The following is a 72,089-nucleotide window of genomic DNA, read 5'->3' as shown; positions in this document are numbered from 1 at the left end:
GCTCCAGATGTCATCAACTCTGAATGTCTGTGGACAAAGGGCTCCGTTTGTTGTAGCGGAAAAATTCCTTGCATTCCTGACATCGGTTGGGATGTTTGCCAGGTCGGATGGACCGTCATATTAGGATCTTGGTGCGAGTAGTTGCCTGGATGGCTATGTGGTGTCATGCGACTACTCGGACCCACCCGATTCGTCTCTTGAGATGACTGCGGAAGCGTAGATACGGTAGGAACAGTCGATGGTTGTGTCGAAGTGACAACGGGTTCTTGTGGGGCAGCCGCTACAGCGGTATTGTGATCTGCGATTGCAGTTAATAAACTAATCATTCGATCTCCAGCCGCTTGGCTCATATTCGTAGCCAAGACCTGTCCTACCATTTGCACAAACTCACTATTCGACATCTCCATCTCAGTTTGCACTTGGACCTCCAATAATGGACTCAACTGTCCTGAAGGATTCGTCGATCTGGGTACACAGGCTGTGTACTCGCAGGCTGCGAACTCACAGTCCGTGGACCTCTTGAGTTCATACTAGTTGATCTGGTTGTAACTCCGGTTGTTCGTGATGGCTCTGACATGTTCTTGGTGTACCTTTAACCAGATGTTGGTAAAAAAGGTCCACGCTCACCGCACCAATGATAACTTGCCGGATTTGATTGGATGATCAAGTCAGTTTTATGTGGAATTCTAGTAGATTGATAATTGTATTGAGGAAAAAATGTGAACTTACCCCTCTTTTGGCTTTCTTATCTCTTTTATAAGCCTTTCTAGGTAACCGCCGAGGGCGGTTACTCTTTCTGTGCCACGTCCTCTACGTGGCCACAAACGTGGTCTCGTTTGTTTGAGTAGATGGTTTAGTGCCTTGTTAGGATTTCAGGGCGGTTAGCCTCCTCCTTTATTAGGAGCCCATTTAATCTTGAACCGTGGGCTTAAGTTTAGGTTGGGCCCGTGTTTATGATTCGGCCCGGTTGGCTTCGCGGATCATCAATAACTCTGAAGCTTTTTTCCATGAATATTTAGCCTCTTAAACTTGCTCATTTCACTCCCCTTTGTTTTGAAAACTAAACTCCCCTTTTGTTTTGATAATTCTCGGAACAGGGCTTCTCGATATTCGCTTCTTATTTCATGTGGTTCCAGCCATGGGGTTAGGATTTTGGTGTTTAGTGGTGCACATTTGAATGTGGGAACATGTGTTTGGTTTTGAGTGTTTGGGATGTTCATCTTCTTGTGTCACTAATTGTTTTATCCTATTGAAAGACAGACAAGGCAAAATTTAACCTAACCATTACATGCAAAGCGCACTCCAATAAGATTATTGCATCAATATGCATGATTTGGGCACAAGTCTCACTGGTTGTTTGCACTTGTTCAGTAATCAATATGTTTAGGGAGTCCACATGCAAAATGATCAACCTAAAACTTCTCACTATTGATTAACACAACAATTAAAAAATTTATGTGCAAGGTAACTTAGCTATTAAAACTTATTCAACCAATACCTAATGAAAATGGATGGATGGAAAGGGCGGGTGTTGCGCACAGGGTGGTGATGATGATGTGCTTTGTTTTTGTGGAGGTTATTTAGTGATGTGATGCAAAGGACAATAAGATAAGTGGGGCGAGCAAATTATACGAACATCTAGTCAGATGCTAAGACGCTGTTTTCCTACCCCCAACTTAACCAAAACATTGTCCTCAATGTCAGACATATAGGTAGGAAAAACATGCACCAACAGATCGCGCAATAAACAACAGCAGAAGCAAGCCAAGCAAAGGATAGAGAGAAAGAAAGAGATTCATATTACACGGTTGGGGACTGGGACGACTCAACCTCCTCATCAACATTGGCTTTTGTTGCGGTTGGTGTGATCCTTCTTCCATAATCTCATTGTTCTCGACGGGGCTCTTCCATGACTCATCTGAAACATTTGGTTTTACGGCAGTGTTGTTGTTTCCTTCGAGAACAACTATTCGGGCATGCAGAATTTCCACTTCTTGCTCGTACGAGTTGATTCGTTGTTCCATGACTCTCATGTTGATAAGGATGGTTTCCATACTCATTCTTGCTGCAATGCGGAAGATCTTGTCATCATCAACATTTGGTGTGGTCTCCGGGAATGCACGGAGGGGGGTGACATGAACAGGTTGGGGCATTCCATCTTCCGATATTCGTCTCTTGGATGGACCAGGTGTGTCCTTGTCTTTCTTCTTGAGTTGCTCAGCCTCTCTCCACAGGTACCAAACACCATTGATGTCGCAGCAAATTTCAATACGTTTCATCACCTACAAGTTTAAAGGTTCCATAACGGGACCGATTGTTAGTGTGGTAACCTTTGGGTCAAAGAACCCAAGATTCTGAGCAATGGTCGTGATGAACGGTCCACAGTAGAGGCCATCTACATTTTTCTTTTGCTGTAGTGATGCTATGTACTCAGCAAAGTAATACCCAACGTCCAGTGGTTTTTGGTCCCGCAAACATGCTAGGGCGAATATGTCAGCAGACGGAACAGTGGCTTGATGAACCCTGCCAAAGAGTGAACCAACAAGTAAGCGATGCAAATATTTCAGGGCATAACTCTCGATACTTGAGGCTTTCGATGAACTTGGGTTATAGTCTGTGTGGCCGGTGATCGAGTGCCAGAAGGCGTTAGCATCAAATCCTTGAGGAATTTCTCTATAGGCCGAGAGGTAGGGCTCTTCGTCTAGTTTGGTTTGGTTGACCAGACCGAGAAGGATGTTCATCTTGTTCACTGAGCAGTTCATATGATTTCCCATAAGCCGGAATTGATAGCGCTTATGGTGGTTAGGATCAGTGTACTTGACGTCCCGTTAGAAGGTGGAGATGAACTCCATCGTGAGCTCGTGATAGGCTAGCTCCTCAATGGCTAGAAATTTGGCCAAGTTTGCGCCTTCAATCATCTGTCTGACTTCTGCATCTAAACCAACTTCTCGTAGACTCTCCTAGTATATTTGCCGTGTTGTGCAGAGCTCGGTGTTCTGAAAAGCTTCATAATTCTTCTGCTCTATCTCGTCGGAGAAAGTTAGGAGATGCTTAGATAAGATAAGGGAGTCTTGGGTGCTAGAACTGACATCTGGTTTCTTCTCCTTCCCTTTGGTGGCGGTTGTGGACCTGGTGTTCTTGCGAGCTGTGGTGTAGAGAAAGAAGTTAGTGTTATCTCTTAGGGAAGAGATGGTGCAAATGTGAGTGTACGGTAAAGGTGGTGCCTTTTATACACAAAGGAGGTGGGTGAGAATAGGGAATTATTTCGACGTGTTTGGGATGAGGGTTAACCGCATCAATGCTTGTGACCGTTGTGACTGGCAGCCCGCCGCTTGACAATTCCCTATTAAAGGACAAGACGGCTCGGGCGGTGGATGTCCCGTGAGTGGTGAAAAGTTGGTGGGGGAAATGATTGTTCGTACATCCCTATGTCCTTAAGAAGATTTTTATTCAAATGTGGACTTAAAGCAAAACATTAGTAATTAAAAATAAAACAACGAAGGATAAATACTGCTAATTAACCTAACTATGCTTAAAAAAAATATTTTTATTTTGTTTTTGATTAGGGTGTGTACCTCCCTTGTCTATCGTGGTGTGTTAAAACAATGGGTGATACGCACTGTTCCTGGAGGTTCATGAACAAGATAGTGTTCCAAACGTTGGTCGTTGACCTTAAAAATCTCCCCATCGTTATTCTGGATTTCAATTGCTTTGTGGGAGAATACTCGATGTATAGTGAATGGTCCGGACCATCTGTAACGCAATTTTCCAGGAAATAGTCGCAAGCGTGAGTTGTAAAGGAGCACGTGTTCGCCTTCTTTAAAGCTCTTAGCTTGGATACGTTGATCATGCCACTTCTTTGTTTGTTCCTTGTATTTAAGCGCGTTTTCATAGTCGAACAATCAGAATTCATCCATTTCATTTAATTGGGCACACCTGTTCTATGCAACAGCCTGGTCATTAAAATTTAAAAATGTTAGTGCCCAATATGCCCTACGCTCTAACTCAACTGGTAAATGGCAAGCTTTCCCAAACAGAAGCCTAAAAGGGGACATCCCTATAGGTGTTTTATAAGCTGTTCAGTATGCCCACAATGCATCATCAAGTTTTAGAGGCCAGTCTTTCCATGAGGAATTTACTGTTTTCTTTAAAATGCGTTTAAGCTCCCTGTTTGATAACTCAACCTGCCCACTTGTTTGGGGTGATATGGGGTAGCTATACGATGAGTGACCCCGTACTTCTTAAGAAGCTTCTCAAACAGGTTGTTGCAAAAATGAGTACCTTGGTCGCTTATGATTGCTCTTGGCACTCCAAATCTGGCGAACAGTTGTTTTAAAAAATTTATGACCACTCTTGCATCATTTGATGGGTATGACTTGCTTCAACCCATTTGCTCACATAATCAACAACAACTAGAATATATTGATTTCCAAAAGAGATTGGGAATGGTCCCATGAAATCTATACCCCAAACGTCAAAAATTTCGCAAACAACTATGTTGTTTAAGGGCATAACATTTCATGCCGAAATATTACCTGTGTGTTGACATTCATTGCATCTCTGAACAAACCTTTGGGCACCTTATAAATGGTAGGCCAAAAGAATCCATCTTGAAACACCTTTGCGGCTGTTCGGTTTGCGCCAAAATGGCCACCAGATTCTGAGGCGTGGCATTTGTGTAAAATTTCCATGCCTTCTTCTTGGCTGACACATCTTCGGAGCAGTTGGTCTGCACATAATTTAAACAAGTGAGGTTCCTCCCAAATATAATATTTCAATTCAGAATAGAACTTTCGTTTTTTATTTGTGGAATATCGAAATGGTTTTATTTTGGAGGCCAAATAGTTAGCAATATCAGCAAACTAAGGAAAGGTAAAAATGGCAAACAGTTGTTCATCAGGAAAATGCTCGAGAATATCGGGCTGTTCGATCTCTGTTGTGGCTTCAATCCTTGATAGATGGTCAGCTGCCAGATTTTCGGAGCCCTTTTTATCCTTTATCTCCATATCGAATTCTTGTAGGAGTAACAACCATCGGATCAGCCTAGGCTTTGCATCCTTCTTGGCGAACATGTACTTTAATGCGGAGTGGTCGGTATAGACTATTACTTTGGACAACATAAAGTAGGAGCGGAATTTATCGAATGCATAGACCACAGCCAACAGCTCTTTCTGAGTGGTAGTGTAGTTTTGTTGAACTTCTTATGAATTTCTTGTCAACTTGTTGTGCAAGAACAACTCCTACACTTATGTCGTTGGCGTCGCACATGATCTCGAATGGTGCACCCCAATCTGACTGCCTTTACTTAATATATTGACTTGCTTATAATGTCTAACACTTAAAAGATATTGAACAAATAACTCAATCTAAGAACATAATAAAACTTATTCAAGTATAAGTCACTGAGTACTTTAACTTAGTAACCCTGATGACTCAATGTCACTTTCAACTCTGATGCCTGAACATTCTTGATTAATAAGATAGTTTTTTAACAAGTATCAGGACTGGGTGAATAAACATGTTCTTAAACTGACCTGCTTCTGACCTAGAACTCAGCCTTTCTACTTAAACCTTAAACTGTTCAAAGCAAAGCTAAGTCAGTAGGCCAACCCTTATGGGGGAGAACTCAGAAGCAAAAGTAAGGTCAACAATCATGGGGGAGCTTCACGCTGAGTTCGTAGTTTAATATTTTTCCAACATCAAAATGAGGGAGTTTGTTGAAACACATTTCCACACTGATTTTGATTTGACAAAATTATTTAAACTAGAAATAAATACCTAAGATAAAAATTATAACACATTAAGTTTAAATGCTTTGATTTATTTGTTACTAATGTGTTTGTCAAGTATTGTTTTGAGTATTTAATTTACAAGTGTAAAAGACATTAAGATAAAGCCCAAAGCCCATTAAGCAAGGTCAAGGCCCAAGCAAAGTCAAAAAGGATCTAGGCTTGTGAATCAACTCAGCCCAGCAAGAAGAAGGATCCAGAAGACTGGCTATCTCCTTCACAATGAAGCTATTGAGTTCAAAAACCAAAGCAAGAGTTGACTCAATAAACTTGGAGACAAAGCTAATCCAAATGAGGAAATGATCAGATGCAACAGGGAAGCTGTCGAGGAATCTTTGTCGAAAATGGAGAGACAACCTGACGCTCACTGACCAAAAGCAACTGAAACACTGATCAAGACAGAAAAGACTACGCTCTTATTGGCCGCAACGCTGAGCACTGAGGAACGAAAGGGACAGTAGAGTCGTTTCCCTCCAACTATTATTTCAAAATTTGAAATGACCGACAGCTCAAATGTCACTATAAATAGGTCTCTCATTTACTTCAATCGATGCAGTCCTTCAACAAGTCGAAACGCTGACCAAATTCTTCCTTGAAGTTCTGTGCAAAAGCAAAGCAAAACAATCTTACACCAATTCTTATTCTTGTGTAAAAGATTAGTTTTTAGATTATTCAAAGTGTTCTTTGTTATTAGAACAAAAACCTTATCAATTCTAAAATTGTTAAGAGACTCTAAGTTACTCAGTATTTAGCACTCAGAGGTAGATAGTGTTGAGTATAGGATATAGAGGAAGGTACTCTACCCAAAAGAGCTTAGTAGTGGATTAAAGCTCGGAAGGATTCCGGGGACTAGATGTAGGCAGGAGGTCGAACCAGGATAAAACTGCTGAGCAATTTTTTCTATCCCTTAACTCTTTTATCTGCTTGCTTTTTATTGTGTCTAGTAAAACGCTTAACTGAATGAATATTGAGTTGTGTGAATTAGTGTTGAGCTCAGGAATAAACTCCCAAGTGCTATTTCCTGACTCAACTTTAGAAGCAACCTTAGTCATTGATTAACTAAAGCTGCCTCTGACCTTACTCAATATCACTGTGCTGAGAATTAAGTAAAAAATCTTAAGTGATAACAGAAACAAGTCAGCCTTAAGAAATAGTTCCTTAACCCCCCCCCCCCCCCCCTAGAAACTAATTCTTGTAACACAAGGGCCAACAATAGACACCAACCTATAGTCATAGATCAAGTCTGTAGGAACACAGAGGTACAACATCAGATAGCACAGAATCATCAGTCTTGGCTAGGAGGCATCCATGCTCTCCACAGATACGAGTAGATCAAGTACAACACTAATCTTCAAGCCATGCCTTGATCTAGATTTTTCAATCAACTTAAGTACTCGCTTCGTCGGGATATTTAGAAAGGAAGCCAACTTGTCAGTGTCTAAGTAGTCAAGAGTCAATAAAGCCTAAAGCTTCACTAGTGCATAAGAAACTCCCAGTATGGCGCAGAATTCTTCATAAGTTGGACACAGTTCCTAAGTCGTGAATCTGAACATATGGGCATTCTCGTCCCAACAGCTCACTGATAGCGATAAAACGTATCTACTCCTAAGAGCAAGTGGACTCTATCATTATAAGGTAGTAAACGTTCCTAAGAATGGTATCGATCCCACAGAGACTAGTTTCCGATTCCTTACTCGACTAAAATCCTATGGTAGCTAATGAATTGATTAAAAATCAGTGATTTAATACTTGGTAGTTCAATTAATGAGTGAGAGGCTGAGATATCAGGGTCCGTATGTATAGCTCCTATGGTGTCAAGTTATGTAGTGATGTGACAAAGATATAACTCTAAAATACGGTAAGTTTCCTTAAAGAAGTAAATAACATCAGCCTAAGATTATCAACTCTATTCCTAATTCTTTACACCGATGCTTGATTAGGCAAAATCTCTAAGTTACTAGAAAGCATGAATATTAATGAAAGGTAAAGCTAAGTCGTGACTTAGACTACAAAGTCGCACTATCCGATTAGGGTATAGGTAAAGTTAAGGTTGCTTGGTTCAATTGATTGCTTGATTAGGTTTCACAATCCAGCACCTATACTAATTACTTGATTAGGTTTCTTAGTATAGACAATAATTCCTAACTTAATCTTTTTAGTCAATTTCTTTTCACAACACGATTTAAACGTTAACTTGATTTGAACCATATTCTCTAAACATAGTTCACCTTTAATCTCAGTCAAATGGTGGTTTAGTTCATGATGGAACTAAAACATAGATTGGGGATAAGATGTAGGGAAGGTGAGCCCATGTTTTAAGATTCAATGTGTGAAAGAATACGAGATGAAGAGAATTGAACTTTAATAAGTAAATTGATAAACTTGAGATGAAGAACAAACCAATATTGAAATCTTACAACTAAGGGACGAATCTACCTTGGTTGCTTGAATACAAAACGAATCTAAACTTACTTGAATGTAAAACGAACAACTAAGAACTAATTTAAACTGAAACTAAGAATAACTAAAGTTGAATACCTATTACAATGGTTCTAACCTCTATTTATAGTGTTATCATCACTATTCTAATCTAATTAGGTCTTCTCTCTATCTCTGAATCGGATTGAAGTGTTTCTTTTTTATCTGAAGTTGAATAATTGAAGTTGAGTTGGAGCAGGATTCGTAAGTCTACTCGCCGAGTAGGTATCCAATTTCGAGCTTTCACAGTTGACTTTTATCTTTATTTCTTTGACTAAACTTGAGGCTTGTCTAGTCCGGGCGAGTAAATTAACTCGTTGAGAAGCTAATGTTACTCGTCGATTAGAGATTCTTTTCAACCTTTGTTTTGCTCCGTTTTTTCCTCAATTGTACCTGAAACACCTCAAAGTGCACATCAAGCGTATAGTGGAGAAAATACCAAATAAACTATGGTAAACATATGATAATTACACATAAATAGATCTAAAACCATGCCTAAAACTCTATATAAAATGGCCCTAACAACTTCCCCACACTTTGAACTTTGCTTGCCCTCAAGCAAGTCTCCACATCAAGACAACATCAAATCTTAGACATTTAAATCAATGCATTTAGACAATAGGACTGATTTCACTCGACATTCCTTCATCCTTACTTGTGCAAAGCAATTTTCTATTGATAAAAGACTTAGGACTCATTTCAAACTTGTTCTAAGGGCTTTGACTTTCTCAAAAGTATTAACACCGTTCAACTAATCCTTCCTGGAAAGCTTGAGACCAATGTTAAGAACCTCACAAGGTGAACTCTCAAGGCATGTTTATTTTCTATTTTTGTGTCTTTTCAATTCTTTTCGCTCAAGGCTAAGTGTTTATCATTACAAGCAATGTATGACTGATTATGGTGCTAAATTCCTTGAATCTCTACCACTTGCTAATCTAGTTTAGATTTAATCAAAAAGGTCTTTTACAATGTTGTAATGTAAGTTTAAGTGAGGTATGAATGGGGTATAATAGGTGTAAAGTGAAAAACACATGTATCCTTGGTGTACATTTTTTAATGTAGTGTGTGAGGTATGATTGGTGATGTAACAAACTGGAAGGTAAGTTATTGTTTTTCTTTTCCGGGTTTAGAACTTGCAACTTTGTGCTTTTAGGCCTTTGAATTTTTTATTTTTTTTGCTTTGGCCTATATTTTTCATTCTGTTTTCCTAGGCTTTTGCCTGAAGTTCTATCCTTGGGTAGAAGTGATTTGAAAAGACAATATCAATTCAGAAGTGCATTTTTGGAGAATTTTTGCTTGAAACCCATGGGTACTCGGCGAGAAGGTGTTGTACTCGTCGAGTAGTGACAGCTGACATCAAATTTTGCTGCAATTTATAATGGTTACTTTGGCCACTTTAACAAGGTGTTTACTGAATGTGCACACCACTCTTATTACATGCTCACCGGACATAGTGAATTCACGAGTGTCAAAGGATTTAAGAAGGTTTAGGCATATGGGTTAATGAAAGAACAGGAGAGGTGATTAGCTTCAAATGGGCTTTACTACCATTATGTAAAAAGGATTTTTGGCCATCAAAGGATATGTCTTAGTAACTCAAGAGGCTATATCCTAATGCCTTTAATCATTTTAAACTTAAACTAGACTCTTGTGGCTTTTATTAAATGTAGGAACAACTAGTTTTTGTCACTATAATGCTTGTAAGACTCTCGGAAGAACGTTTGAGCATATCTCATTCTATTTAAATGCTCTTGTGTTAGGATCAAATATCTCACATTAAGGTGGTTGTTTGTTCTGTTTCTTAGTCTTACACTAACAAGTTTATCGAGGGTGACAGTGCATACAATTATACTTCTTGAAGCCCAAAGATCTTGTTTGAAGTTCTTAAGTGTTTACCTTTAGTTGCTAAAGGACTGTCAATCAATGAAATTTTGCCCTATTGACAATTGCATATGACTCAAAGCTTTAATCCAAAGTCATTTCGACCTTTCAACTATTTCAAAGATTACACAAGACTCGAAAGCATGGTTCTGAAGTTAAGGCGACTCACGACTATAAAAGAAACAACAAGTTAGGCCTAAGAAAGCAAATAAAGACATAAAGCATATAAATCCTAGAAACACATATAAAAACAAGTAAATTTTGCAGAAAAACTAAAAAATATAGGCAGAAATTCTATCCGTGTATCCCTCCCCATACTTTGAACATGTATTTACTCTAAAAAATGTATGAAAGTAAAGTGAAAAAGATAAAAGAAGAGATGCAGATAGAAATACTCCCTCATCCGGGCCAGTTCTAGCCATGTGGTTGGGCAAAGAAGTTCATGAACCGCTCCAACTGTCGGTGACTCTCTAGTGCCTCCACCCTCATGCCTTGCAAGTCATGGTTGAGGCTTGCAAGCCTATCTATGTTTTGCTGGTGGAGTGCCATTGAGTGTGTCAGCCCCTCCTCAAGTGGAGCATTTTGCTCAGTCAAGCATGCATTGGATGCCTCTAGGTTTGCAAATCGAGTGCTCATGGCATCCATGTCAAAATTTGGAGATGGGGCACCCTATGGAGGTTGTTCACTAGCTGCACCACCTTGATTTTCCTGCTTTGGTTCATCATCTTCCTGCTCCTCTTATGCCCGATCCGGAGTGTGAAAGAGCCCTTCCTTGGTCACTATGTGAGCTTTTATAAAAAAAAATCATGGTTAAGCATTTTACAATCAACATTGACCAAGGGGAGAAGCGCATCTTTGCGCCCAAAATAACGTGCAAAGTGGGTTACGAAATGTCCGAACCCTAAGCCTGTCCTCAGATTGGGTAGAAGATCACTCATTAAGAAAAACACAATCCGAGCAACATTTAAGTCTTTACCTTTCCGGAGACAGTGGAGAATCAAGCACTTGATGTCTGATACCTTATCACTGTCAGTTTTTCCAGTGATAGTGTAACAGATGAACTTGTGTATGAAACAAAGTGTTTGGTCCCTCGTATACTTATTTTCATGCCCCGGGACCCGACTACTATGCTGGAGGACATACGATACCATGCATCCTCCTCAGTTAGGTTGCCATACCATACATATTTTCCCTCTGGTGGCAATCAGTTTCGGTAACAGTTCCGGATAGGTTAAAAAGCCGGAAAGTGATTTTGGCAATCCTATTCTCCACTTGGTAGTTTAGAGTTGTGAAAAACTCTATAACCAGCACCGGATAAACCTCTAACTGTACATTTAGCACTTCATACCAACCTACCCTCAGAGCCATATTTTGGATTGAATCATACAACCCCACCCTTATTCAGAAATCATTATTAAAGTACCTGGCCGGGTGGACAGTCATAGAACTCAGAGTTTCGATTACCTTCGGCTTCAATGAGTTGAAGGAAGGGGCACTGGAACCTTCCCGATAGCTCACACGGGTGTGTGGTCTAGAATAGTGGCTGAACAGAGGACGGTACTCTGTAATACTCGCTAACTATTGTAAGGGGTTTGTGCTTTACCCAAAAGAGCTCAGTAGTGGATTAAAGCTCGGAAAGATTCCGGAGACTGGATGTAGGCAGGAGGCCGAACCAGGATAAAACTGCTGAGTAACTTTTTCTATCCCTTAACTCCTTTATCTGCTTGCTTTTTATTGTGTCTAGTAAAACGTTTAACTGAACGAATACTGAGTTGTGTGAATTAGTGTTGAGCTCAGGAATAGAGTCCCAAATGCTATTTCTTGACTCAACGTTAGAAGCAGCCTTAGTCATTGATTAACTAAAGCTGCCTCTGACCTCAGTCAATATCATTGTGCTGAGAATTAAGTAAAAAATCTTAAGTGATAACAGAAACAAGTCAGCCTTAAGAAGATAAATTTGAAATAGTTCCTTAACCCCCCCTTTAGGAACTAATTCTTGTAACACAAGGGACCAATAGGTGGTATCAGAGCCTAAAGCTCAACTCACAAGATAACACTATCATGAGCTGATCCCTAATATGGTTGTCAATAGCACTCGTTTTCCTCCCAGGAAATGAAACAACTCAGATCTTACCTGAGAGCTTGTCCATCGCTAGACCACCTCTGTTCTTTGGGTCAAACTATACCTTTTGGAAGAACAGAATGAAAAACTTCATTCAGGAAACAAACATGAGTGTATGGCTAACTATCAAGGCCCGTTTGTTCCCTATGAAATTGTTGATGATGTAAAAGTCATCAAAGATGAGGCTAAGTGGACTGAGGATGACCTTAAGAAATTACAAAATAACGCCTCAGCTATCAATATGCTTAACTGTGCGTTAGATGCTGCAGAGTACAATAAGATTTCAGGATGCGAGTCAGCATAGAAAATCTGGAGGAAGCTCGAGGTCACCTATGAAGGAATCAACAAGGTGAAAGAGTCAAAGATGAACCAGCATATGAGACTTTATGAGCTGTTTGAGATGAATGACGGTGAAGGCATCTCTGAGATGAATGCAAGATTCACCAACATCATAAATGAGCTCAAGAGGCTGGGGAAGAACTTCTCAGAAGAGGAGCAAGTCAAGAAGACTGCTATTGAGGAAGCTCAAGACCTGACCACGTACAAATATGATGAGTTGATTGGATCTCTACTGACTTATGAGATCTCAATGAAGAGCTTTGAGGTCAAGGAGAAGTCAAGGGACAAGAAGAATAAGTCATTGGTCATGAAGGCAGACTCCACTGACAACATCTCCTAAGATGATGAGGAAATGGCTATGTTTACTCGAAAGATGAAGAGGTTGTTCCACAAGAATGAAAAATATGGAAAGAAGCCTCATCCAAAGTATGACAAGTCTAAAGCTGAATACAATGAAAACAAGGTCAGAAAAGAGAACTCAAAGCCTATTACTTACTTTGAATGTCATCAACTTGGCCACATCAAGTCAAGCTGCCCCACTCTGAAGAAAGATAAAAGGAACGGGAAGAAAGCCATGGTGGCAACATGGAGTGACAGTGATGAATCATCTTCCTCAGAAGCTGGTGCTGCTCAGACAGCAAACATTTGTTTCATGGCTGATGAGATTGATGAGTCATGTGCCTCTAAGCACCCTGAACCTTCGTATGCCTCTGAGAATGATGAGCAAGCTGCTGGGGTAATATCTCTCCTTGTCCTTAGAAATGAAATGATAAATGCACTGAGTGATCTTTACTCCCTTGTTAAAAAATGTAACAAGAAAGTTAGAGGACTCAGTAGGAGGTGTGATGAGATTGAGGAAGTCAAACTCAGTGACCTCCGACATCTCCTCTAAGACAATACTAGGCAAGATGAAAATCTTAAAATCATGCATAGGTTTGTCTCAGAAGTCCAAGAGGATTCTAAGAAACTCAAGAAGGACATCGCATCAATTCAGAACCAACTCAAGGTTCTGAATAAAAAGAATTACCATCAGAATGCTCAGTACCAAGGTGCTAGTCAGCGAAGATGGTATCCTCAGCAAAATATCCACTATGACTTTTGTGGGAAGAAAGGCCACACAACTAAAGTGTGTCGCCACCGAGTAAAATATAATGTATTGCCTGCTGAGCCTAACAAGAAAGGACCCAAAAAGATTTGGGTATCTAAAAGCAACTAGTTCTATTGCATGTAGGTCTGAGTTATGCTAAGAAGTCAAAACTGTGGTGTATTGACAGCGCATGCTCAAGACATATGATGGGTGATGAAACTCAGTTCATCACACTTGTGCACAAACATGGAGGAAGTGTAAGTTTTGGAGACAACAAGAAAGGTCAAATAGTAGAGGGTCAGGAACCATAGGTGGAAACCTAACTATTGAAAATGTCTCCCTAGTCAGAGGGTTTGAATATAACCTACTGAGCGTAGCTCGGCTGTGTGACAGCGGTAGGAAAGTTATATTCGATGCCTCTGGATCTCAAATTATTGAGAGTAAGACTAATGAGTTAATCATGACTGCTCCACGAATTGATAATGTCTTTATACTCAACTTTGAAAAGAAGTTTTCAAAAGAAATATGCTTAGTCTCTAAGGAAGAAAATTCATGGCTATGGCACATGAGACTTGGTCATGTAACCATGGACCTCCTTGCCAAATTAGCAAGAAAGCAACTAGTTGAGGGATTGCCAAAACTTAAGTTTGAAAAGGATCAGTTGTGCAATGCTTGTCAGTATAGGAAACAAACAAGAAAATCTTTTCAAAGTAAAAATATTGTGTCAACCAAGCGTCCTTTGGAATTACTACACTTGGATCTCTTCGGGCCAGTCAAGCTACTGAGCTTGGGTGGTAGAAGATTTTCCTTAGTCATTATAGATGATTTCTCTCGTTATACATGGGTCATCTTGTTCAGTAGCAAGGATGAAACATTTGAGATGTTTTCAACCCTTTGTAGGAAAATTGAAAACGAGAAGGACTTAAAAATCACTCATATCCGAAGTGATAATGGTGGAGAATTCAAGAACCAATTATTTGGTGAATTCAGTGAAACCAATGGCATTGACCACAATTTTTCTGCTCCTAGAACTCCTCAACAAAATGGGATAGTTGAAAGGAAAAACAGAACTCTGGTAGAAATGGCCAGGACAATGTTGAGTGAAAATAGGCTTCCAAAGTACTTCTGGGGAGAAGCTGTCAACACAGCATGCTATATACTCAATAGGGCTCTAGTCAGGCCTATATTGCGGAAAACCCCATATGAACTTTGGAAATGACGAAAACCTAACATAAGTTATTTCCGAGCCTTTGGTTGCAAATGTTTTATTTTAAACACTAAAGACAATCTTGCCAAGTTTGATTCCAAGGCCGATGAAGCCACCTTTTTGGGCTACTCAACTAACAGCAAAGCATATAGAATTTTCAACAAAAGAACTCAAGTCTTAGAAGAGTCAGTTCATATCGAGTTTGATGAGACTAACCCTGCAGAGAAGGTCAATCAGATCTCAAAAGATGATCCTAGCCCAACACCTGTTGAGTTGAGTACCACTCCTAAGTCATTTCCACTCGGACTCACCAAAGGTAAAAACGAAACCGAGATTATCTTTGCTGACCAATCTACTACTGCAGATATTGTTGAAACACCCAACACTGAGGACATTACACTACCAAGAGAAGTCAAAATCCCTAGAGGACACTCTGAGAGCAACATTCTCGATGCTGCTGAGAATCACCTCATGAAAAGAAATCAACTAAGGAGGTACCTCAGCAATGTTGCATTTGTCTCAGTTTTGGAACCCAAGAAATTTTCAGAAGCTGAGAATGATGAATTCTAGATGAGTGCAATGCAAGAGGAACTTGACCACTTCAGAAGGAATGAAGTTTGGGACTTAGTGCAACATCCTAAGCGTCAGAAGACAATAGGAACAAGATGGGTCTTCCGAAACAAGCTTGATGAGCAAGGAAACGTTGTCAGGAACAAAGCCAGACTCGTTGCTCAAGGGTATAGTCCGCATGAAGGTATTGACTATGGTGAGAATTTTGCCCCAGTGGCAAGGTTAGAGGCTATTAGAATATTGTGTGCTTATGCAAGTTTCATGAACTTTAAATTATTTCAAATGGATGTTAAAAGTGCATTTTTAAATGGAGTTATAAATGAGGAGGTGTATGTTAATCAACCTCTAGGGTTTGAGGATCCAAAGTTCCCAAACCATGTTTCTAAACTCAAGAAGGCTCTATATGGCTTGAAACAGGTACCACGTGCTTGGTATTCCTACTGACTAGAAATTATGTTAGAGGAAAAGCTAATACAACCTTATTTATAAAGAAAAAGGGTAAGGATACCCTACTCGCACAAATATACGTTGATGATATTATATTCGGTGCTACTAATGAGTCTCTTTGCAAGGAATTCAGTAAACAGATGCAAACTGAGTTTGAGATGCCCATGATGGGAGAACTCAACTTCTTTCTTGGACTTCAAATAAAGCAAGGAAAGAATGGAATCTTCATTAGCCAAAAAAATATGACATGGAGCATTGTAAGTCAATATCAACCCCTGTGGGTACTCACACTGTCCTCTCAGCCGATGAATGTGGTAAGTCAGTAGACAGTAAGTTGTACAGAGGTATGATTAGCTCTCTACTCTATCTTACGACAAGTAGGCCAGATATTCAGTTCTTAGTGTGCTACTATGCTAGATATCAAGCTAACCCTAAGGAATCTCATTACATAGCTGTAAAAAGAATCCTTAGATATTTGCAAGGCTCATTGAATGCAGGTCTATGGTATCCCAACACTACTGAGTTCACACTCCTTGGATACATTGATGCTGACTATGGACGAGACAAGCTGGAACGAAAGAGCACCTCAGGAGGATGTCACTTTCTCGGGAAAAGTCTTGTGTCTTGGTTCAGCAAGAAGCAGACATTAGTAGCCCTGTCAACCACTGAAGCTGAGTAAATTGCTGCTGGAAGCTGTGTTGCTCAAGTCCTCTGGATTAAGCAGCAGCTGGATGATTATGGAGTAAAGATAAAAACCATTGAGGTCAAGTGTGACAACAAGAGCGCTATTGACATATCAAAAAATCCAATTCAGCACAGCAGGATGAAGCATGTCAGCATAAGACATCACTTCATTAGAGATCATGTACTCAAGGGTGAGATCAAGTTGACCTACGTTCCAACTGATGAGCATCTCGCAGACATATTCATACGCCACTGGCACGTGAGCAATTCTGCGGGCTGAGAGAATCAATAGGTATGTTTAATCCTCTCCAATAACTCTGAGTAAAAATTGCTTGAGTGATAAACTGGCTTGCATGCTCTGAGTTAATACTGAGTAGATAACATATCTTCTTGGGATACCATGCGTATCTAAGTAGTGACTAGGATGACGTAATAATCATCATTAAGGAACCATGCGCCGTAATTAGCATTAATGTCAGAGTTAATGGTTCTGAGTGGTTCAAATTCTGACCGTTGGTTCTTTGACCCCTCATCTCTCTCATCCTCGGTTATAAATAAAGAAGAAAATTTCTCATTTCTCCTTACGCTTGAAAATTCACACACACTCTCTCTCATAATTTCTATCTTCTTTTCAGCAATTTGTTCTTCATAAACCGCAAGAACACCAAGAACATGTCTTCTCACGATGAACAGACCTCGTCTAGTGGCTCTGAGCAGTATGAAGACAAAGCCTTTGATAGCAATCCCTCATCACCTAAGGAAGAACAAGTTGAGTATGGATCCTCTCCTGAACATCAATCGAACCCCGGACATAACGAACAACCTGGAACTGAAACCCAGAACCTTGACCAACCGGAAAATCAGCAAACTAAAACTGCTGAGCCTGAGCGTCAAATTGAACAAACTCAGACCATTACTGAGCAGCATGTTGAGTCATCTCAGCCAAAACCCAAAAAGGCTAGAAAAGCTCCCAAACAGCAAAAGTACTTCACAGTGTATGAGGTACTGGAGAGGATCGAAGATCCTCCAATCCACATCTCCAAATACTTCTCCTCTGAGTTTATCAAGTCAGCTGAACCTTTCTGCAAGTGGATAGCTAACCTAAAATGGGGAACCCTCTTTGATCTCCCTGGAACCACTTATCTAGCACTTGTAAAAGAATTTTACAAGAATCTGAAGGTTGCTGATGATGACTATGACCATCTGGTCAGCTCGGTCAAGGGCACTGAGCTTACCATCACTCCAACATACTTAGCAAATCTGCTGGAGCTAAAAGAAGAAGGAACTAACCTTCGAAAAGTTAGAGATGAAAACACTATGCCATTTTCCCTTTCACATGACACAAGATACATGACAGAGATTTGTTTTCGTGTCGTCTGAATATTTTTCGTGACAGTATTTTAACCGTATGTCATCTTAAGGCGAAATAAAAAATGCGCTCGATTCTCAGATGACATTACGATTACAGAATCCTGTCATCCAAAGAAAACGCGTGTTTTCGTTAAATTTGATGAGCTCAACATATGACACTTCTAATAAATGAATGTCATTGTATGCCGAAAACAAAAAGGCGGCAAATGAAATTTCACTTACGCGGCCATACCAAATTTTAGGCGCTCTATATCATTTGACTGAAATTTCAGTTGATATATAAACCCTCTCTCAATCCTGTAGGAAAATAGACAAGCCTAGGCATAGCGAAATAATAAAATTTTATCTATTTCCTTTTTCCAAGATCTGTTAATTGTTATTTCATATAAAAAGGGATAGATAGTAATACCTTTATTGTTGAACTATCTACCGTTGCAAACGAAGTGCCCACAACTTGTTATTATCAACTCGTGAACCACGAACGTTTGATTCAACACAAAACCAAAAGATAATCAGTGATCAACCTTCAATGAATAGCAATCGCAATGATTGCCTCTAACAGAAATTGATACGAGATCAAAGAGGGAGTAAGAAATAAAGTAAATTAGCCGAGACGAAAAGACGGAACGATTCCTCCTCTTCCTTTTTATGTGTATGTCGAAATTTAGGGGTTAGGGAAGTCTATTTTTAGACTTTTCTTAACCCTAATCACAGTTGTGTTAGGTAATTAAATAATTGGAATCTTATTCGGAATAGGATTCCTCATTAGATAATTAAATAAACACTTTACTATTATCTAAATAATAACTAATTATATCTAGATAATTATTATTAATCAAATTAATAATTAATTAATGTTAGGGATAATTAAATAGAGTTTAAATCACATAAAACTTCTAATTAATATTATCAGATAATCTTTTAATTTAATTGATAACCATAATCAAATTACAATTATTAATCAAATTAATTTATCCCTAAATTAATGCAAATTTCGGCCCATATGTGTATGTGCCACTAATCACATTTTCGTCCTCCGATTCCAAGTCCCATATACGACCCATTAGGTTCTTTATTGCCACTAGCCGTATATATCATTTGAAATTATTCATCACGATTAATTCCAACATATATATAATGGAATACCGTCGAGAGCTGTTACTAGCAGAACCTATGATATTCCCCCAGAGTAATTAAGAAGTCAGGTTGATAACTGACATTAACCTTTCTGTATTAGGTACAGTATAATACGATCCTTCATCAACTATATCATGTCGGTCAATTCCTTATAACCATGGAATGTGTCAAGGTTACATATAACGAAGAGTCTGGTTTTACTTGTACAGGTTGAATTCACTCTGAAAGATAAGTTAAGTGGAATGTTTATTTATACTCTTAATGCCTACAAAATAGACCTAACCTGGTGATTATAATGTTTCTGCTACTTTTAATGTTTCTGATCTATCCTTCTATGATGCAGATAGTGATTCATGGACGAATCCTCTTGAGGAGGGAGGGAATGATGAGAATGGAAATCAGAGTCCAAACTTGGGATCTCACAACACTCAATTAAAGCTTCCCGATGGACCCATTACCCGAGCAAGAGCCAAGCAGTTTGAAGAGGAGCTTCAAACATATATGGTCCAAGTGATGGACATCGCAGATAAAAACGGAGTTTCTGAAATTAATGGTCCATTAATTGTCGTATCTCTTTCAAGTTGCATGGGATGTGAATACGGAGGCCAATCGGAGCATTCGGGTTCACATGAGAATGTTCGAGATTGATTGGCTTTGTTCTCAAGGATTTAACAACAATTTCAGAAGTTTTCCTAAGGCGTGGGCACGACTTAGACAACTTTGGCCTCTATTTATCCATAACAAAAATGGCCTGGAAATTGACGTGGGCACGACTTAGACGATTTTGGCTCCTGTTTCTCCATAACAAAAGTGGCGTGAAATTGACGTGGGCACGATTTAAAACATTTTGGCTTCTGCCCAATTATCAACAAATGGAAGTGGAACGTGGTTTTATCATTTTAATTACTCATATGCCAACAACAATTAGTTTTGTTTTATTTAATAATTAGGTAAGTTACCAATATACCCTTAGCTTCCTATTTTATTCCTTATTTTTGTAAGGACCATTACGTCCGACTATAGCTAAATAGAATTAGGTATTTATAGCTTTCTCTTGGATTGTAATCGGCAGACATCGATTATCATTGAAATTAAAGTTCAGAATTTCTTCTCTTGAGATTCAAGCGAGGGTTTCTCTTGTGTTCTTTGGAGCACTACAACTGAACAATTTGGAATCGAATCCTTGTTAGTTAGACTAGGGATTGGGTCTTTGCAACTTCTATCAGATATTGGAATAAGGGGCTCCTCCAGTCTTCTTGGGCGGATGTAATCACTATTATGCACTCTTTGGTAAATGATGGCTTTGTTTTTACTATAAATTGGCATGTGATATCCCCCATTGATCTTTGCTCGAAGCCAGCTTTGCCAGGTGATTAGCTTCCGCGTTTGATCCTTGGCGGACATGGACCACTTCCCATTTAAATTCCTTGCTTTCTAGGATGTTAAGGATCCGCTTCGCTTCTTCTACATACTTGAGCAGAACTTCATCTTTTACATTGAAATTCTTGGTGACTTGGTTCACCATTAGCTTAGAATAGCTATATATCACTACTCATTCTGGTGTAATCTCTTTCAGCAGGCTTAACCCAACTATCAAAGCCTCATATTCAGCCGCATTATTTGCTGCTGGGAAATCTAGTTTTGAGGCATAACGGATTTTGATGTATTCTGGACCTTTGAACACTACTCCAACTGTTGGTGATTTTTTGCAAGTGCACGGTTTGCACGTTTAAGTAATAAAAGATATTATTCCCATAGGGAACGTTTGATATTTTGATTAAAAGTTTACTGTTTTGATTAAATTCGTTTTCTCTTAAGGTAAATACAAAATCGTTATTTGTTAACTGTTTTCTAGTTCTAATTACAGAAATTAAATCTAAATTAGAACTTATTCCAAAGTTAATTTATGCTAATCCAAAAACACAACTTTAAACTTGCTTTGTTTAAAATAAATGTAATAAATTACCAATTGATTCAATTAGAAGAATTGAACTCTTATCAATCTTTTCTTTCGATCTTAGATTGAAAACATTAATCAAATTCGGAATCTAAACCCGATTACTCGAATTACCGCAATGACCAAATGTAAATCCGAATTTGCTTAAGTGTTCAATAAGGTTTGCATGTTCGAATACCAAATTTCTTTCCAATCATTTTTACATGAAAACACCAATTAATATTACTTAAAGAACATTGTTAAATCAAACTTTAAGTAAAACAAAGTGAAAATGCAATTGAAACAAATATTGATGAGTGATCATGTTATACGACAACTATTCACTAAAAGGTGTAAGGTCAAAATCAACTTGACTTCTTCTAGGAAAGTGAGACACTTCTTAACTTTAAGTCAGAGCACTTACTCCGTTATATGTTTAGTTGGATTAATTTTGATAGAACTAATAGATAGAAATCAAGGAGATAATTTGCTATCGGATTCATCGGTAAATGAATTGTAATAAATTTATACGGCTAGTTGTGGTAAGAATATAATAGGTCACACACTAACTAAGAACCAAGGTCAAAATGTTAATTTTGGGATTGTTCCAATAGGAGAGAGAAAAGAGAAGAGTCAAATTGTATATATATTACGATTGAATTATTTAATTAATTTATAGTTTAATTATAATTAGATTATCATTATCTATAAATTAATTAAGTTAATTATAATCTAAATAGGAAATATAACTACTATTAGTATTTAGGAACTAACTATTATATATATATATATATATATATATTATAGTTATGAAGAATTAGTACGTGGTTTAGCTAAACCTAATATGATTAGGAGATGAATTAGCTAATAAAAATAAACCTGTATATATATAACCCCATCAGTCTTGATCACATGCACCTTAATGAGTATGTAGAATTTACTCATTTACCGTTAGATTTAGGTGTATTAGAATTCTAAGGTAGAGATTCAAAGCATCCTGAGGTTTAGATTTAATAAGCCTATATCTAATGGTGAATGAACAAATTCACTTGCTCATTAAGGTGCATGTGAAAATTCCTGATAACCCCATATGCTATGTATTTCTGCTAACTATTTTGAATGTACCTAGCCGAAATTCTTTAATTATTAAGCCTAATTTTCTCTCTCAATCACTTAATTAAAACAAATATTTTAATTTCGGGTTTTGCTTTTCATTCGACGTTTGTGTGGACTTTTTTAGAGGCAATCTATTTTGGTTTCTAAACGAAGTTGATCAAGTTCGTTCAAGCTTTTGTGGTATGCTACATCAATAGTAGATCACTTCAAAAAGGTAAATTGTTTATACTTTTTGAACCGTTTTGATATTATTGTCGAACAACGAAGGTAAAAAGTTCACCGGGTTAAGGATATAGTTATAAAATTTTAAATATTCCACTGCGTAAACTATTTCCAAACAAGAAGTTTATGAACATGTGGTAGAAATTCTTTATTTTCTTAAAGAACCTTGAGCCTTATTTTTATCTGAAAACTCATGCCACTTAGGTTGTCTTTTTACAAAAACAAACTTACTAATTTTGAACAAGTGATAAGAAGTTATTTGGTTATTCATATAAGGACCTTATGATAAGCCCAAAATATACCTAAAATAGCATGCATAAATATATCAATTTTATGTGAAAATGTGTTAATTATATTAGTTTGGAAAGATTTTACGTTGGTATTTGTTACTTGTATGCAAGGTGTTAATTATTTGAAAAAATCTAAATAGGAGCTAAAATGAGTAATAAATCAAGTTTTCAGTGAAAGACGCGTACGAGATTTAGAGGCCGCGCTAGAGATTCAGCAAACAAAACTAAGGAAAGAAAAGCAACTCTCTATCGCGACCGAGATTCTATAAATCTCGATCGCGACACGCGTCTGGTAGCACCAAAAACGTGTAGTTCGTCCACTCCTCCTTACTCCCTAAGCCGCGACAGAGATTTCAAGAATCTCTACAGAAACATCAACTCAATTCAACATATTTTACATGTTTTAAATTCCAAGTGATGCATCCTTTCATCCGGATAGAGGCGACTCTTCACCAACGAATACGTCCCTTCAACACACCTCTTGAACAATTAAATAGAGGAGATTTTCATAATTCAATGTTGGATATTCTAGTTTTATAATTTTGTTAGAAACATACTTGTTATACAAGTTGTGCAATAGTTAGATACAAGTTACAAATTTTATAGTTTACATTAGAGTTTTCTTTGAAGATGAGCTTATGCTCTGTAGTGACCTATCCAGTGCTATTTTGAGGATTCAGTGAGAGGACCCAGTGTAGGAGGCGTCCCAAGGTCTGACAAGCCTACGAAGTTGAGGATTTTGTAAATCTCGATTGCGACCCGCGTCAAGTAGCACCAGAAACGCGCAGTTCGTCCACTCCTCCTTACTCCCTAAGCTGCGATAGAGATTTCAAGAATCTCTACAGAAACAGCAACTCAATTCAGCATATTTTACATGTTTTAAATTCCAAGTGCGCATCCTTTCATTCGGATAGAGGCGACTCTTCACCAACGAATACGTCCCTTCAACACACCTCTTGAACAATTATAAATAGAGGAGATTTTCATAATTCAATGTTGGATATTCTAGTTTTATAATTTTGTTAGAAACATACTTGTTATACAAGTTGTGCAATAGTTAGATACAAAATACAGATTTTATAGTTTACGTTAGAGTTTTCTTCAAAGACAAGTTTATGCTCTGCAGTGACCTATCCGGTGCTATTTCGAGGATTCAATGAGAGGACCTTGTGTAGGAGGTGCCCCAGGGTCTGACAAGCCTACGAAGTTGAGGAAAGGATTGACAACCCGGAACTCAATTAGGTAAAATGCTATCCAAGCTTCTTCTTCTCTGTTAACTTGTGACGTTTCAATTCAAACTAATAAAATATCTTTTTAATACAATTCCATTTTTACTGTTGTTTATTTAAAGTTTGATCTAACCGATATTCTTTAAGTAATCTAATTGGTGTTTTCATGCAAACATTTATAAATAAATTTGGTATTTCCCATTCAAACTTTGTTGAACACTTAAGCAAATTCGGATTTATATTTGGTCATTGTGTTACCCCGAATAATCGAATTTTAGATTCCGAATTTGATTAAGGTTTTCATCTTAGGCCGACAGGAAAGATTGATAACAGTTCAAAGCCTATTAAATTGAATTAATTGATAATTTGTTACATCTTTCTAAACGAACCAAAGTTATAAGTTGTGTTTTCGCTTAGTATAAATAAGCTTTGGAATTCACTCTAATCTAAACATACTTTCTATAAATTATAATCTTAACTATAACCAAAATTTGAATCAGAATCCATACTCTTTAAACCATTTAACGATTTTTCTATTAACCCCGAGAAAACGAATTTAATCAGAATTATAAGTTTTTATTATAAAAAACGTTCCCTGTGGGATTGATATCTTTTTATTACTACAAGCGAAACCGTGCACTTGTGGAAATCGCTCAATAAGTTTTTGGCACCGTTGCCGGGGAAGACCAATTTGATTTTTTTTAATTATTTTTTTGTATTTTATTCCGAATCTTGGTTTATAGATACTTATACTTATATTTATATTTTTTAATTATATTTACTTACAAATTTGATTTTTTTTCAATTTTTTTGAAGGTAATTTCAATTCGTGTGTGTAATTTCTGTTCATGTGCAGTACTAGAAGTTCGGACATTCAACCAAAATCACTTGATCCTGAAATTGAGAATACGCTAAAGAAAAATAAAAATAATAAAAAGAAAAAGAATAAAGAGACGCAAAATCAAGAACCACAAGTAGTAGAAATGCGAGAACGCCCTAGACTTATGGATTACATTACACCAGGGGTTAACGGAGTTACTAATAGTGTAGTTAGATCCCAAATTAATGCACACCAGTTTGAGATAAAATCAGCATTATTGAATATGCTACAAAACAGTGTTACTTTTTATGGATTGCCTAACAAAAATCCAAACGCCCATTTGACTAACTTTTTTGAGATTTGTGACACCTTTAAAATTATAGACGTTTCTGCCGAAGCAGTCAAACTTCGCCTTTTTCCTTTCACATTGAAGGACAGGGCTTAAAGTTTAGTTGAATTCTTTGCCGATCGGAACAATCCAAACTTGGAACCAACTAGCCCAAGTATTTCTATCCAAATATTTTCCCCTAGCAAAAATCATTAAAGAGATTACATAATTTACACAACATGAAAATGAAACCTTGTATGAAGCATGGGAACGCTTCAAAGAACTTCAACGTTTATGCCCACACCATCATTTACCTAATGAACTTTTAATGCAAACCTTTTACAATGGTATAAATCCTACCACAATGGGTTCAGTAGATGCTATGTCGGGAGGTTTATTTATGAAGAAGACATCTGCTGAAGCAAAAGACTTTTAGAGGAAATGGCTATTAACAGTAGCATGTGGCCTACAGAACGTGCACAAACACCGGTTACTCCAAAACCATCATCCTCAACTTCGTCATCTGTTAAAGGTATAATTAATCTTGACCCTATAGCGATGTCACAAGCACAATTTTTCGCACTTTCGCATAAAATTGATAAACTTATGACACCGTGTGATGTTAATGGAAACCCCATCCAAGATGAAATGGATTGTAGTGGTACGGATGAGGTAGAACAGGTAAATTTTGTCCAAGGAAAGAATTGAATCAATAACCAGTATTCGAACACCTATAATCCCAGATGGAGAAATAACCCAAATTTTAATTGGAAAGAGAATAATAATACTAATGCCAATCAAGATAGAACTAATAATTATCAAAATCAATCAAGAGATTCTATTGGCACACTTTCTTCCAAAATTGATAAATGTATTGATGTTATTGGTGGTAAGATGAATAATCATGATGAAAATTTTAAACGTATTGAAAATAAGTTTGATCAATTGTTTAAGAACCACTCATCTAGCATCCATAATTTGGAAGTACAAAGTGGACAAATTGCCAAGTCAATTCCATCCCGCAAGGAGGGTAGCCTTCCTAGCCATACGGAAGAAAATCCTAAAGAACAAGTTAAGGCTATAGCTCTTAGATCGGGAAAACATTATTTAGGTCCGAAAATGCCCGGAGATGTTACTAACATTTTGCAAGGAAAAGATTTGACAACCAAGTCCAAAGAAGTGAATGAAAATTCAAAGAGTTCGCCCAAAGAAGCTAATGCAAGTGCATTTCAGCCAAAACCTACTTTTCCACAAAAAGTCTGGAATAAGGACTATGATAAACAACTTTTAACATTTCTAGATAAACTTAAGAATTTGCATATTAATTTAACGTTTATGGATGCGATAACTCAGATTCCTAACTATGGCAAGTTTTTGAAAGATTTAATATCTAAGAAAATAAGTTGGGAAGGTATTTCATCTATAGCTTTAACTGAAGATTGTAGTTTAATTGTGTCGAGTCATATGCCCACTAAGTTAAAAGACCCAGGATGTTTTACCATTCCTTGTAAATTGGGAGATATTGAATTTCCAAGTTGTCTTTGTGACTTAGGTGCAAGCATTAACTTAATGCCATTGTCAATATTTAAAAAGTTAGGTCTAGAAGAAGACATTAAACGAACTAATATAGTTTTGTAATTAGCGGATCAAACCACTAAGAAACCATATGGTATAATTGAAGACGTTTTAGTAAAAGTCGATAAATTTATTTTTCCTACCGACTTTGTGATACTCGACTTTGCATATGACGTTAATTGTCCATTAATTTTTGGTAGACCGTTTATGAATACGGGACGTGCATTAGTCGATGTATCCGAAGAAAAAGTAATTTTGAGAATAGGTGAGGATGAAATTGATTTTAATATGAATAAAGCTATGAAATATCTTATGGAAAAGTTTGTTTGTATGAAACTTGATTTGGTTGATGAATGTGTTAATGATATTGTTAAAGAGGAAAATGTTATAGAACCAATAATTGAAGAAGAAATGGAAGATAAGGCTCCAGAGCCTTTGATTCGTGATGATGGACCAATACCACCCTCAATTTTAAAACCACCGAAATTAGATTTAAAAGAATTGCCCAACCATTTGAGATACGCTTTTCTAGGTGAAGGCGATACTCTACCTATTATTATCTCTAACAAATTAACTAATGAACAAGAGACGAGTTTAAAAGAAATTGTTAGAAATAGGATAGGAAGTATAGGTTGGCAAATTTCAGACCTTAAGGGAATTAACCCTAGCATTGTTATGCATAGGATTCATTTAGAAGAAGGAAACCCTCCTAAAGCAGATAGACAAAGACGACTAAATCCGAACATGAAAGAAGTAGTGAAAAATGAAATTACAAAACTTTTGGATAACGGAATTATCTATCCAATTTCGGATAGTGAATGGATTAGTCCGATCGATTGTGTACCTAAGAAAGGAGGTATGACCGTAGTTAGAAATGATGAAGGAGAGTTAATACCTACACGAACCACCACAGGTTGGAGGGTTTGTATAGATTATAGGAACCTAAATACGGCAACTAGGAAAGATCATTTTCCTATTCCTTTTATTGATCAAATGATCGAAAGGATAGCCGGACGTGCATTTTATTGTTTCCTAGATGGGTATTCCGGATTTTTCCAAATGTATATTTACCCGGATGACCAAGATAAAACTACCTTCACATGTCCCTATGGAACTTTTGCTTATAGAAGAATGCCCTTTTGGTCTATGTAATGCACCTGGAACGTTTCAACGTTGTATGACTGCTATTTTTAACGATTTTATTGAAGATATCATGGAAGTATTCATGGATGATTTTTCCATATATGAAGATTCTTTTGATGCATGTTTACAAAACTTAGATAAAGTGTTGTCTAGATGTGAAGAGACAAACCTAGTACTTAATTGCGAAAAATGTCATTTCATGATCGATGAATGAATTGTTTTAGGACATAAAATTTCTAAAAAAGGATTGGAAGTGGATAGAGCGAAGACTTCGGTGATTGAAAATTTACCCCCACCAACCACGGTTAAGGGGTAAGGCCATTTTTAGGACACACAGGTTTTTATAGAAGGTTTATACAGAACTTTTCTGTAATTGTCAAGCCACTTACTAATTTACTTATGAAAGATGCTCCTTTTGACTTTAATAAGGATTGTTTGCAAGCCTTTAATACATTGAAAACTGCTTTAGTTAGTGCACCCATAATTGCTAAGCCCGATTGAGATTTACCTTTTGAAATTATGTGTGATACAAGTGATTTAGCCGTAGGATGTGTATTAGGTCAAAGGAAAGATAAAAAAAAACTCCATGTCATATATTATACAAGTCATACTTTATCCAGTGCTCAATTAAATTATACAACAACCAAAAAAGAAATGATAGCGATTTTTTGCATGTGATATAAGTTTAGATCATACTTGTTAGGGTCTAAAGTCATCATTTACACCGATCATGTTGCTTTGAGGTATTTGTTTGCTAAGAAAGATGCAAAACCGCGTCTTATTAGGTGGGTTTTATTGTTGAAAGAGTTTGATATTGAAATAAAAGATAAAAAGGGAGTCGAGAATCTTATCGCCAATCATCTATCTAGACTTGAAGATGAAAATGGTCCCATTGGTGAGACTGTAGGCATATGAGATGATTTCCCTGATAAACATCTCATGCAAGTAAAAAGTCTAATAACATCATGGTATGCGGATATAGCTAATTACCTTGCTGTAAATATAGTTCCCGATGGGTTGAATTTCCAGCAAAAGAAGAAATTCTTTTCAGATGTTAAAAAATACTTTTGGGAAGATCCATTCTTGTTCAAAATGTGTGGTGATGGCATGCTTAGGAGATGTGTTAGTGAGTCAGAATATTATTCTATTATGTTTGCATGTCATGCAAGCCCTTATGGAGGTCATAACGGTGCAAGTAAAACAGTTGCAAAGGTATTAGAATGTGGATTCTTTTGGCCTACTCTGTTTAAAGATGTTTGTTTGTTTATTAATCATTGTCATAAGTGTCAAAGAGCAGGAAATTTAGGCAAGAAAGATGAAATGCCCCTGAAGAGCATATTGGAGGTTGAAATCTTCGATGTGTGGGGAATTGACTTTATGGGTCCTTTTCCTCCTTCTTTTGGCAAAAATTATATTTTAGTGGTCGTAGACTATGTTTCAAAGTGGGTTGAAGCAATTGCAACCCCGACTAATGATGCTAAGGTAGTTGTTAAGTTTTTAAACAAGATATTTTGTCGATTTGGAGTCCCTAAAGCAATAATAAGCGATGGAGGTAATCATTTTATTAACAGAAGGTTTAAATCGCTTATGAAGAAATACGGAGTACATCACCGCGTATCTACTCCATACCATCCTCAAACGAACGGTCAAGTAGAAATTTCAAATAGGGAACTCAAGTGGATATTAGAGAAAACAGTTTCATCTTCTAGAAGAGAATGGTCTCACAAACTTGACGATGCGCTATGGGCATACCATACTGCATTTAAAACACCTATAGGAATGACACCATATAGATTAGTCTATGGTAAAGCTTGTCATTTACTGGTAGAATTAGAGCATAAAGCATTTTGGACAATTAAAACCCTTAATTATGATTTACAAAGTGCAGGTAAAAAGCGTTTGTTCGATTTAAATGAATTGGATGAGTTACGTTTCTTATCCTATGAAACCGCTAAGATGTATAAAGAGAAAGTGAAAAAATGGCATGATGCTAGAATTAAGGTAAAAACTTTCAAGATTGGAGATAAAGTTTTACTTTTCGATTCCCGATTGAGGTTGTTTCTAGGTAAGCTTAAGTCTAGATGGATGGGACCATTTTTAGTTACTAATACGTTTGATCATGGAGCTTTGGAATTGGAAAATTTCTAGGGAAAACGATTCAAGGTTAACGGTAATCGTTGTAAGATTTATTATGATGGAAATCCAATCCAGGTAATCGAACTTGTGGAATATTTAGATGTTCCTTGAGGTTTCTTGAGGAATTATTTTCATATTTTAGTTTTTAGTATTTAGTTTTTACATTTTCGTTTTTAGATAGATAAAAAAATATATAATAAAATAATAAATTTTGATCATTAAAAAGATATTTAAATAAATATGTTTTGTTTCTTAAAATATTTGTAGTTAATTAGATTTTTTTTTAGATTTAAGAATCTCCATTGAATTAAATTTAGGTGAAATTATATCAAACGTTGAGTTTCTATTTGTATAGAGATTTTAAAAATCTCAGCAGTGACTTTTGTTTGAAATTTTATGGGTTTCTGCTCACGCAGAGATTATTAAAATCTCAACTGAGATTTTTTAAGTTCTTAAGTAAGTTTCTGCTAATGTAGAGATTTAGGAAAGTCCAGCACGCAACTCTTTGCTAGTGAGCAAAGCGTGTCGCGACCGAGATTCCCAGAATCTCGACCACGACACGTGTTATTCCTACGCTGGTGAGTTTGTTTTCTCCTCTTTCCTTTTTCTCACATGAATTAATTTCATAATTTCAAGTTATTTTTCACCAAAAGGCACCAATAGGCACCTTTTCATTTTAAAAAGTCATGATTTTTTAGATTAAAAATCTATAAATTAAATTTCTCTACAGATTTTTCATATCTTTTCATCTATCTTCAGAATTTCTGAATTCTCTGTTTTAATTTTCTCAAGTTTTTAACCACAAAGAATTTACTTAATCATGACTCCTTCTCCAAAACAATTGAAGAAATGTAATCCCACTCGCGGAAAGCGTGTTGACATCTCAGCACGTTATGGTGTGTGGTTCCCTATTTCCAACGAAGATAAGGGATGGCGTTATTTGCACTTCCGCTATGTTATGTCCTGTGGCATGATGTACATGGACGAGTTCTTGAATGATGAACTCGGTATCAGCGGAGATATAAACCGTTATCTTGACAATTTAGGATGGACAAAGTTTTCGTCCATGCATTTCCCAATTATAGGAAATTGGGCAGTAGAGTTCTTTTCAATAGTTCGATTCATCGACAAGCGGCGAGTTCGTCTCAGTTTTCGCGATAATGGAAGAGAATTTACATTCGGTTATCCCGAATTATATGCATAGTTTGGTTTTCCACCATGAGATACATCAAATATCCATCATGGTAGAGATATGACTTCTGGAGATATTTGGAGGATGTTGACAGGATTGTGGTGTTTTAATCCACATCTTGCGTTAAATAAATTGATTAATTCCAACTCCATCTTATATCTCCATAAGTATCTCTGTTACAGTATTTTTGGACATGTTTATGGAAATGTAGTCCGTGACACATATTTATATGTTTTAGGAGATGTACTTCAAGGTAATGTTGTGGATTCATCGAAAATTTTGATGGAAGGTTTGATATCTACTTCACGTTCGAAGAATAAGAAAGTTGGGTGTGAGAATTTAGTTTGTGGAATTATTCCTCCAATCTCCGTTCCTTGGAGCAAGAATGAACCATTTTCCGTCCTTGATTTCGAGTTCTTGGAGAGCGAAGGACTTGTCAAATGAGAATTTCGTCTTGGTCCGCGGTTTCTTTCTCAACAAGAGAGACAGTTAACAGTTCAAGTAAAAATGAACCGGGCGCAAGCACGAGAAATTACCATCCATAGAGATGAAGTTTAGATTTATTTTTGTTTTGATTGTGTTTAAATGTGTTCATGAATAAATGTAAATATGTTTTGATGTTTAGTTTACATATTTTTTGCTTTTATGAAGTGTATATACGTTCCAATTAATAAAATCATATTTTTATGAATATTTAGTTTAAGGAAAGCCCTTAAGGCTAACTTTTTATTTAATTTTTCAGTTTTGATTTTAAGTTTTTCAGGTATTAAAAATCATTAAAGGAACATTAGTGCAAGAAGAAAATTAATTTAACAAGTTGAAATTGTCAAAAAATAGAGATTTTGGTGTACAGCTCGAAAATCTTTGTTGAGATTTCCAAAATCTCTGGTCGACCAGCAAGCAGGAAAAATCAGGAAGAATTTTTCTCCCTGAAAAATGTCTGTCGCGACCGAGATTTTGAGAATCTCGATAGCGACACAGTGATTTAAGGTCGAAAATTGGCTTAAATCCTTCATCTATGCCTATTCCAACTTCAAATCAAAAACCTTTTCTTCTTCCATACTAATTACACATCAATCACCTTTAAATACACCTCACTTTTAACCAATCAATACACTTCTCTCTTCCCCAAAATTAGATTTTTTTCTTCCCCATATATCTTTTCCCTATTCATCTTCTTCCCCAAACACAAACCATACCCTAAACCTTCCATATTTTTCAAATTTTCTCACCTCTCTCTATTTTCTCTCAAGAACAAATTTTTCAACCATGCCTAAACACAAGAAGGTTGAACACAAAAATCCTTCCACCTCAGAAAATCGGTTACGGGTCTAGTATGGAGCGACTTTCGACATCTATTCGAAAGTGGAAGGAAGGCACTATCGACACTTTTCCAGTTCTAAGATCATATTCACCAACATGCTCTTCCTCGATTTTGACATGGTGAGTGGTTTTTCCTTTTCCATAAGGATAAATGAATTTCTTCGAGTTTTAGGTTGGGAGAGATTTGCTAGTATGCGTTTCCCACATAGTGAAACAGATATTATTGAGTTTTTGGTCCCTTTGGACTATGATAAAAAGAATGGGAGAATTTCTTTTAGGAATTTGGGTAGAACTTTTCATGTTGGCTATGAAGAGATGGGCAGGTGGTTTGGATTCCCTACACGTAATTTTTATGTTAAGCCTAAGAATTTTCAAACCAACCCGGTTTGGAGATCTTTGACGGATTTGGATAATTTTTGTCCAAAAAATACTTCTAGCAAGCTTATTAAGGATAATTGTGTTTTCCTATTTCACAAGTTTTTATCCTATTCACTTTTTGGGAGAGTTGAAAGGTCAAAGGTTCAAAGTCGGGATTTGTTTGTGTTGGATTGTATTTTCAAGGGTTTAGTGGTGGATAGTATTTGGATGATCTTTGATAATTTGCACCGAGCCTCCGTTTCGACCAATAAGCAAGTTCCTATGGGTAATTTTATTACCGGTATTGTTTTAGGAGCTACGGGTGGTTTGGCGGATTTCCAATCCCTCCCTCATAATTTTGGTTTTCCTATGTTGAATTATGCAGTACTTCAGCAGGCAAATTTGGTACTTAACCAAGGACCGCCTACTTTTAGATCATATGAGGCTAGAACTAGGAGTTTTTCTGCTAGTTCGGGTGGCGGTGCTACTAGTTCACATGGTCAGGGAGCTCAAGAGGAGGATGATGAGGAGGATGAGGAGGAGGAAGAAGCGGATGTTGGTGGAAATGAAGAGAGGCAAGAAGAGGAGGCACCACGTGAAGACGTTGGGGCCAATGTTGATGAAACGGTAGGTTGGCAACGTGTCTTGGATCAAGTCAATGCCAACAATGGCCAAATGAATTTGAGGATTGATGAAATGGATGAAAATATCCATGGTTTGCGAAGGGAGCACAAATCCACTCGAAGTCAGTTATTATCATATTTCCACCGTCAAAGAGTCGTGATGACACCATCTCCACCGGATTCTCCATCTTGTTGATAGGTTTTATCTTTCCTTAATTTTTAGTTTATTTCTATTTTAATTTTATGCTTGTTTGTTTCGTACAACTTTATTTCGGTTTATTTAATTTCGTACTCTATCTATTTATGATTTATCAATTTTTGCACCAATGAGGACATGGTCCAATTTAAGTGTATGAGTCGATATTTCATTTACTTATTTTTCGACCACGAATGAATGTTTATTTTAAGTACGAATGCTACTTCATAAATATAGATAATGCTAAAAAAATGATGATGAATTTTATCGTAATAAATTTTTTTATAATAACATATGCTTTAAGAGGTTATCAATATATTAGAAATAGTTAAATATTTCTATAAGGGCAATCAAATATTGAATGTTATTACAAATCTTCGAAACAATTTTATAAAGAAAACGTCTCGAGTGAATGTATATAAGTAATAAATTCTTTATTTTGATCTTTCTCTTATATTATGCCAATGCATGATAAATATAATTCTTATTTCTATTTTTCAATTAGGTTTATAAGCATTAATCAAACTGACATTTTTTAGCTTTTGCTTGGTTTGATTCTGTCTTACTTTAAAACCGATCGAAGTTTTTAGGGAAACTATAGCCATAACACATGTTGATTTTAAGTCAATATAGGATGAAAGAACTATTTTCTTTCCCATGTTAAATTTTATAACTCATATTAATTATTAATTAGATTAAGTAGTCGTATTCTTAACTTGTGGCCACGATTGCGACTACCCATGTCATAGTCGATGTATGAAAGGGAAGCAAAATAAATAAAACGGTACTTTTGGCCACGGTTGCGACCACCCTTATCACGATCGAGGTATGAAAGGAACGTTAAAGTAATAAATTAAAATAACGTGTCTAAAGTTTAAAGTCACGGTTGCATCCACCCATGGCATGGTCGGGACCTTTTAAACGGACACAAAATAAAAATATTTATAAAGTCACGGGCGTGACTAGCAAATAAGTTAACAAACAAACCTAAATTCATATTTATATATTTATTTTGGGAAAAGAAAATTTTGTGCTTAGAAATGCCTTGAGACCGAAGATCAAAAACATACGTGCTTTCGCCCGTCCCGAATGCTTCATTATAAAAATTACAATACAGGACAGATGATAATCACTTTAATCGTAGCTAGTTTGATGTTTTGCGTATAAATTACCTTATGAGATTTATCTTTTGGTTTAACTGATTTAAAAAAAATTATGTGGAAATGTATTCTATTTTTAAAAGATCTTTTGAAGGATAAATTCAGTGGTAATTTTGCTCGGGACTAGCAAAAACTTAAGTGTAGGAGATTTGATAAGCCCATAATATACCTAAAATACCATGCATAAATATGTCAATTTCATGTGAAAAATGTGTTAATTATATTATTTTGGAAATATTTTACATTGGTTTGTTACTTGTATGCAATGTGTTAATTATTTGGAAAAATCCAAATAGGAGCTAAAATGGAGCAAAAATGAGTAAGAAATCAAGTTTTCAGTGAAAGACGCGTACGAGATTCAGAGGCCACGCCAGAGATTCAGCAAACAAAACTAAGGAAAGAAAAGCAACTCTTTGTCGCGACCGAGATTCTGTAAATCTCGACCGCGACACGCGTTTGGTATCACCAGAAACGCGTAGTTCATCCACTCCTCCTTACTCCCTAAGTCGCGACAGGGATTTCAAGAATCTCTACAGAAACATCAACTCAATTCAGCATATTTTACATGTTTTAAATTCCAAGTGACGCATCCTTTCATCCAGATATAGACGACTCTTCACGAACGGATACGTCCCTTTAACACACCTCTTGAACAATTATAAATAGAGAAGATTTTCAGAATTCAATGTTGGATATTCTAGTTTTATAATTTTGTTAGAAACATACTTGTTATACAAGTTGTGCAATAGTTAGATACACGATACAGATTTTATAGTTTACGTTATAGTTTTCTTCGAAGACGAGTTTATGCTGTGTAGTGACCTATCCGGTGCTATTTCGAGGATTTAGCGAGAGGAACTAGTGTAGGAGGCACCCTAGGGTCTGACAAGCCTACGAAGTTGAGGAAAGGATTGACAACCCGTAGCTCAATTAGTTAAAATGAGTGACGTTTATGCTCTATAGTGACCTATCACGATCGTCCAAGCCTTGCTTTAAATTTCTCTACTGATCCATCAGGGTTCCTTTTGATGCGAAATACCCATCTTGATGTAATTGCCTTTTTCCCTTTAGGTAGAGTTGTTAAAACCCATGTGTTGTTATCTTCTAAGGCATTGAGCTCCAAATTCATAGCTTGAAGCCACCTTGCATCTATTGCTGCTTCCATATAATTCTTTGGCTCCTTTTCTTCTGCAATTTTAGCTTGAAAAGCAGCATAGAGAGGACTAACTAGTGGTAATGAACATAGCCCTGAAACTGTAGACTCTTTTACTATTGTTACAAAATTGTTGATCCAAGATGGTTTTTTGATTGCTCTGTGTGGCCTGTCATTGTAGGCACCAGCTGTTGTAGTTGGTTGAAGTGAAGAACCAATGGTAGGAGCTGAGGTACTTGTAGCATTATCTACATTTGAGTCATTTCCTGCATTTTTATCAAAAGGACCATGATTATTATTAGTGTTAGTTGGATAAGCCTCCTCATAATTATGAGATGGGGAAGGTAAGATGACATTATCATCATTTTTGGCTTCATCAATAACCAATGAAGGTTCTTCTTTGCCTGGAAAAATTCCTTCATGAAAAATTATATCCCTTGTAACTTGAATTTCTCCAGAAGTACAATTGTATACCACAAACCCCTTTTGGCCTCCTTTATAGCCTAAGAAGATTGCCTTTTGAGCTCTAGGCTCAAACTTATCCCTGCCAGGTTTGGTTATAGCTATGTAACAAAGACAACCAAAAACCTTAAGATTTGTGTAAGTAGGACTTCTGTTATGAAGCCTTTCAAAAGGTGTTTGCCATTGTAAACTTTCAACAGGCAAAAGATTAATGATATGTGTTGTTGCTATAATTGCCTCTCCCCAAAACTTGTTTGTCAAACCAGACTGAAAAAGTAAGGATCTTGCTACTTCAAGAAGGTGTTTGTGCTTTCGTTCTATAACTCCATTTTGCTGTGGAGTATATGGGCAAGATTTCTGATGTAAGATACCAAGATCACTGAAAATCCTTTGGTATGATTGACTGGTAAATTCAGTCCCATTATCACTCCTCATAACCTTAACTTTGCAAGAGAATTGATTTTGAACAAGTAATAGAAACTTATGCGGAGCTTCACTCACATCATCTTTGCTCTTTAACAAGATTGTCCATAAAGCCCTTGAATAATCATCGACAATGGTTAAAATATATTTAGCTCCTGTAGTAGAAACTCTATGGTAGGGACCCCAAATATCAGTATGCAGTAGATCAAAAGCTTTATTAGATGTAGATTGACTGTTTGGAAATACATTTCTGTGTTGCTTTACCAGAGGGAAAATAGTACAAACAGACAAATTATCCTTGTATTTCACTCCATCTACATGTTTCAATTTATTCCAAGAAACATGGCCTAACCTATAATGCCAAAGTAAGTTGTTATCCATTACAGATGAAAGAGAACTATTACCAGCAAACTGTGCTAATACTCCAGACTGGAAGGACATTTTAGTAAGAAGATACAACCCATTCTCCAAGTGTCCAATTCCCAGAACTTCCTTAGTCTTCTAGTCCTGTAGTACATATTTTCCAGGGAAAAAATTAACAATAATGCTTGTATCCTTTAACAATTGGCCCACTGACAATAAATTGTATTTGAATGAAGGTATAAGAAGCACATTAGTTAGTTTTAATTTGGAAGAAAAACTAACTGTTCCTATGCTTTGAACTTGCTTGTTACTACCATCTGGTAATGTGACTGATCTCACAGTAGACACATTTTCATAGCTATCAAACATATTTATATCACTACACATGTGACATGTTGCTCCTGAATCTACAATCCAAACATGATCACCAATTTGATGACTAGTTAGATGCACATTACCTGCAAATCCTAAAAAACAATTTGCCATGTCATTTGTAGCTTTGTTGTTTGTATACTTCTGAAATTCCCTCTGAAACATTTGTGAGAACAAAGCGGATTGATCTGGCCCTGGCCCTTCTTCAATATCACCAATGTCAGAACTATTTGCCAAATGAGCCTGTGCAGTAGACATTTTCCCTCCTTTCTTCTTTTGCTTGAACCAATCTGGATATCCCTTCAATTTGAAGCAATTTTCTTTCAAATGGCCTGGCTTCTTACAGTGTGTGCAAACCAAATCTTCTTTGTTCTTTCCTTCATCTGATGACCTGTTTCCAGCAGCCATAGTTGCAATTTCAATCTTGTCTGTTGCAGCACTGACATTTTGTTTCTGCCTTTCCATTTTCTGTATTGTGGCATAAGCCTTGTTCACAGATGGCAAAGCTCCATCATCAACAGTTAATCTCTAGCATGCTCAAACATATCATTCAAGCCCATAAGGAATTGCATCAAATGATCAACTTCAATCATTGCCATTACTTTCTTAGCAGCTTTTCCACACTCCTCACAAATAGGAATAGGATTGATTTCTGCTAAATCCTCCCAATACTTCTTCATTTTAGTGTAATATACACATACAGAGTAATTTCCTTGCCTAAGAGTGCTTAAATCTTTCTTGATTTGATAGATCAATGGTCCATTTGATTCACCATATCTCTCCTCTAATTCCAGCCATAATTCACGAGCTATTTTGCAATACAAGAACGATTCAACTAGATCCTTAGATAGTGAACCTAAGATCCAAGATAAGACCATATGATCGATCTTCTTCCATTTTTTATGTAAATCAACATTTGCTGGATCAGGTTCTATATCATCATGCAACACAAATTCTAGCTTATCTTTGGCAGAAAATCCAATCTTAATTGCTTTAATCCAAGACAAATAATTGCTAGGAGTTAAGGGAGCACTCACCAAGGAAAAACCTGGATGATGATCAGTATTAGGCAAATCCATGAAAGAAGATTCTCCTTCCGGATGAACATTAGAAGATCTTGCTCCAGATCCATTGTTGCGATGTTCATTGTTAGTTGCAGTGCGATTATCATTTGGATTCACCATTTCATCAATTTGATGGTCTTCTTCTTCTTCTTCAGCAAACAATGAAGCAAAGGTGTTTTTGCTGCAATTTCTTCCTTTCTGAACCATAAATCTTCTAGATTAATGCGGAATTTGCCCGGATTGGGTAAGGATTTTGAGAAATTATTGAGTGCCTGAGCTCTGATACCATGTACAGAACTAGAAGAATGGAAGTAGAAATGAAGAACAGAGAAAAGAAGAGAAAGTTGTATTGAATCTTCAAATGAATCGTATGAACAACATATCAATTACAATACAATACTTAGCTACTTATACAGGAAAGAGAAAGCTTAACTACTTGACTAACTGTCTAACAAACTTATAACAAAATGAATGGCAGCTGTACAAGAGCTGGTAATTGAGTGTTATAGGATACATTGTAAGCAATAGTGGTATAATTCTCTACACAAATGTTCTACTCATCCCTTAACTTGTCCAAATTGATCATTTTACTCCCTTTCCAACTCATCGAATGTTCTATTTACCCCATTAACTCCATAAAAGTGGTATTTCTCACTCATGATCATAGTGCAAAATTAATAAGACTTATTCAAATAAGTTTGAAAATATATTTTTTTTAATATCAACTTTTTTATTTTGTTTTAATTTGATAATTATATTGATCCTTCATGTGTTTATTACAATAATATTGTATTACAATAATTAGATAATCAAAATTTAACTAGCCAAAAAAGTTGAAACTAGAAAAAATAAATAAAAGATACAAATAACAAAAACATTAATATAAACAAGTTAAAAACATTATGTGTAAGGATAAGGTACCAAAATAGACCTGTGGTTTTTGGAAAAGTATCAATTGAGGTTCCAAGTACAAAATAACATCAATATAGGTTTAACGTTTAAAAAAGGTATCAATTTAGGCATCGATAACAGATTGTAAGGGGTGAGAAATACCATTTTTATGGAATTAAGAGGGTAAATAGACATTTTATGAGTTGGAGGGGTAAATGGACAAGTTGAGGGAGTGAAAAATACCATTGTTATGGAGTTGAAGGGGTAAATAGGCCATTCGATGAGTTGGAGGTAAAATGACCAATTTAGACAAATTAAGGAAGCTGGAGGAGCATTATGCCTAAATCGATCCCCAATGAAATCACTAGAGTTAGAGTTGCTATAACAATTATCTACCATCTTTCTTTAATTAAGAGAGGTGTTTGTTTTACTTTTTTCCATGTGTTATTTGCAGTTTGAGTCAAACAGGATGTATTAGACTGTTTGGTTATAAATCAAAAACAACTGCCGATTGTTATTTTATAGGCTACCAGCTGCTGTTTATCTTAGCAGGAAAGTGCTGCTTTTCTGTAGCTGCTATTATGGTTTGTATTTTTCTTTCTCAAATACTCTTCTAAAATTATCATAAAATATTATTTAGCTGTTTGACGTTTGGCTTTATATGCGAGAAAATAAATACTAATGAAAAATGATGAAAGGTATTTTAAAGGCAATTTTTTTTGAAGAGTAGTATATAGGTATTTCTTTTACCTTTTTACAATGGGTAAATAATTTATTAGTCCCACCTTTTTATATAACACAATGTTTAATTTCTTTATTTTAAAAAACACATTATAAAATCTCTATCTTTAAAGTCAATATTAATCATTTGGTCATTTGTCTATTTTTTTTTAGATTTTTAATCGAACATATTTTAGGTTTCAAGACAGACATAGTACGAAAAGACATATTACACTGTTATTCTTTGTCTGTTTATGCCACATATAACTGTTAAAAATCTTAGAAAAATAAACAGAATGACTAAATGATTAATATTGACAAAAGATATGGATTATATAATATGTTTTTCAAAATAGGGGGACTAAACAATATATTACGTAAAAAGATGAGACTAATAAATTATTTACCATTTTACATAGTTTGCTTATGACACATAGTTGACTTGAATTGCTTAAAAAGTTAAAATTACATATACTAATTTATTTAAAACATGTCCATATTAATTATTTTACATACTAACAATAACAAACCATTATAATTTTATCAAACACTAATAATTAAACATCAAATAAAACAAACCCACCAAAAGAGATGTATAAATGAATCTTGATAGGTTGGTGCTATGATGCCCACTTAATTATTGATATACAACTGGAAAAGCATACATGGTGGTCTATTAGAAAATGGATGTTTCAATCAAATGGGTATATATACGGTGGTATTATGCAAAACTTTATATAAAGTAGATATTACAATTTGGTTGTAAATCTTAGAAATAAACATGAGTTTGGACAGGACATGCTCCATTCTCAAATCTCATTGACTTACTGGAGGAGTATTTATTTACTCTATTTATTATTTATATTTTTCGCTTTAAAATGAAAGGTTTTAAATGTTTGATTAGACATCTCTTATTTATCTTTTATATATTTTATACGTGAAAAAATAGTTTTTTTTTTAAAAGCAGACAATCTCTCATTTTTAAAAAAGTAGATTTTTCTAACTGCAAACCGTAATAATAAACAGTAAACCGTACGGACTCAAAAAATTATATATATAAAAAAAACTCATCATATTTTAAAATTCAAGTTGAGATAAGACATTCCATTAAAAGTCAAAATGAAGATTTTGTGTGACCTTAACTAGTAACAGCAACGCACACTAATAATTACTAGATAAGAATTAAAAAAGAAAAAGGGTTGGTTATATAATAACGTAATTTCTCTTTGATGTTGTAAATCAAAGTAATAATTATTATCAATTGAAAAATGTTAGAAATGATCAAGTGGCAATGCAATAGGGGTCCCAAAAGAAAAGAGATCTCCTTGGTTCCTTGCATCCTTTAGATGATAAAGGAAGTAAGTAATTATTCCCTGTGAATACTAGTAATTCTTGCTTCTCATTTGATGGCTTTGCTTTCCAATAGTATTCATATGCATTTGAGATCATCCTAGCAACTGGCGGCCTCGGGGGAAGTGACTGCGTTAGGTTCTCTTGTTCATTATTATTGAACTTGTTAGACCAAGTCGGAGTCGGAGTCCTATTTGATAACACAACCGACTTATTCATCATTAATGCTAACCTATGAACATTCATCACTCCACCACTCAATTTCAATTTCGGAGCCTCCACCTCTTCGGATCTATCCATTACTTCTTCATTATTGATAAAAGTCAGAACAAGACGGCCGTCCTGACGTTCAGCTCGGAAGTTGTTCTGTGAAGGAACAGAGACAGCTTCAAGAACCAGCCGCCCATTATCACGCCGTGGCCGCATGTGGACCGATGCACCGTCGCCTCGAGATAGAGACGGAATCGGCGGAGGAAATGATCTTGTACTTGTACTAGTGGATATGGATTTCTTGTTGTACTCGGACTCGGACTTTGCAGACACTAGTTTCTCAGAAGAGAAGCCATCAGAGCCGGTCTCGGATCCGAGACTTTCTGTGCAAATATCGAGGCTTTTTCCAGTCAAAGAGCTTGCTGATCTTTTAACAAGAGGATGGACATAAGGAGTATGATTGTTGCATTCTTGTTTCTGCGATAACATTGAAGTCCATATATCAAACTGTTCAAGTTGTTGTTGTTGTTCAGAAAAGGAAACAGGAAACTCTTCAGAAGAGGCAATTTTCTTGAGGGGATGTTGAGACAGCCATTTCTTTGAGGACATATCAGCAGAAAGTGTTCTCCTAAGAGAAACAGCAGCTGATGATTTGCTTCTTTCAACAATACCCTGTTTCTTTATCACCATCACTTCTTCTTCTTCAAGAGATGAAGATAACCCAAAGCTCTTGCTAATTGATGACATCTTTTTACCTGTCAAAATGGATCATTTCAATCATTAACAACAACAAACTAAAAACCCAAATAAATAAGCAAACAAAAATACCTCAATGCAAAGCAACACAGCCACCAACAGAGGTCTGCAAAGAGACCCTACTGTAAATGGAGGGTGTGGTTCATGGCAATGGAAGGATGGATCAATGGGACTATTTGTACACCCCAAAAGCTTAATGGAACCTTGTCCAATGGGACCCTTTTCTACTTTCTTTCCCTTATCAGAAACAAAACGAATATTTTTTTACTTTTTTATTATTCAATCAAACATAAAATACTGTGTTTTGTCTATTCAAGAAAAAAATTGATTTACTTTCCTTCGTAATTATTTGTTTAAAAACTAAAAAAATCCACTAAACTTTTAACAACAACTTTTTTATATCTATATATTCCGTATTATTTTGTAACTGCAAAAATTAAATAAATTCTTCTAACCATTAAAATATAAATAAAATTAATAAACATATAACATAAAATAAAATTAAAATAAATTATTTTGTAAGGCCCGTTTTCTTTGCCCTGTCCGGGTCTTCATCTCCGTCTCCTCAACTAGGGTTTGGTTGGGTGAATCGTTTTTCTACCCAAGTGGATCTTTTACATGTAATTTCTTTGCTCTTCATCTTAGTTCTAGTGTCCCTTTTCCTTGTTCATTTGTTTTCCAATTTTACCAAAAATCAATATGAGTATTCCGATAGAAATCTATTTAGTAAAGTTAAACTAACTGAGACCGAAGATGTGAGCATAGAACTAGAAGCGGGGACCAAACATAAGGAAAAAGAGGCTGCAAATCCATGTCTTATTAGGAGAATCTTGTCCTGAAAACCCCTGAATTTGAAAAAAATGGCACATGCATTCCTCATTAGATGGAAAATTAGGGGATTCCAATTAAAGGATTTGGGTAATGGGTTGTTCCAATGTGATTTCGATTTTACGCAAGATAAGGAGAAAGTTCTGAATGAGGGACTGTGACATTTTGAAAGACAACTGGTCATTTGTCGTGAAGTAACTGATGATGTGCAATTGGAGGATTTAGACATGAATAGTTGTCAATTCTGGATTAGAATGGGTAATATGCCTTTGAATAGAAGAAACGAGAAATCAATTAGGTTGATAGCTTTTACAGTTGGTGAGATTTGCTTGATTGATCAGTGCAGTATTGGATCTTAGGGCTCATTTGTTCATGTTAGGGTAATGATAAATGTATCTAAGACATTGATGAAGGGGGTTAAAGTGAGAAACTCAAAAGGGATTGTGGTTTGAGTCCCTTTCATGTATGAACGACTTCCCACCTTCTGTTATTGGTGTGGAAAAATTGGACATATTAATATGAGTGTGCATATCTCCTAGAATATTTTGAAGGAGATGAGTGGTCGTACGACATCAGCTTGCGTGCAACCCCGATCAAATTAAAAACAATCAAAATAGGTGCAGCTGGTGAATAAGTGGTGATGAAAGAATTTGAAATGAAAAGTAAAGAAATTAGGCAACAGATAACTGAAGACGAAAGAGAAATGGGAGACACGCGTGTTGGATACGTAACCCAAGGTGAAACGGTGCAATAGTTAACCATTGATAGATATGAAAAGCCACAGGGGGTGGCAAAAAATGTTATTCCCAAACACATTGCCCAGAGTTGTGTGACTTGTCCCCTTAGTGGAAAGTTGGACGCATAATTAACCAATGCTCGCACCAAAAAGACAAGGCAGAGTTCTGTTAATGGTTTGGGAATCCCACTGACCACTCAACAAACTAATTCTCATGTAACCCATGCCAACCCTAAAATCAGTGGTAAAGAGGCTATTTTAGATAGTGAAAACCACAAGGGTACCAATCCTAAAATACGCTTGAAAAACCAAACTCGAAAGCTCATTGTCATTACCAGAAGAAAATCAGATTTTGAGGATTGAGGACTTAATATGGATGGAGGCAAAAATAAAAGAAAACTTGAGGATGATATTGTAATGAAGGATGTATCTAGCAGAAAGGTTTCTCTAAAGAAGAGATTTCGAAGTGAGACGGATGGAATGGGATGTCCTATTTCCAAATTCAATGATCCAACATTTAGGTAGAGTTTGTTCAAACCATGCTCCTATAATGCTTGACACTGCATGTTTTGTTAGTACATGTGGACGCCCTTTTCGGTTTGAGGCTATATGGACCCGATATAACAGATGCTAAGAGATTATTAAAGCGGAATGGTCTTCATCTGGGGACGCATGCTTACAAGAGGCCCTAAGGAAAATTGCAAAATGCTCTTTCGGGCTAAAGAAATGGAATAAAAGCACATTTGGACATATAGGGATCACTATTAGTCAGTGCTTGGATAAAATACAAAGGCTTCAAAACATTATAGGGTCAGAGCAGGCTAGTATGGAATTGGCAAAGGTGACAAAGAGACTATCTGAGTTGTACGATAAAGAGGAGTTAATGTGGAAACAAAGGTCCAAGGCGATTTGGCAACCTGAGGGTGATCGAAATACAAAATTTTTTCACACTAAGGCCATATGAAGGAGGCAAACGAATCGGATTATGAAGCTGAAAGATAAAAATAGGGTCTAGTGTGATACCGAAGTGGGAATTGAGGAGATTATTATATCATACTATCAAGAGATTTTCTCTTCGTGTAATCCCAGTAGTTTTGAAGAGGTCACAAGTGCAGTGGACTTCAGCTATCACAATCACAAATTGAAAACCTCAATGTGCCTTTTACGGTGGAAGAGCTTAAAGAGGCCCTTAACCAGATACACTCGTTAAAGGCCATTGGCCCTGATGGCATGCCGACCCTATTCTACACAAAGTACTGGGACATTGTGGGAGAGGAGGTCACTAAATTAGTTCTTCATCTATTCAAAGGTAATGATTTTCCTGAAAACTTTAATCATACCTATATAACTCTGATTCTTAAATGTCCATCCCGTAGCTCAATGAAAGAACTGAGACTGATAAGCTTGCGTAACGTGATATATAAGCTGGTGGTAAAAACACTATGTAACCGTATGAAATCAACTCTTGAGACGATAATTAATCAAACTCAATGTGCATTTGTGGCTGACTGGCTTATTGCTGATGATTGCTTTCGAGCTCTTTCACTCAATGAAACAATGAACTAAAGGTAGAAAGGGCTTTTATGCGTTAAAGCTCGACATGAGTAAGGCATATGATAGAGGTGACTGGTCTTTCTTGGAGGCAATGATGAAGAGGATGGGCTTCCCTGAGCCATTCTTGAAAATTATAATGAACTGTTTGCATTCTACTTTCTTCTCATTTCTTATCAATAGGGTGGCAAAAGGCTATGTTAAGCCTAGTAGGGGTTTACGTCAAGGTGACCCACTATCACCCTATTTGTTTCTAATTTGTGTAGAAGGGTTATCAGCAATGATTCAGAAGGCAGAATCAGACAAGCTCATTCATGCTATCCGATTTAGTTTTTCAAGCCCTACGGTCTCATATCTCTTCTTTTCGGACAACTCACTCATGTTTTTTCAAGCAAACTTTGAGGAACGTGTTATCTTCAAATCTATCCTCCAAGAATATGAATAGAGATCTAGACAGTGCATCAATTATGAGAAATCAGACGTAAGTTTTAGTCCTAACATTTGGGAGTGGATTAAAACGGGGTCTTAAGGAGTTTCTGGGTGTCCATAAAGTGTCCTCCTTGCCCAAGTATTTGGGCCTTTCTACTATAATTTGTAGATTAAAAAAAGAGGTTTTCAATTTTATTAGGGATAGAATTTTGAAAAAAAACCCGGTGGCTGGAGTGAGAAATGTTTATCTAAGGCGGGTAAAGAGGCACTGATTAAATCAATTGCTCAAGGCAATTCCACAATATGTAATGAGTTGCTCTCCCTAAATCTCTTTGTGAGGAACTACAAATAGCAATTGCAAATTTCTTATGGGGTAATAAAGATAAGGGGAAAGGATTTTATTGGCTAAGCTGGAGTAAGCTGTGTATTTTAAAAAGCATGGGTGGAATGGGATTCAGACACATGTATTCTTTCAGTCAAGCTCTTCTAGCAAAAGAAGTAGGGATGATCATTTCTAGACCTTCCATCCTATGCACAAAAATTTTCCAACACAAATATCTTAAAAATAGATCCCTGTTTAAAGTGCAAGCATGTTCTCAAGACATCTTTGTATGGAGAGGATTATTGAGAATTAGGAAGGTGCTTGTGGCTAGTGGAATTTGGCGAGTTCAGACGGGTAGGACAATTAACATACTTAAGGACATGTGGCTGATATGTCAAATTGTCTCGGTAGATGACCATGTTTCCTCCCTCATTGATGCCCATAGCAATGCCTGGAAGCAAGACTTGGTTCGACAAATTTTCCTTCCATGTGATGCCGAAATGATTTTAAAGATCCCTCTATGAGGCAGGGGCACCGATAGGTTATTCTGGCCAGACTCCAGAAATGGAGATTATCTCGTGAAAAATGGCTATCGTTATGCCCTCAACTTTAATAAGGTAATTTCTAACATTGGCAGTACCTTGTCTGGACCAGATCCGATTTGGAAGCTTACCTTGCCCTCCTCAAATCATTCATTTTCTCTAGGTAGCATGTAAAAATCCCCTTACGTGCTTTGACAATTTGGAATGCCGAAATATCCTTATGGTAAATCGGTGTCCATTATGTGGTGGGGGTAAAAGTTCTCTTATTCACCTCTTCAAAAGTTGTAGAATAACTAAGGTCTTATGGAAGAAGGTGGGAGTACAAGAAAAGAAAAAGTATATAAATTTAAGGGAGAGAACTGTTTGGAGTGGTTTGATAATGCTAGACAACTTCTTAATAGGGAAGAGTTCCGCCTTTTTGCTGCTATTAATTGGATGAATTGGTATAATATTGACTTTCATTTTGTTGGACACTTAACAAAACAAACAGTCTGTCTTAAGAATGTTGGACAAACGTTTACGTCTATCTTAAGAATGTTAGATGTAATTAACCAAAAAACAAATCGAACACAGAAAAATATACAAACAGTAAAACTAGAAATTAAGAGGAAAGAGTTGGACAAATCTGAGGCATGTATTAACAGTTTCCTTAAGATGGTGTCGTTGCTATTGACGATCGTCTCCCAGGATACAACAGATTACGCAAGTGAACTCAAACTGTGTGTGGGCTCGTTATCACCGGAGTATAAAAACAAAGAAAATTATGAACAGACATAGAATTTTTTCAACAGCTTTTTCAACAACTTGCGAATTTGACAATCCATTTTATATAAATAGAACTCGAAAGGATATGTCTTTTCACGAACGAACACGACTATACACGGACATACACGATTGTTCACGTACGAACACGACTGTTCAAGACGGATACGACTGTTCATGAAAGGAGATGTTTGTTGGTATTTAAATTAATATGTAATTTTATTCAAATTTTTCATTTTTCCACACATTTTGCATCGAATGGCTGAAATTCCCATCATATAACCTCAAGTTCGAATGCAACATGAAAGTTCTAATTTCATGCAATTTAATTAAAGCAGAAATTTATGTTTTGATTCTATATCTACATAAACTGAAGCGATGGCAGAGAAATTGAACTTAACTTCGTTAATATATATATATATATATTTAAATCAAATTGGATTAATGAACCTCAATCGGGCAAAAAGTCAACAACCTAGGAGAGATTACATCCGGAATAACATCATAAGTAAAAGGAATAGCATGTAAACGAGATAACCGAGAAAAAGCATTAGCTAAACCGTTAGCTAGTCTCATAATGAAATGGACCGAGAAACATTATTAAAATTAAGAAGCGTTTTACATTGAGCAATAATATCACCGAATTCACTATCATCGAGGATGGTAGAGTTAACCGCCTTCGCAACCGTTAGCGAGTCCATTTCCAAAATAACCTGCTCAAATCCCTCAGCAATTACCCATTGAATAGAACCCAGTAAAGCCGAAGCCTCCCCCTCATGCACCTGCTGTAATCCTTCCACCAAATTAACACGGGCTGACATGAAGATCCCCACCGCAGAGCGAATAATAGCAGCAGCACCCATTTGACCCGCATCAGTGAAGAATGCAGCGTCCACATTGCAGCAAATTATGCCATGAGGAGGACAGTGCCATTTCGGGCAACCAGAAGGAGGAGAGTCATGTATACTGTCAGTTTTTCTGAGATTTTGCGCTGCAAGCCAATTGTAAAGACATTCCATTCCTCTAATAACAACTTGCCTACCGCTTGTAAATTCATAGTTCCACAGCTTATCGTTGAGAGCTGTAACATCCCAAAAACCCTAATATATGAGTCTTCCCACATTCATATATGTTTTCATGATTGGATACATACATTTTAGATTCATCTCATTGTCATTGGAAGTTTCGTATGCATAATGCGATTACCATGCGATTAGGAGGCGATTAGTGTGTCGTTAAGATGTAACGATTGGTTAATTGAGTTAGGACTTAAATGAATGAACAAACATGACCTTACTTGATTAAATTAGACTTATGGAGGGCTGGAAATGAAGTTTGTGAGCAAGCACCTCACTAAGCATGAGGTGTCACCCAATAGTAAGACAAATTATGCCTCTTCATTTTCAAAAGGATGTACACAACTCAATTCTTATTATTTCAGCCAAAACTTTCGACCATATTGATATTTCCATATTTCATAGATGTTTAGGTGCATTTCATTCACTGTTCTTAGTTATTTTCAACTGTTTTTGTTTATTGTTTTCGTGTTTTAGGTCGGTTTTATGTTTCCTTTACCTTACGACATGATTAGTGTCTTTCAGGACTTTTTGGACCTCCTCGGAGCTCTAGGAAGCAATCAGGCATCAACCGAGAGAACGAGGAGCTGAAGCGGACCGGGCCACATGCTGTCTCGCCGAGACAACTACTATCTCGCCGAGACAGCCACTGTCTCGCTGAGACAACTACTGTCTCGTCGAGACAGAACGCGAACCAGCAACGCAAGTCCGGCTCTTTTTGCTAAATTGGCCCTATGAGGACCTGGAAATGTCCATTTTTATTCCTGTAATTTACCTTTTTGCCCTTGTAGCTCTTGTTGTGACTATAAAAGGGAATTAGGTTTTATTTTCTAGGATGATCTTCTTTTTCTGAAACAATTGAGCAGCCATTGTTATAGCAAACCACATTTTAGAAGCTAGGCTTTGGCTCATTTATTACAATTGGGATTTTCAATTACTCTCATTCCATTTTCTGGCGACTTTCAATCGAGGATTCATCGACGATCACTAGAGTGACAGTCTAGTTTTCTTCTCCTTTGTACTCTTCTATTGATTTTCAATATATATTTATGGATTTCATCTTTATCATTATGATTGTGTTGATTTACATATCTATGAGCTAATCTCCATCCGATCTGGGATGGAGGTGAATTTGGTGTGAATGATTATATTTGGGTTTAGAGTTAGGGTATGATTTGATTGTCAACTGTAATCTGATTGTCTGTACTTAATGTCTTGATCCGAAAGGAAATAGAATTTTAGATAGATTCGAGACCGAGAGGAGAGAATCTATACTGAACCCATACAGTCAGACCTCGTTAGGACACTAGGAGTGCGGTTCTTACTCGGGCTACGACTTAGAGTTCAACCAAACAGGACTTAGTAATGCTTTACATGTTGTAGAACATATTGCCTAACCAAGCTATTGTTTGAACACATGTGAATAGGGGTTTTAGAATACTGATCACATTCATACCTTCTCTAGAATGGTTGCCGTTATATTCCGACATGATTTAACAACTCTTAACTCTCGACCTAGATATATGATTCAACCAAAGGATCCGAAATCCCAGATTTCTCATCCATTAATCTCACCAATTGTTATCCCTAGCGTTAATTTTCAGTTCTTTATAATTAATTGCATATTTAGTTAATGCCAATTCCATCCTAATTCTATTTGTCTTGACATCTGGACGTTTGATTAGACTTAGTGGCTCTGCAATCATGTCTCCCTGTGGGTTCGACCTGTGCTTGCACACTTTATTACTTGTTGCGATAGGTTTATACTTGACCTTAATTTTGCTATATATCCAAGGAGCATCAAGTTTTTGGCGCCGTTGCCGGGGAGGCACGCGAGTGCACATTAAGTCAAAAAAAATCGAAATTTGATCTTGACGCTATTTTATTTTGTTTTGTTTTTAGTTTATGCACCGACGTTCTCAAAGTTATTCACCTTTGCGTTTTGACCCTGACATTGATAAAACTACGCGTTGGTTAAGGAAAGAACGCAGACAGCAGGTTAGGGTGGAAGAAATCGACATCCCCCTGAAGGGGAAATCCCTCAACCAGAAGAGATGGCCAATCCACCTTCTATCATGAAGCTTCTCAAGGCCACAAGGCCTACAGCTACCTCTAGCTTAGTGCAGCCTACCATTGCAGCAGCTTCTTTTGAGATCAAACCGGCAATGATCCAAATGATCCAAAATTCGGGACAATTCGGTGGAGAATACCATGAGGATCCTAATGCCCACTTGAATAAATTCACCCTTTATTGCAGCACTTTCAAATATAATAATGTTACTACTGAAGATGTATACATGACATTATTTCGTTTTTCTTTGAAGGATGAAGCAGCAGATTGGCTAGCCTCATTGGAACCAGGATCCCTAGCAGATTGGGATAGCACAGTCAGTGAATTTCTGGCCAAGTATTTTCCGCCGTCCAAAACGGCACAGTTCAAGAGCGATATTAACTGTTTCAAACAGTTTGAGAGTGAAAATCTACACTTGGTTGGGAACGATTCCAAAAGCTCCTGCGAAAGTGCCCACATCATGGGTTTGAAAAGCACCATTTGGTACAACTCTTCTACTCTGGTATCTCTTCTGCTAACAGAGCTTCTTTGGATGCAGCTACAGGTGGTAATTGATTCAGTAAGACAGCGGTAGTTGCTTATAGCCTTGTGAAGGAGCTAGCAGAGCGTAGTGTCCACTGGCAGATAGAGAAGCCGACCCCAAGACGTGGTGTATTTGCTGTGGAGGCCCCATCATCAAAATCGGTAGGGACATCAGAGTCAGACTCTCAGGTAGCAGCTTTGGCAGAAAAGCTTGATCTTGTCTTGGCTGAGATGAAAAAGTCCGAACCAGCGCCCGCGCCAGTCTTCAAATGCAAAATCTGCGTGGGAGAGCACAGAAGCACAGAATGCCCCATAGTGCTAGAGCAAGTCAATTATATGAAGCATAATGGACCTTATCAGAATAATTACAACCCCGCTTGGAGACAAAATCACACGGGATTCAGTTGGTCCAACAACCAAGCAGCCTTGGGACCACCCGGATTTCAGAATTCCAATCAAGGGACCTCTTCAGCACCGCCTCAGCAAAATCAGAACCAATACCAAAAGAAAAAAGACACCCTAGAAGATAAGGTGGATGCCATGATAAAAGTATTGGGAGCAATAGACGGGAGAGTCTCAGGAATGGAAACTCGTATGGTCCAGAATGAAGCTCACACGAAGCAGTTGGAGACGCAGTTGGGGCAAATGGCAAGGAATAACTCTGAACGTCCTGTGGGACAACTACCCCCAAACAGTGAGCAAAATCCGAAGGAAAGGGTCCATGCCATCCAACTTAGGAGTGGGAATCAGGTAAGAAGCGGCTTAGGAGACTCGGTCGACGAAAATGCGACATCGCCCGAGTTGTCTCGACGAGACACTATAGTGTCTCGGCGAGACAACCCGCCGCTGGAGGCGTCTCGGCGAGACGACCCCTCTGGGTCACATCTCGCCGACAAAATCTCCCCAGCCGCCCCCGCTCCAGCTCAGGTAAGTATCCCTAACCCTAAACTATTTGCGGACCCAAGTGTGCAACCTACTAAGGTACCCCTACCCTATCCAAGTCGTAAGACTAAATTAGATAAGGAATATGCAAAAATTTTAAATGTGTTTAAGAAAATTGAAATTAATCTTCCTTTTCTTGAACTGCTTGAAAACATGCCTATTTATGGGAAATTCCTTAAAGAGCTGATCACAAAAAAACGGAAGTTAGGGGACCATGAGACTGTAATGTTGAGCCAGGAATGCTCTGCTATGTTGAGCACGAATCTGCCAAAAAAATCTAAGGATCCTAGTAGTTTCAGCATTCCTTGCACCATAGGTAGTACACATTTCAAGTATGCACTTTGTGATCTGGGTGCCAGTATTAATCTGATGCCACTCTCTGTATATAGGAAATTGGGAATGGGAGATCCGAGTCCAACTTCAGTCACCATTCAACTGGCAAATCGCTCAGTACGGAGGCCAACCGGAATTGTCGAGGACTTACTCGTGAAGGTTGGCAAGTTTATCTTCCCTGCAGACTTTGTAATTCTGGACATTGAGGAGGATGATCAGGTGCCCATTATCTTGGGAAGACCGTTCCTAGCAACAGGGAGGACACTTATCGACGTGGAAGAAGGGAAGCTGTTTCTTCGATTACACGATGAGAAAGTGGAATTCAGCGTTGTGAAATCAATGAAGTATCCGGTAGACACTTCTTCTTGTAATTTTATTTGTACTAACGATGTTATTGTTGAAGATGTCTTCCAGGAAGTTCAGGAACAAAGTCTAGCACCTGCTGAGATCACAGTACTAGAAAGCGAACTTATTGAATTAAGTGAGTTGGAAGCAGAAAGGTGTTATTGGATTCGACACGTTGAGGAGTTAGTAAGTAATTTTGGTTCCCTTACAAAACCCTCCATTGAGGAACCGCCGATCCTTGACCTTAAACCATTACCTGTTAACCTTAAGTATGCATTTTTGCAACCACCTATGTCTTTGCCTGTAATTGTTTCTTCTGAGCTGATCAGGGATATGGAAGAACAATTGATTGAAGTTCTGCGCACGCACAAGGGTGCTTTTGGTTGGCAGATGGAAGACATACAGGGAATCAACCCCTCCGTATGCACCCATAGGATTTACATGAAGGACGAGATCAAACCAACTGTTCAACCGCAACGACGATTGAACCCCAAAATGAAGGAAGTGGTGAAGGCTGAAGTGATCAAGCTCTTGGATGCAGGTATAATTTTTCCCATTTCTGGCAGTCCTTGGGTTAGTCCTGTGCAGGTGGTTCCTAAGAAAGGCGAAACTACAGTGATGCTAAATGAGAAAAATGAACTGATCCCTGTGAGGAAGGTGACTGGTTGGCGTATGTGCATAGACTACAGGAAGCTGAATGACGCCACACGGAAAGACCACTTCCCACTTCCATTCATCGATCAGATGCTAGAGCGAATGTCAGGTAAGTGTTTTTACTGCACTGTAGACGGTTTTCGGGCTATATGCAAATACCGGTCGATCTGAAAGATCAGGAAAAGACCACTTTTACTTGCCCTTACGAGACTTTTGCATATAGACGAATGCCATTTGGCCTGTGCAACGCACCCGCCACATTCCAAAGATGCATGACATCGATTTTTAGTGATATGGTTGAGAAATTCATGGAGATATTCATGGACGATTTCTCCATATTTGGATCTACTTTTGAAAGTTGTCTACAAAGTCTAGAGTTGATGTTGCAATGCTGTGAGGACACTAGCCTAGTTCTTAACTGGGAGAAGTGTCAATTTATGGTCAAAGAGTGCATAGTGTTAGGGCATAGAGTGTCTGAAAGGGGGATAGAGGTCGACCCTGCTAAAATCGAAGTAATAGATAAACTACCTCCCCCCTGTAATGTCAAAGCAGTTAGAAGCTTCCTGGGGCATGCAGGATTCTATAGGCGATTCGTCAAAGATTTTTCCAAAATTGCTAGGCCGTTAACTTAATTGCTTTTGAAAGATGCCGATTTTGTTTTCACTGATGCATGCTTAGTGTCACATAACATTTATATAATTAGTCTTAACATACACTTAATGAAAATATAAACTAATGAATGCTATATGATTTACAAGACACTAATCCACAAAGTTCATGCAATCTAATCATTTTGTCTTAGATCATCACATGGCCTACTTGCACACATTCTGCCATAACTCTCTCTATATAAATCCAAATGCCCTGTTTCTTGAAGCTACTGAAACTAGACATATATGGTTATAACATATCAAAAATTCACATTAATATCACTTCTACAAAATATATGACATGCAAAAATATTCTGCCCTGTTTCCAGCCAAGAAACAGACTACCCAGATTTTCATCTATCATAATTAACTCAACTTAGCTCACACTAAGCACAATGGATTGTCAAATTCTTTTACAGACATATACTTCAAGTAGTTAGGAACACGTTTTTACAGGTAAACGTTCCTAAATTCGGACTCTAACGTCCTCAAAATGCTACATCAACATGGCTGCCTCACATGACATTCAATTTCGAGGCAGTCATGATCCATCTAGGTTTTCTTCATCTATATATTGAATTAAAGTCTCATATTTTACAGAGGGTTTCATAATATATATATGAACATAGTTTATTCTTTATGTATTTCCAAATTCGAAAAATATCAAGATGAAAAACATGTTCTAAAATGACTGAAAACAGTACCCTATATTTCTATTTAGGGCTCTTGATACATATCTTTCATTTAGACAGCCTATAACCACTTTAAACAACACCAAAACTAAACAAACTCAATTATAATTCATCCAAAACAAATCCTATCATCATACCTAGGTGTTTCATAATCTCAAACTCATAGAAAACAAGCTAAAACAGCATACTAACCTTCAATTTGTGTCTATCACCTAGTATGCTTCCTAACTTGACTTGTTTGGCTTGAAAATAGAAGAAAGTGGAAGAGTTTTCTTTGGAGAGGTTTAGGGTATGCAAGAGGAAGATTTTATGAAGATATGGTCGAAAGTTTTGGCTGAAATAATAAGAATTGAGTTGTGTACATCCTTTTGAAAATGAAGAGGCATAATTTGTCTTACTATTGGGTGAAACCTCATGCTTAGGGAGGTGCTTGCTCACAAACTTCATTTCCAGCCCTCCATAAGTTTAATTTAATCAAGTAAGGTCATGTTTGTTCATTCATTTAAGTCCTAACTCAATTAACCAATCGTTACATCTTAACGACACACTAATCGCCTCCTAATCGCACGGTAATCGCATTATGCATACGAAACTTCCAATGACAACGAGATGAATCTAAAATGTATGTATTAAATCATGAAAACATATATGAATGTGGGAAGACTCATATGTTAGGGTTTTGGGGATGTTACAGTTCTTCCCCCCTTAAAGAATTTCGTCCCCGAAATTCACTTACCAGAAGCTTCAAATAGGTAAGGATATTGTGTCCTCATATTTTCTTCTACCTCCCAAGTTGCCTCATCAAGTGTTTGATTATGACTCCATCTCACCTTAACCATTGGAATTTCACGGCTTCTGAGTCGTTTCATTTCTCGTCCCAAAATCTCTAAAGGTTGCTCACGAATAGTCAAGTATGTGTTCACTATTGCAATCTCAGGTTCAGGAATCATATGACTTGGGTCTGATCTATATCTTCTTAATACTGGCACATGAATACATCATGTATTAAAGATAATTCTGGTGGTAAAGCTAACCTATAAGCCAATGGTCCAACTCTCTCCATGATCTTATAAGTCCCGATGTATCTTAGATTCAACTTCCCTCTTTTGCCAAAACGAACTATTCCTTTCCATAGGGATATTTTAAAAACACTTTCTCTCTAACTTTATATTCCATCTCCCTTCGGTGCTGATCCACATAAGCTTTCTGACGTTCCTGTGCAGCTTTTAAATACTTCTTTATGACATTGAGCTTCTCAACAGTTTCCTGGACTATCTCAGATTCTTCCAATTGCCTCATTCCCTCAACATCCCAACATATAGGGCTTCTACATGGTCTTCCATACAATGCCTCATAAGGTGCCATGCCTATACTCGAATGATAACCATTATTATAAGCAAAATCCATAAGAGGTAAATGTATATCCCACTCACCTTGGAAATTAAGAACACAAGCTCTCATCACATCCTCTAAGGTCTGAATAGTTCTTTCTGATTGTCCATCTGTCTGTGGATGAAAAGCTATACTGAAATGCAATTTTGTTCCCAAAGAGTGTTGTAAACTGCCCCAAAATCTAGATGTGAATCTAGGATCACGATCTGAAACAATAGATTTAGGTACTCCATGCAACCTCACAATTTGTTCCACATAAAGTCTAGCCAATTTATCCATCGAGTATGTCTGTTGAATCGGTAGAAAGTGAGCAGATTTCGTAAGTCTATCCACTATCACCCATATACTATCATGTCTGCGCCTTGTTCTTGGTAATTCCATCACAAAATCCATAGTGATCATTTCCCATTTCCACTCTGGTATGGTTAAAGGTTTTAGTTTTCCCACGGGAGCCTGATGTTCGGCTTTAACCTGTTGACATGTCAAACATTTGGAAACAAAATCAGATATATCTTCATTGTAGGCCACCAATGAAAAGGTCTCAAATTTCTGTACATCTTTGTCATTCCTGGGTGCATAGCATAAGGAGCATTATGTGCTTCCTGGAGAATTTCTGATCTTAACCCGGCTACATCTGGAACACATAACCGACTACTTATCATCATAGTCCCATCATCTTCCACAGAAATATCAGGTCTTTTACCTTGTTGTACACGATCTCTCATTTTCTATAAATAAGGATCATGCCACTGTGCTTCTTGGATCCTTTCTTTCAAATCTGGTTTTATCCGTAGTGTAGCCATCAAACCTGTTACTTTATTTACTTCTAACTGCACATCCATGGCTCGTATCTCCACTAGTGAATTCAAACTATAACTCTTCATACTAGCCATAATATCAACACTCTTTCGACTCAAAGCATCTGCAACCACATTAGCCTTTCCTGGATGGTAATCTATTATACAATCATAATCTTTTAATAGCTCAATCCATCTCCTTTGTCTTAGGTTCAGCTCCTTTTGTGTAAAGATGTACTTCAAACTCTTGTGATCAGTGAGAATCTGAAATGTCTCCCCATATAGGTAATGTCTCCATACCTTAAATGCATGGATGATTGCTGCCAACTCTAAGTCATGTGTGGGGTAATTCATCTCATGAGGTCTTAGTTGCGTAAAATCATATGCAATGACTTTCCCATTTTGCATTAGAACACATCCCAAACCTTGTCTCGAGGCATCTGTATAAACAACAAAGCCACCACCTTCAGCAGGTAACACTAACACTGGTGCACTGGAATACAACTCCCCTTTTCAGCAATTTAGTTAATGAACCTGCAATCAGAGAAAAACACTCTACAAATCTCATATAATAACTAGCTAACCCAAGAAAACTTCTAAGCTCTGTAACGTTCTTTGGCGGTTCCCATTCATCAATAGCTTTAATTTTGGAAGAAGGGTCGGGTTGAACCCCTTCACCTGACACCACATGACCAAGGAATACAACTTCATCCATCCAAAATTCACATTTGCTCAGCTTTGCATACATCCGATTATCTCTTAAAATTTTCAAAACAATTCTCAAATGTTGTTCATGCTCACCCACAGTCCTTAAATACACTAGGATATCATCAATGAATGCCACAACAAACTTATCTAGATATGGCTGAAAAATCTTGTTCATTAATGTCATGAAAGCTGTAGGAGCATTAGTCAAGCCAAAAGGCATCACAAGAAACTCAAAATGACTATACCTTGTGCGAAAAGCAGTTTTAGGTATGTCAGCTTCTGCAACTCTCAACTGCCAATAACCCGACCTTAGGTCAATCTTTGAAAAATGACGAGCTCCTCTAAGTTGATCTAGCAAATCATCAATCTGGGGCAATGGATACTTGTTTTTCACTATCATCATGTTCAGTTGTCTGTAATCAATACACAATCGCATACTTCCATCTTTCTTCTTCACAAATAATACAGGTGCTCCCTACGGTGAAGTACTGGGTCATATAAACCCCTTTTGAAGTAGTTCTTCTATTTGTTTCTTCAATTCTTGTAATTCCATTGGAGCCATTCTATATGGAGCAATTGATATAGGAGATACTCCTAGCATGGTCTTAATAGGAAAATCAATCTCCTTGTGAGGTGGTAATCCTGGTAGTTCATTTAAGAATACAGCTGCAAAATCTCTCACCACTAGAATATTCTCCAATTTGCCTTCATCCTCCCTAGTGTCCACAACATGAGCTAAATATGCCTCACACACATTTCTAATCCATCTGATTGCTTGACTTGCAGATATTAGACAAGTCGGCACAATATTTCTCTCCCCAACAAATAACACTGTTGATTCTGAATTAAAATGTAACACAACTTCCTTTGAACAACAATCAACTTTAGCTTCATATTTACACAGCCAATCCATCCCTAAAATAATATCAAATTCTCTAAACCCCATAACTACTAAATCTATAGGGAACTCACTCCCCCTCACTTTTATAGGACAATCTCTCAGAACCTAATTTACAATAACATTATTCCCAACTAGTAGGATAACTCCCACATCATATCCTAATGGTTCTACCTTCCCATTTATTTTCAATATAAACTCAGGTGTTATGTATGAATGAGTGGATCCAGGGTCAATCAAAACAAAAGCTAAGGTATCAAGGATATAAATTGTACCAGATATAACCACTGGTGCTATTTGAGCTTCACCCCTCGTCATATTGAAGGCTCTATTTCGTGGTAAATTTTGTGTCTGTCCACCTATAGGAGCATCATGTCTGCCCCCTCTACCTCCTCCTTGACCTTTGCCTCTGCCTCTATCCACCCCAGTTGCACCACCTCTTATATTAGACTGAGGTTGAACTCTCTCTCCTCTATCAACTAATAAGGGACAATCATTACGATAATGGCATGTTGCTCCACACTCAAAACATGTACCCTTCTTAAATGAACCATAACACTCTCCTGTGTGAGATCGGCCACATCTGCCACAAACCGGGGAAGGTCCCCAACACTCACCTCGATGTACCCGTCCACATGTCTGACAAGCTGGAAAAGATGTTGTCCTCACTCCTCCTCTATACCCAGTGCTAAATCGACCACTTGAAAATCTGTTACTACCAACAAATGGAGCACTACTCAAAACATCTCCAAATCCGCCTCATGATCTAGTCCCACCACGATGGATACTACTACTACCTCTAAATTGTTGAGAATAGCCTCTAGAAGAAACTGAGAATCCACCTCTCTTTGATGGCCTGCTAGACTGGCCCTCTGTATCAAATCTAGCCCTTTTGGTTGCAAAAAGTTGTTTTCTATCTTTCACAATTTCTTCAGCTCTGAGTGCAGATTCTACTAACAATCTAAGATAGTTTTGTGTGCATGAATCCCCATTCTAATATCAGGGTGTAGACCATGTTTGAACCTACGACATTTTGCTTCTTCTGTAGCCACATTTGAAGGTTCATATATAGCTAAGGTGTTAAACCGAAGCTCATATTCAGCCACAGACATATCCTCCTGCATAAGGGTTAAAAACTCTGTTTGTTTCCTATCTTTATATATCTTTGGCATGTATTTATTAGTGAACTCCTTCTTGAAAATATCCCATGTTATTTCAGCTCTAATTCTTGTCCTTTTTATAGATCTCCACCATTCTAAAGCTTCACCAATGAAAAGATTAGAAACATATTTGACCATTAAGTCTGATCGACATTCAATGTTCTCAAGTACATCTTCAATCTTGGCCCACCATTTATCAGCTATATCAGGATCTGTACTACCCTCAAGCTCTGTTGCACCCACCTTTTTAAGCCTTTCAAAATTTTATCAAAGACGGGCGCATCTCGACGAGCTTGAACGCGTGGCTGACCTTGAGCCAAATAGATTCCCATCATCTGTTCAAACTAGTTGTAACCCTGAGGATAACCTGCATGTCCTGAAGCTCCTATATGTTCTGAGCCCCCAGACACATGAACATGACCAACTGAACCATGACTAGACACATTACCGGCTTGTCCATTCTCACCATCAGACTCTATAACCCTATATGAAACATGACCATGTCAACATGCTTTAGAATAAGAAAACATGATTATGTGGTCTTAACCTAGGAATCCAAAACAAGTCATACACATACCTAATCCCTAGGAAAGTAGACCTGTTCTGATACCACTAAATGTAACCCCCTCACTAGGATCACATGATATCTCACACAACATCAGTTATAGACAGGCTTTAAAGTCTCAATCATATAGACTTCAATCTCATTTAAACTTTACATATTATACATAAGAGAAAGCGTTTACAATTTACAATACATGTTTAAGTCATTATTCTATATAGAGGATTTACAAAACAAAGTACATCAAAATACTCCAAAATGCCTAGGCGAGAATGGATTGACACTGTCGGTGCGACCTTAAACAAGAAGAACTCCACCTAACCTGTAAAATCTGTTGGCAAGGAGTGAGTTGCCTACTCCATAAACATATTACACATATATGTATACAAAAGAAATGTAAAGAACATAGATCAAAATATATCATCAGTACCAAGTTAGAATTTTCAATAGAAAGATATTCACTTGTTTCACTTATTATAGTAATACTTATTTTAGTAAGTAGGCCTTGTTGTACTTAGACAATATATATAAAATGGTCCTTGGGCCCAATCTGTATCCCGGCTCACTAAATTCGGAATACAATCATCAGTGCTACGGAGGAGTTAAACTCAACTCACGTACTCATATATCTCAACACATGTGCTTCCAGCTCACACTATTCGGATAGCACTCTCAACTTGGACCATTTCATATATCCATCTAAGCAAGCTCATATTCATTTCTTATCCAACCATACATGCCACATGTGTACTCATAACACTGCAACGTACTCAATCATATCACTTTCATATCTAACTTTCATATCTAACACAACGTATCACAAACACTCAAACATTATTCACATTATTCCCATCAGATTCAACCACATCTCACACTCAACAAGTCACAAGCCACAATACATTCATACACATATCTAAGCAATATGCTTACCATCACACTCAGTTCAATTTATTCTACACGATCGGGTGTGCGTTCAATTGCACCTTGTCCTCCTAATGTCACATAACATTTATATAATTAGTCTTAACATAAACTTAATGAAAATATAAACTAATGAATGCTATACGATTTACAAGACACTAATCCACAAAGTTCATGCAATCTAATCATTTTGTCTTAGATCATCACATGGCCTACTTGCACACATTCTGTCATAACTCTCTCTATATAAATCCAAATGCCTTGTTTCTTGAAGCTACTGAAACTAGACATATATGGTTATAACATATCAAAAATTCACATTAATATCACATCTACAAAATATATGACATGCAAAAAGATTCTGCCCTGTTTTTAGCCAAGAAACAGACTACCCAGATTTTCATCTATCATAATTCACTCAACTTAGCTCACACTAAGCACAATGGATTGTCAAATCCTTTTACAGACATATACTTCAAGTAGTTAGGAACACTTTTTTTACAGATAAACGTTCCCAAATTCGGACTCTAAGGTCCTCAAAATGCTACATCAACATGGCTGCCTCACATGACATTCAATTTCGAGGCAGTCATGATCCATCTAGGTTTTCTTCATCTATATATTGAATTAAAGTCCCATATTTTACAGAGGGTTTCATAATATATATATATATATATATATATATATATATATATATATATATATATATATATATATATGAACATAGTTTATTCTTTATGTCTTTCCAAATTCGAACAATATCAAGATGAAAAACATGTTCCAAAATGACTGAAAACAGTACCTGTATTTCTATTTAGGGCACTTGATACATATCTTTCATTTAGACAGCCTATAACCACTTTAAACAACACCAAAACTAAACAAACTCAATTATAATTCATCCACAACAAATCCTATCATCATACCTAGGTGTTTCATAATCTCAAACTCATAGAAAACAAGCTAAAACAGCATACTAACCTTCAATTTGTGTCTATCACCTAGTATGCTTCCTAACTTGACTTGTTTGGCTTGAAAATAGAAGAAAGTGGAAGAGTTTTCTTTGGAGAGGTTTAGGGTATACAAGAGGAAGCTTTTACGAAGATATGTGATGCTCCTTGGATATATAGCAAAATTAAGGTCAAGTATAAACCTATCGCAACAAGTAATAAAGTGTGCAAGACAGGTCGAACCCACAGGGAGACAGGATTGCAGAGCCACTAAGTCTAATCAAACGTCCAGATGTCAAGACAAATAGAATTGGGATGGAATTGGCATTAACTAAATATGCAATTAATTATAAAGAACTGAAAATTAACGCTAGGGATAACAATTGGTGAGATTAATGGATGAGAAATCTGGGATTTCGGATCCTTTGGTTGAATCATATATCTAGGTCGAGAGTTAAGAGTTGTTAAATCATGTCGGAATATAACGGCAACCATTCTAGAGAAGGTATGAATGTGATCAGTATTCTAAAACCCCTATTCATATGTGTTCAAACAATAGCTTGGTTAGGCAATATGTTCTACAACATGTAAAGCATTACTAAGTCCTGTTTGGTTGAACTCTAAGCCGTAGCCCGAGTAAGAACCGCACTCCTAGTGTCCTAACGAGGTCTGACTGGATGGGTTCAGTATAGATTCTCTCCTCTCGGTCTCGAATCTATCTAAAATTCTATTTCCTTTCGGATCAAGACATTAAGTACAGACAATCAGATTACAGTTGACAATCAAATCATACCCTAACTCTAAACCCAAATATAATCATTCACACCAAATTCACCTCCATCCCATATCGGATGGAGATTAGCTCATAGATATGTAAATCAACACAATCATAATGATAAAGATGAAATCCATAAATATATATTGAAAATCAATAGAAGAGTACAAAGGAGAAGAAAACTAGACTGTCACTCTAGTGATCGTCGATGAATCCTCGATTGAAAGTCGCCAGAAAATGGAATGAGAGTAATTGAAAATCCCAATTGTAATAAATGAGCCAAAGCCTAGCTTCTAAAATGTGGTTTGCTATAACAATGGCTGCTCAATTGTTTCAGAAAAAGAAGATTATCCTAGAAAATAAAACCTAATTCCCTTTTATAGTCACAACAAGAGCTACAAGGGCAAAAAGGTAAATTACAGGAATAAAAATGGACATTTCCAGGTCCTCATAGGGCCAATTTAGCAAAAAGAGCCGGACTTGCGTTGCTGGTTCGCGTTCTGTCTCGGCGAGACAGTAGTTGTCTCAGCGAGACAGTGGCTGTCTCGACGAAACAGCATGTGGCCGGGTCCGCTTCAGCTCATCGTTCTCTCGGTTCATGCCTGATTACTTCCTAGAGCTCCGAGGAGGTCCAAAAAGTCCTGAAAGACACTAATCATGTCGTAAGGTAAAGGAAACATAAAACCGACCTAAAACACGAAAACAATAAACAAAAACAGTTGAAAATAACTAAGAACAGTGAATGAAATGCACCTAAACATCTATGAAATATGGAAATATCAACCTCCCCACACTTGAACCTTGATTGTCCTCAAGCAAGAAAGACGGACATTTAGAAGGAATTAAATCACATAGCCCTCGGACTCTTGACATTTCCGGATTATTTCCAAACAAAACACTTTACTAACTACCCTTGAACCGAAGATGATAGAGGGGTCGCCTTGTGAAAACTCATTCTTAAAGGTAATTTCAGTAGCCCAAACTCTAAGAAGATATATAGAAACTTAATCTTGTTTAGCCAAAAATGAACAACCAAATCATTCACCGTGAACCTTCAGATTAAATTTCTAAGGTTGCTAAGCTAAATTAATTAAGTTACTTGGCAGTGTGAGGGGCCTTTTGTACCGGTTGAAACGCATGGGTAACGTACCCCCGGTCATACAAACCGATCACAAAACCAAGGCGTTTGAAGAATTAGATTCCCTCTTTCCATTTTCTTTCCAATGTGAGGGGCCTTTTGTACCGATTGAACGCATGGGTAACGTACCCCCGGTCATACAACCCGATCACAAAACCAAGATGCTATGCATACTCATACCAAGAATTTGTTTGTGCAATTGCACTTATTGATTGTAGGCATTGGAGTAAGGTGGAAAGAGGTATTTGAGATTTAGATTTTCAGTGCATTGGCAAGCAAGTTTGATTTAAAGATTCGTGCATTAATCATTAAGAGTAACTTCAATTACTTCCGGTAACACGATTTCAACTTAGGTTGACATTCAGATTTCACAATTTTGGTTTCCATCATCTTCTTAAAGGTGGACTACTTAAATTGCACTAAGTATCAAAATTAAGTACTGGGGACACGACCTCATCATCAATTATTCAAGGGTAAAATTAAGATGGCCTGTTTGTGTAATTTTTTCTTTCGATGAAGTTTTCGAGGGGATATGCAATATAACAACTCTAGAGTGTTTCATCCATTTCAAGCGAAGAACCAAGACTTAAGGTTTAAGGGGAGGCTTTGATTGACTCTACAAGACAGACACGACAGACGCGGTGACAGCAGATGCACAAATGCAACATGCAAACAGTTTAAACAAGACAAGACGACAACAAAACGACAGACATGCAATTTTCTATCCTAATTTTCCCTCTCCACACTTAAAGCATGCATTTACTCCCAAAAATACAGAGAAGTAAAGCTACAAAATATATAAAGGGAAAAGAAAATAGGATAGGGACTCCCTCAAGGGTGGCGATCCATCCATCCGCGAATATCGGACATGAATCCATTGACCTCCATGCGGAAGTCGCAGAATTCATGTGTCAACTCCTCCAAGTTGGCCTCCATGTTGGTTAATCGTTCCTCAAAACCGCCTTCCAGCTCTGCTTGATAGTCATCATCCTCCTCTTCAGAGCCGAGGTCCATTGGCTCAGATGAACCTGTACCTGCAGTTTGAAAATCCTTCCACCACATTCCCGACTTGTGGAGGAGTTCAGCACGCAACAAATAACTTGAATCTAACAATTTAAAATTCTCAGAGTCTTTTAACTTGAAAGTGGCCATTGTTCCCTCACAGACCGCTAGGCGGGAGATAATATGGCCAAAGGGAAGGGAGGTTCGTTTTGAAAAGCGAACTCCGGCCATTAAAGTCCAGATAAAGTGGGCCATCCTAGGAGGTTTGTTTTGGGTCATACACCAGAGAAGTAAAAGATCGGCCTCGCTAACCTTATCAGCCTCGGGGAGACCGACAAGGTTAAATGTAATCCATTTATGCATTAAGCGGATTTGAGGATCGGTTATGTTCTTATTTAACGTTTTGTTTTTCTTAAAATCAAAAATCCCCGAAAGCTCAAACCAAACATCTTTATTAGTGAGGTCCTTGTCCCATTCGGTGTAATCGCCCTCTTTAAAGCCCATGACTTTATTAAATTCCGCCTCAGTCCAATTGGATTCGGTATTATCAATCCTATAGTGTAGCGTTCTTGCGCCCTCGTCGTCAGTGTCGATTCGGAGGGTAGTAAAGAACTCAACAATATAGAATTTGTACAATTTGTACCGTCTATCATCCAATTTCTTCCACCACATCCGGGTTAGGATTTCTTTAATTCCCTCATCCTTACCCGCTTTCTCAAGTAAAGGCCAGTCAAAATATCGAGGGTGAGCAAGTTTGTAGTCCTTAAATTTTAGGTATAGCTCCCCCTCATCAACAGATTTAATGGAGAAAGGGCAGAGATACTTACGTGATAACTCGGACGGGTACGGGGTGTCTACTTGCTGTGATGAGGCTCGGGGCCTAGGAGGGCGTGGAGGCCTCCATCGGAGTTGCCCAGAATCTTCAAGCGGTGTTTGCTCATCGTCCACTCGTTTCTTGCCTTTGGATCGCGTGGTGCGGGATGATTCTGCCATGACCTAAGTGCACAAAACAAAAGAAAAATAGCAAGAAAACACAAATGAAAAGAAGAAAACACCACATAAAATGAAAAAGAGTTATCCCAAAAATAAATCAAACAAGTAGAGATAAAAGGGAAGTGATGAACCTTTGTAAAAATTAGAAATGGTGAAAGGAGAGTTAGCACACACTAATTGAAATAATAAAAACAAAGGAATAGAAAAGAACCTTGAAAAATTAGGGTGGAGGTGAGAAATGGGGAAGAGGTAGGAGATGATAATGGAGGGATGGGAAAGGTTTGTAGAGAGAGAATTTAGGGTTTGGGTGAAGAAATTGGGGGTGAAGGGGAGAGGAAGTCGGCTGTTTAAAAGAAAATAGGGTTTGGGGGTTTTATAAGGGCGGGTCCAGGCTGGTGGGCCTTGGATCCGCGATGTGTCTCGGTGAGACACATGGTGTCTCAGCGAGACACAACGCCGAGCGTGTCCCTACGTTACCAGGGACCGCCTTGTCTCGGCGAGACAATAGTTGTCTCGGCGAGACACAGCGAGAAAGGGAAATACGCCTAACAAAAATTACGAAAGAAACTAAGTGCGATTAAAATGTTCAAAAATGCTTGAAAGAGAATGAAATACGCCAAATGTTCTAATCTGGGGTGCCTCCCAGGAGCGCTCAATTTTATAGTCTATGGAGCTTATAGACTGTCCTTCTCCCTCAAGACGGATCATCCAGACGGAGATGCTCGATTACTCGAGGTCCGTCATCATAGCACTTCAACCTCTGACCGTTAACCTGAAACGTCTGGTTCTTATCGTCTTTGATTTCAACCATACCAGAAGGGAAAGCTTGTACTACGGAGTATGGTCCGCTCCACCTGGACTTCAGCTTACCAGGCCACAGCTTTATCCGGTAGTTAAATAACAGAACTTTGTCCATTGGCTCAAAGTTGCGCTTAATGATCCGCTTGTCATGCCACTTCTTCATTCGTTCCTTGTAAATCCTGGCATTCTCATATGCTCCTAGTCGAAATTCCTCTAATTGGTCCAACTGCAACAACCGTTGTTCACCTGCAATCTTATTATCAAAGTTTAGAAACCTAGTGGCCCAAAAGGCCTTGTGTTCTAGCTCTACAGGCAAATGGCATGCCTTTCCATACACCAATCTGTAGGGAGACATGCCGATTGGCGTTTTAAACGCGGTTCTGTATGCCCAAAGGCGTCGTCGATTTTTAAAGACCAGTCTTTCCTAGATAGGTTCACTGTTTTTTCTAAGATGCTTTTCAACTCTCTGTTAGTTACTTCTACCTGGCCACTAGTCTGAGGGTGGTAAGGTGTGGCCACCTTATGTATAACTCCATATTTCTGCAGAAGCTGTGAGAAAAGCTTATTGCAGAAGTGTGAGCCGCCATCACTAATAATGGTGCGAGGGGTGCCGAAACGCGTAAAAATGTTCTTTTGCAAGAACTTAGTCATAACCCTCGCATCATTACTAGGTAAAGCAGCAGCTTCCACCCATTTTGACACGTAATCGACTGCCACCAAAATGTACTCATTGTTAAAGGACTTGGGGAAATGACCCATGAAGTCTATTCCCCAGACATCAAATATCACACAAACTAAAATAGGACTGAGAGGCATTTCATGTCTTTTTGATATACTTCCAGTTCTCTGACAATTATCACATGCTTTTACAAATCTAGCAGCATCGGCAAAAAGGGTGGGCCAAAATAGACCAGATTGTAATACCTTAGCTGCAGTTTTGGTCGGGCCATGATGCCCACCTACCTCTCTAGAATGGCAAAAAGCTAGAACTGATTCTGTTTCGCTCTCAGGGATACAACGCCGAATGATATTGTCGCCACATACCTTCCATAGGAAAGGATCCTCCTAGTAGTACTGTTTTACCTCATGTAGAAATTTCTTTCTCTGCTGATGGCTCAAATCTGGGGGTATGACCTTTCCTGCGATGAAATTAGCATAGTCAGCGAACCAAGGTACTGATAAAATTGCCATTAACTTCTCATCAGGGAAGGATTCCTTGATGTCCTCAAAGAGGATCATCTCGTCCTCCTTGTTCTCCAAGCGGGAGAGGTGGTCAGCTACCACATTCTCGACTCCCTTCTTGTCTCTTATTTCTAGATCGAATTCCTGGAGCAGCAATATCCAACGAATGAGTCTAGGCTTTGCGTCCTGTTTAGAATACAAGTACCTCAGGGCAGCATGGTCAGTATACACAATAATCTTAGAAAGCACAAGATAAGATCTAAACTTGTCTAAGGCAAAAATGATAGCTAGCAATTCTTTCTCTGTGGTGGTGTAATTTACCGACAAGGTGCAATTGAACGCACACCCGATCGTGTAGAATAGATTGAACTGAGTGTGACTGTAAGCATATTGCTTAGATATGTGTATGAATGTATTGTGGATTGTGACTTGTTGAGTGTGAGATGTGGTTGAATCTGATGGGAATAATGTTTGAGTGTTTGTGATACGTTGTGTTAGATATGAAAGTGATATGATTGAGTACGTTGCAGTGTTATGAGTACACATGTGGCATGTTGAGCCTTGTGCACATACTTGAACTGGATAATGGTTGGATAAGAAATGAATATGAGCTTGCTTAGATGGATATATGAAATGGTTCAAGTTGGGAGTGCTATCTGAATATTGTGAGCCAGAAGCACATGTGTTGAGATATACGAGTACGTGAGTTGAGTTTAACTCCTCCGTAGCACTGATGATTGTATTCCGAATTTAGTGAGCTGGGGTACAGATTGGGCCCAAGGACCATTATATATATATTGTCTAAGTACAATAAGGCTTACGTACTAAAATAAGTATTACTATAATAAGTGAAACAAGTGAATATCTTTCTATTGAAAATTCTAACTTGGATCTGATGATATATTTTGATCTGTGTTCTTTACATTACTTTTGTATACATATATGCGTAATATGTTTATTGATTAGGCAGCTCACCCATTGCCAACGGATTTTACAGGTTAGGTGGAGTTCTTCTTGTTTAAGGTCGCACCGGCAGTGTCAGTCCATTCTTGCCTAGGCATTTTGGAGTATTTTGATGTACTTTGTTTTGTAAATCCTCTATATAGAATAATGACTTAAACATGTATTGTAAATTATAAACGCTTTCTCTTATGTATAATATGTAAAGTTTATATGATATTGAAGTTTATATGATTGAGACTTTAAAGCATGTTTATAACTGATGTTGTGTGAGATATCATGTGATCCTAGTGAGGGGGTTACACGAGCTCTCCACCAACTCCACATGACCATTAAAAATTGGCCGCTAATTTCTTTGGTTTGGGAAGTAAGGATAGAAAAGAATAAGGAATTAAATCCGCCAGCATCCATGGTAATAGAATCGATAATAGCCAAGAGATTATAATTAGCCCAGACCTCTCTCACACAAGGACAGGACACGAACAGATGCCAGAGATCCTCATAACCCAAATTGCACATAACACATGTGGAAGGGATTGACAATCCACGTGACAGTAGATTAACACGCAACGGCAAGCAATTACGAGCCACTCTCCAACTGAAGTACCAAATTTAGCTGGAACTTCCATACCCTACATGTTCCTCCAATCACCAGCAGCCCGCCACTGATTGTTCTGTGCCACCACCTCCATCCCCAGTCGATAGGCACTTTTGACCGAATATTTGCCGTTTCGGGTTTCATTCCAAAATGACTTTATCCTCAGCACCCGATCTGTTCATAGGAATATTCAGAATGGCTTTTACATCTCTAGGCACGAAAAGCTCATTTAGCATCTCAACATCCCATTCTCGAACACCCGAGATGAATAAATCACAAACTTTTAGATTCTCTAATCCTTCCACCATTGGTGTAACCAATTTCTTCCCATCCTCTTCTTTCAACCACGGGTCCGCCCAAATGTTTATAGATTGTCCATCCCCAATCTTCCACCTTAAGCCTTCTTGAATAATGAGTTGAGATCCCCATATACGTTTCCATATGAAATTAGGAGAGTGACCAAGTCTGGCTCTCAGAAAGTCCGCTTGACGGTAATATTTAGCTTTGTAGATAAGACTAGTTAAAGAATCTAGAGAGGATAGTAAAGACCACCATTGTTTACCCAACATCGCTATATTAAAGGCAATAAAGTCACGAAAACTCAAACCCCCATAGCACTTAGGAACACAGAGATGTTCCCACGACATCCAATTCATTCCATGAGCCCCGTTCACCTTATTTCCCCAGTAAAAAGAATTGAACATTCTCTGAAGCTCGGTTGCAGTAGAGATCGGTAAGAGGAAAACACTCATGAAGTAAATGGGTATAGCTTGACCCGCAGCCCGGATAAAAGTTGCACGCCCAACTTTAGAGAGCTGTCTACCCCTCCATCTCTGAAGCTTGTTCCACAGTCGATCCTTGAAGTGTGCAAAAATGGCAGATTTCTTACACCCCACTAAGGAAGGAAGCCCAAGGTATTTGCTAGTATCCAGAGAGTTGTGAACCCCAGTGATATGTGAAATAGCCGAAGCCAATAGCAGATTCACATTGTTGCTACAAAGAATTCTAGAATTTTCAAAATTAACAGCTTGGCCCGAGGCTTTTTCATAAACTGACGGAATATGCTTCATCTCTCTAGCTTCAGCAATTGAAGCTCTAAAGAACAAGAAAGCATCATCTACAAAAAAAAACAAGTGTGAAACCGAAGGGGCGCCTTTTACTACCTGATTGCCGTGAAGTCTATAAATAATTCTTTCAACATGCAAATATAAATATTTATCCCGAATAATTTTTGCTGGTAAATATATATAAAATAACAACTAAGAGCATCTCCAACAGCCTCTTAAATTGTCTCTTAAGTTAAAATTTGAGGGGGGAGAATGAAAAATTAGCTCCAATAGCCTCTTAGTGGCTCCTCAAATCACTAAGAGCCTCTCAATCCTCTCTATTAATAGAGAGTCTCTCTCCACCTCTTAGTGCCTCTTAATTCCTTTTTTATTAATAATTTATTATTGAGTAATCTCTCTCCTCACGCTATTGGTAAATATAACAACAATTAACAATTTTAATGACAAAATAATAAATAAGGAGTGAATATAAGGAGTATTGTTGGAGATGATATGTCTTAGTGGCTCTTAAATCACTAAGAGTCAATTATTTATATTATTTTTAGAGAGTATACTAAGAGTCTCTTGGAGATGCTCTAAGCATATATATGTTATTCTTCTAAAAAAAGGCATATATATGTTACAATTAACATAAAAAACTATTACGTATTAAGTCTAAAATTTCAGTTTAAACTTTTAATAAAAAGATTTATCGAAGTCTTTTAGATTAATTGATTGAGGTTCGAATTTTGACAACTTCCATTTATTAAAAAAATTCAAGGCCTAATATATCAAAAGCCTCCTGAATTTGTTCAAAAAGTTTGATTGGCCCCTTAACTTACATGGTGTCTCATTAGCCCTCTCAACTTGCTTAAAATAACATATTTGCCACCTGAATTTATTTAAAGTGACTATTGGCCACTTGACCTTGCTTACAGTGATTCATTTGCCTTCTGAACTTATTTAAAGTGATATAAATTGCAATTGTCTAAATCTGTAAAAAAAAATTCAAACTTAAAAAACAAAAGTCTAATTCGTGATTTTAAGTCTTTAAAACAAATTAACTTTCTGTTTTGTACATTTTTATAGATTTAGGGATTTAATCATGACACTTTAAACAAGTTTAGGGGCTAATGAGACAACATGTAAGTTCAGGGGGCCAATCAACCATTTTGGGACAAGTTTAGGGAGCAATTGATGTATTAAGCCAAAGTTCAATATATGGTAAG

The 72,089-nt window shown here is 37.4% G+C and overlaps 1 protein-coding gene and 1 non-coding gene across 2 annotated transcripts; both read right to left on the bottom strand.

Annotated features, from left to right (window-relative positions):
- Window positions 1–25,258: 25,258 nt before the first annotated feature.
- LOC136224979 (small nucleolar RNA R71) lies at window positions 25,259–25,365 on the bottom strand. Its single transcript, XR_010686721.1, has one exon. It is a non-coding gene; the product is annotated as a small nucleolar RNA R71 (small nucleolar RNA).
- A 15,914-nt stretch (window positions 25,366–41,279) lies between these two features.
- Window positions 41,280–42,732, bottom strand: LOC136224706 (protein FAF-like, chloroplastic). The gene is made up of 2 exons (XM_066013114.1): window positions 42,595–42,732; window positions 41,280–42,521 (listed from the first exon to the last, which is right to left on the bottom strand). Exon 2 carries the CDS (start codon window positions 42,511–42,513, stop codon window positions 41,488–41,490), a length of 1,026 nt encoding a protein of 341 aa, XP_065869186.1. The 5' UTR covers window positions 42,514–42,521; window positions 42,595–42,732; the 3' UTR covers window positions 41,280–41,487.
- Between the last annotated feature and the right edge of the window lie 29,357 nt (window positions 42,733–72,089).

This window comes from Euphorbia lathyris, chromosome 3, assembly GCF_963576675.1.
Source record: "Euphorbia lathyris chromosome 3, ddEupLath1.1, whole genome shotgun sequence".
Lineage (NCBI taxonomy): Eukaryota > Viridiplantae > Streptophyta > Magnoliopsida > Malpighiales > Euphorbiaceae > Euphorbia > Euphorbia lathyris.
This window is presented reverse-complemented; position numbering and strand designations above follow the sequence as displayed.

Bases quoted from the DNA above. Each gene is read 5' to 3' on its own strand.
- LOC136224706 (XM_066013114.1), bottom strand. From the start codon at position 42,513: ATGTCATCAATTAGCAAGAGCTTTGGGTTATCTTCATCTCTTGAAGAA.